This window comes from Pristis pectinata, chromosome 2 (genome assembly GCF_009764475.1).
Source record: "Pristis pectinata isolate sPriPec2 chromosome 2, sPriPec2.1.pri, whole genome shotgun sequence".
NCBI lineage: Eukaryota > Metazoa > Chordata > Chondrichthyes > Rhinopristiformes > Pristidae > Pristis > Pristis pectinata.
In genome coordinates, this window is record NC_067406.1 from 23,040,286 (window position 1) to 23,111,030 (window position 70,745).

The window sequence follows — 70,745 nt, forward strand, 5'->3', positions numbered from 1 at the left end:
TCCAAGACTTGGACCACCTACAGCAGACATCTCAAAGCACAGGAAATGTACCAGCAACAATGTAACGTTGTCTCACAGGACAAGTGAAGCAACATCAGCTTCCTTTCCCAGGACAGTGTCCCCAGGCACTAATCTGCAGCCCCCCCCCCACCTCCCTTATACGATCCACCTTCCTCTCCTATCAAACTCTATCATCCGCAGCTCACCCCCACATATCACCTTTCAGCCTTTCTCACTATTTACACTCTTTCCTCCTCGTCTCCCCACCTCCCCTTCACCTGGATCCATCTCTGGCTTGCCAGCTCTTGCTCCACCCCTTCCCTTCACCTTTTTATACTGGCTATTTCCCCTCTGTCTTTCAGTCCAGATGAAGGTACCTGCCTCCACCACTTGCTCTGGCAATTCGTCCCATATACCCACCACCTTTTGTGTGAAAAACTGGCCCCTCAGATCCCCTTTAAGTCTTTTCCCATCACCCTGAACCTGTGCCCTCTAGTTTTAGATTCCCCTACCCTGGGAAAAAGACTGTAATCATCCACCTTATTTATGCCCTCGTGATTTTATAAACCTCTGTAAGGTCACCCCTCAGCCTCCATCACTCCAGGGAAAACAGTCCCAGCCTATCTCATCTCTCCTCATGGGTAGGCACGGTAGTGTAGCAGTTAGCATAATGCTATTACAGCACCAGTGACTTGGGTTCAATTCCGACCGCTGTCTGTAAGGAGTTTGTACGTTCTCCCCGTGACTGCATGGGTTTCCTCCGGATGCTCTGGTTTCCTCCCACATTCCAAAGGCGTATGGGTTAGGAACTTGTGGGCATGCTATGTTGGTGCCAGAAGTGTAGTAACACTTGTGGGCTGCCACCAGAACACTCTATGCAAAAGATGCATTTCACTGTGTGTTTCGATGTACATGTGACGAATAAAAATATCACTATTCAAGGCCCATTGACTCACACTTTTCTGATGAAAGCACTCAAGCAAAAACTTATTCTGCATGGACATTCTAGGAATTGGTTTTTCAAAGAGGACAAAATAGCTATTATGTGTTTGCGGATAAATAATTATAATACCAAAGTAAAAGATATTTTCTGGTTTAGAGTCATGGACCAGTGGTTTAATGTTCAAAAGCAGAGTGCTGCTATTTGTTGTTTATTTGATGGAAACCTGACCCAATGAAACATCTCCAATCACCAGAAGAAGCATTAGATCAGTAGTTGGCTACAAGACCAGGCCAGGGGCTTAGTATTGAGCAACAAATAACTCACTTCTTGATCTCTCAAAGTCATGTCTCCCATTTGGAGAACTCATCGTAGAAGAGTGAGGAAGAGTGAAGGCATCAGGCATTCAGAGATTCAAAAAGCTTAACAATCAACTAGGACATATCCTTTGCCAGCACCCTCAATATCCACCTCTTTTACTGTTGACACTGTGCAGCCACTGCAATCATTCATCGTGGCTAGTTCCTCTGCAACCTCCACCACCAGGTAGAATAAGCCGCAAACATTGTGGCAGAACAACGGGGGAGTCTCTCAGGTTCCTTATACGCCATCTCAGCGAATCAGGCAGCACCTATGGTTGGAAATGGACAGTCAACATTTCAGGTCGAGACCCTTCATCTGGACTTCATTCAGTCCAGCTGAAGAGTCTTGACCCAAAACATCGACTGTCCACTTCCCGTCATCAATGCTGCTTGACCCGCTGAGTTTCTCCAGCATCTTGTGTGTTGTTTCAGATTCCAGCATCTGCAGTCTCTTGTGTCTCCTTATACGCCACCTCTACTTGGAATTGTAGCACTAGTCCTTTCTCATCACTGGGCAAAAATCCTGTGTTCAGCTATGTGATATCATTGTGAGAAACACAGTGTGCAACAGCTGGAGGAGAAGACCCATCACCACCTTCAATAAACATGGGAGTGTGACACCCAGTGAGGGAAAGTCACAAAAACTTCTGAGAAGAGAGAAACAGAACCAACGTTTTAGGTCAATGACCTGATTTGGGGAAGGTTCCATTAGATTAGAGAATAGTGAATGTAACTCCTTTATTCAAAGGGAGGGAGACAGAAAGCAGGAACTACAGGCCAGTTGACTTAACATCTGTTGCAGGGAAAATGTTAGAAGCTACTATTCAAGATGTTATGGCAGGCTAGTTCACAAAGTTCAAGGTAATCAGGCAAGCTCAACATGCTGGAGTACTTTGGAAATGTAACAGGTGCTCTAGGTAAAGAGGAACTAGTGGATGGGCTACACTTAGATTTCCAGAAGGCATTTGATAATGTGTTTCATTAAGTGTTATTGTGGAAAATAAAAACTCATGGCATAGGTGGTAACATATTGGCAGGGATAGAGACTGGGCATAAATGGGTATTTTTCTGATTGACAAGGCGCAACCAGTGATATGTTGCAAGAATCTACACTGGCCCTCAGCTTTTGACAGTGAGAAAGGAGTAGTGCTACAATTTTACAATGAACATAAGCATAAAGAAACCAAAATTATAGTCAGTAAATGTGCCACTGACAAAAAGATGGATAGGGAAGTAAGCTGTGCAAAGGCATGATGAGGCTATGCCTATTTAAATGACTGTCTAAATGCCTCTTAAACATAGTGATTTTATCTAATTCTACCATTTCCTCTGGCAGTGAGTTCCACTCTCTGTGTAAAAAAAAACTTACCCCGAAGATTCCTTCTAAAATCCTCTCCTCTCATTTTAAACCTATGCCCTCTTGTTTTTGATACTCTCAGCCATGGTCTTTCTAAACAACGGAGCGGGCATGGTGGCCTCCTCTGATCCTAATTTATGTTTGTATGTATGCTTGGATGGCTGCACCAAACAGTACTTTTGGTCATAAACCTCATTGGGACATCTTAAAGGGACCTGTGTGGTCATTTTATTTATTTATTAATTTTTCAGGACATTGGCGTCACTGGGAAGGCCAGCATTTATTGCCATCCCAAGGATGCTCTATAAATGCAAGTCTATCCTTTTTTGTCTCATTCAATCCCCATGAGAGGGCCAAAAGGAATTTCCCAGGGCATTTTCATTTTTTCATGTCCCAAGGTTTTTCTCTGCTATTTTTCTCTCTCCCAGGAGATTATTTGGCAATGAGAAAGTAGGTAGTAACTGTCTTATCATCTTATTCCAGCCATTATGAGTGTGAAGTAGGCCTATTAGACCATAGATCATAAGATATAGGAGCAGAATTAGGCCATTCAGCCCATCGAGTCTACTCCACTATTCAATCATGGCTGATTTTCTTTTCAACCCCATTTTGCTACCTTCTTGCTGTTACCCTTAATCCCCTTACCAATCAAGAACCTGTCAATCTCTGCCTTAAGCACACCCAATGACTTGGCCTCCACAGCCCTCTGTGGCAATGAATTTCACAGATTCGCCACCCTCTGGCTGAAGAAATTCCTCCTCACCTCAGTTCTAAAGAATTTCCTAGCAGGCATCTCCAAGACCCACCATGGGATAAATTCAGTTTTCCAAAGGAAAAAATGTTCAACATCCTGATTCTTTCCCTGCCAGTACAACTCTTAATACAAGGAATCATTACTCACTCCTTTACTGTTCCTTTCTGGAGCTGGAGTCACAAGCAGTAGTGTAGAAGGGAAATTGCTGCAGAGAGACTGTGTTCCACATTCACAACACAATCTACTTGGCAGTGCAGAAGGGGTGACAGTGCGGGTGGAATTTCCCAGGCCTCTGAGCACTGATTGACTGTTTTGGCAGTGACAAGGAGGGGGTCTTTGATCCTTGTCACTGACAGGCTTCAACAAGCTCTTTGGTGTTTCAGACTTATTAAGCAATGCAAGTAATATGCATAATTCTGCAATTTTCCCCAATTTTCGCAATGTTTGCAATTCTTTTCGATGAAAACAAACAAACAACATCCTGGGGTAAAGGGTTTCAGTTCCAAACTGTGTGAATTAATCTCTGTTTGCGAATTGGCCTGGCCTGTTTATGCTCTAATGTGAGCACTGAACTAACTCCCGTACATTGCTTTCAGCAATCTCCATTATTTTCAATGGGAACTCAATGACCACTTTTGGCACCTCCACGTGTTCTGTATATTAAAGAGGTACAGTGCTCAAAAAGTTCTCTTGTGTACAAACAGTACCCAATTCAGAAGATAGAAACACCAAGCTCTACATTCAGTTCAATGAAACCTCCCTCTTTTTGGATAGTTTCAAGTTGTTTTAAACCAAAGGGAAGATAAAGAAAACCTTTGGAAAACACAAGCAGTGATATATTTTTTAAATAGTTAATTTCACAGCAGGCTCCCATCCACGCCACCCTTGCTGTCAAACAGCCTGCTTTACATTCAGGGATTTCTGTCTTGCAAACCAGAAATTCTGATGTTTTTGTCCTTCTTAGAGGCACGTTGTCTTTGGATGAAAGGACTGATTTTACGCTATTCAGAAAAAGACCTGACAACTTAATATGCGGCAACTTCAAGCTGGCCAGATCCTCCTAGCACCGGGCTTCATTAAGTATTTAGTGGAAAGTATTGCCAATATTGGGCCAGAAACAAGAAGCTCCCAAAGTAGGACAGGCAATTTGCATAAAGGACAAACCAACAAAGGTTAAAGACGTCAGCATTTAAAGATGATATCTGAAAGAACAAAAAACTTTGTAATAATCACAGGAAATGCTCGACAGGGCAGGCAGAATCTGTGGAGACAGAAACAGAGATGATGTTTCAGGTCATTGTTGTTTCATCAGAAGCAGGAAAAGTTGGAAATCAAACATGTTTTAAATTACAGAGCCAGGAGAAAGTGGAGAGAACAAATGCCTGTGATAGGGTGGAGACCAGGAAAGATTGAAGGACATAAGTACTTTGCAGTTTTTTGGTTTTCCATTATTATCCTGGAGATATGAGCTCAAAACCCACCTTGATTATTGTGAAATTTCAACTCCAGTATTTCAAAAATCTGGGATACAAACTTGTATCACATCTGGGACTCCAGACCTGCAGAAAAATGGTTACCTGTTATCTGTTCTCCGTCATGGACAGAGCAAACAATTCAACTTCAGAACCAATCAGGTTGGATAACAATTGTCAGCGATACCCAAAGACTATGAACTAATTTAACAAAAGCCAATTTGCAGTTTTGAGGAGCACATTGAGTCCTGTAATACTCATCCTCCTCCATTTGCCACTGTCCCTTGTCCTCCATGCAATAGGCTGGCTAATAAAATACTGGGTGGAGTGAGGCAGTTGAACAGCAGATACATTTGGAGTTCCATTTGCCTACAGCGAAGAACAGGTCAGGGACCACACTGGCGATGGCCTAAGTGACAAATGGTCTCTGAAGGTGCAGCTCCTATCTGCAAGGGAAGGGCACCATTGGCAAAAGAAATCTCTGCCAATAGCCCAATTCAACATAGTAGGGAAAATATGGCTGGATCTAAGGAAAGCTCCTTCACAACAAACAATGATTCCTAAAATGACACCCATAGCAATATTCTCCCTTACAGACAAGACACTTCAAAAGAATGTGCTTAAGATTGTGAATGGCACATTATGAATGCAAATATTTTTCTTCCTTACTGCATGCTACAAAGCACTTTTTCAATCTTGCCCTTACCTTACCACTGGAGTAGAACTGATCTATAGGGTGAATGGGAAGCTTCAACTTATATTGCCTCCACTCCAGAATCAAGGTCACCTCAGCCTCAGTAGTCAAACTGCAGTGTGGAAATGATGCTTGTGAACACGTGCGTTAGAGACCAAGCTCCAAGTCATCATCGATTTGTTCACTGAAGGATGGTACTTACACTTAAAGTCTGCAAAACCCAGATCCTCTATCATTCTGTACCCACCCCCATACAACATGAGACCCAAGAAAACATTTTTCATATATTAGCGAATGCAGACATCCAAGATGAAATTCACCATCATTTTTAGTGCACAACCACAGCGTCAAGACCTCAAACATGGCACAGAGCTCATGATCTACCAAGCAGTAGTAATCCCTGCCATCCTATATGCTTCTGGGCAAGGATGTCATTAAACTGAAAAGAAGCAATTAATTAAACTGGAAATAGTGCAAAAGAGATTTACAGGGATGTTACCAGGACTGGAGGGGTTTGAGTTATAAGGAGAGGCTGGATAGGCTGTGACTATTTTCCCTTCAGTGAAGAAGGCTGAGAAGGTGACATAAAATCATGAGGGACACAGATAAGTTAAATAGCCAAGTGTCTTTTCCCCGGGGTAGGAGAGTCCAAAACTAGAGGGCATAAGTTTAATGTGAGAGGAGAAAGATTAGAAGGGATCTGAGGACACGTTTTCACCACACAGGGTGGTGCAAATATGCAACAAGCTGCCATGAGTGTTAGAGGCAGGTACAATTGCAACATTTAAAAGATATTTGGACTGGTACATGGATAGGAAAGGTTTTGGAGGGATATGGGTCAAACGCAGGCAAATGTGACTAGCTCAGTTAAGCAATTTGGTTGGCATGGACAAACTGGGCCGAAGGGCCTCTGTTCCATGCTGAATAGTTCCATGACTCTGCAACCTAATCAGGCACACATTTGGAGGGATACCACCAGTCTGTATCCCAAAATCTTCCAAATCCACAGGTGGGAGAAATGAAACAGTGACTATGTCATGTCCCAGGACAACATCCCCAGCATTGAGGCCCTAATTACACCCAGGTCAGCTTCGATGGGCAGGCATGATGCTTGCATGCCCAACGCCAGACTCCTGAAACAGACTTCCTGTTTTGAGCTCCATCACGGGAAGAGATCACTAGATAAACAGAGGAAATGATTCAAGGATGTTCTCAAATCCTCCTGAAAAAATGCAACATCCTTGTGGGAAGCCTTGGCACATGATTGCTCAAAGAGGAGAAGGGACGTTGAGACCATTCTTTGTCAGGAGCACACAGCGCCCAATATAAACAGCACCGCCTCCCAAACTACCCACTGCTCCACCATGCACCTTTTCTCCATCTGTGGAGAAACCACAGAACCAGAATGGAAGCAAGTTGTCCTCGATCCCAAGGGACTGCCAAGAAATAAGGCGGCCCAGCACTGCCATCTCCAACGTCCTACAGGAACCTCAGCATGAAGAATTCACAAAAAATTACAGAATGCTTAGAATATGAACATTGAACAGCTCAGTAACAGGCCCTTCGTCCCACCATGTCTGTGCTGACTGTGATACCAATCCAAACTAATCCCATCTGCCTGCAGATGATCTGTATCCCTTCATTCCCTACCTGTTCATGTGCCTGTCCAAAGGCCTCTTAAATATTGCTATTGTATCTGCTTCCGACACTTCCCCTGCCATCCTGTTGAACTAAACTGGTATGTTGAATTAAAACACGCAATCACCACCAGCTAATGGCCTTAGCTAACAGCAGTGTTTAGGCTCTGTGAGATCCGGTAACAGCAGTGGAACCTCACACCCAGCACAGAAGATATGAAACCACAAAATGCATGTCCTAAGTTGTCCACCGTATTGCGGATGAGTTGGGCGCTAGGTTCAAGTCTCAAGGACAACTGCCCATGGCCACTATTAAATGTGCATCAGTTAACAAAGTACCCCCGTTTGTCATTGTACAGTCAAGTTGTCATTCAGCAACTGAAGCACCCTGTGTATTATGGGCTGGCTGTCAGAACTTAGGCTGAGACTGTGCAGTTCACTTATTCTGCTGCTCCGGCATTCCCTGAAGGGAACAGGACTGGATTTGTATGACTGTGTGATACTGGCCAGCATTACCCCTTCACTGGCAGGAAGAGTTATGAGATAAAAGCTGCTCGAGTGAAGAGCAGAGCTGGCAGAGTAAGGAGTGATTGGAAACAAAAGGGTGGGGGGCAGGGGAGAGAGGGGGGAATCTCTGTTTCCTAATTGCTCATTAGGAGCTGTCCCTTTGTACTTTACTTTTCATGTCCCCTTTTCAATCTGTGCGTCCCAGACATTGGCATTGTATTTGAGGACAGGAAGGACAGAAAAGAATCATTTTTCTTTAATTTGGAAGCCAATGAAAGCAGTTGGAAGTCCCTCTTTGGCTTAATTTGACCATAAAACAGAAACATAAAGGATGTAGAGAATCCGGTCTACACCTGGGAAGAGGAAGTTGAGGCTACTGAATACTCCTGCCAGACTTTTCTTCCCATCAACACTTGATTAATGTACTTTAAAGGGTTTCAAGAGGGAGAGGGTGACACCAGTAAACTTGTTTACCACATATCCACTCACTGACCCTATTCACGTTCACATGTCATGCTCATTAAATGACATTGTCTTCTTGTACTTGCCTTAGCATTTCACAAGGGGTCTTTCTCTTAATTACCTCACCACAACCTAAACACCATCACGCTTTTTTCTTTCGTCTCTCCTCGTCAAATGAGAGCTCGGCTCCAGCAAGTGACAGAGTCTGATTAAACTAATTACACTGATTGGCTTGTTCGATCTGGTGCTCATGTTTAATTGGCCCTGCTAATGTAGAATGGTGTAATCCTCACAAAGTAATGTGAGAATTTGGAGACCCATCCCAGTGTGTTTGACACCGCTTAAGAAATCAGCCTATTTTTCCCAGCCAACAGACAAAATTTAATAGATGCCAATCTGGGCCACAAGGCTGAGGTCATTATTAAAAGTGAGGTGCTTCAAAGGAGCTCAAAGAATTAATTAAAACTATCGACAGTGAAATTCTTTCAGTGTCAGGCATAAGGTTCCCCTCTTCATCTGACCTGAGTTCCGAGGCTTCCATATTATTGTCTAGAAGATTTCTATTAAGTGTTGCTAGGCAATGGGTCTAAATAATTCAGTGAAAATGATTACTGTTTGTATTAAGTCCATTGACTCTTATTGCTGTTTTTGAGAGTGGAGACATCATTGGAAGATGGAGTGAGTACTTCTAACTTGACAGTTTTACCATTCAGAAAAGGATCACTTGGCCTTCCAGCATTCCATGCTACTGTGCTTAAATATTTTTCTATTATGAAGTCCCTTTGTTTAAGTTTGAGTTTTCTTTTGACCCTTGAAAAATGAACTCATAGACTCATACAGCAAAGCAGTTCATTCGGTCTATCGGTTTTGTGTTAACTCCGTGAAAGAACTTTCCAATTAGTCCCATTCCTCAGCTTTATCTGGATAGCCCTTCAACTGTCACACCCTCAAGTATATATTCAATCCCCTTTTGAAAATTTCTATTAAATCTGCTTCCTCCAGCCTTTCAGGCAGTACATTTTAGATCATAATAGCTCACTGCATTAAACAAAGTTCTCACCTCACCTTTTCTGTCTCCTTGGGATCTTCTGGCAATTACCTTGAAGTTGTGTCCTGTGGTTGTTGGCCCAATTAATATTCAAAGGGTACATAGAAATTTATCTGAATGTTCGTAGCAATAATTATGCTGTAAGGTAGAACCTGGAAGGACTCTGGGTCCCTAGGTGGTGGAAAGGGAAGAGGTAAAAAAGCAGGTGTTGCATCTCTTGTGGTTGCATGGGAAAGTGGTAAGAGGGGGGGGGGGGGGTGGTGGCGGTGGAGAAGCAGACCAAGGAGCTGTGGAGGGAATTATTTCTTTGGAATGCAGAAAGGGGAAGGGCAGGGAAGCTGTATCTGGGGTGGTGGAATCCTGTTGAAAGCGATGGAGATTATGGAGAATGATCTGCTGAACATGGAAGCTATATAGAAGGGGTACCCGATTATTGCACAGGCGGGAAGAAGAGGAGCGACGGGCAGAAGTGTGAGGAAATCAAATAATCTGAAATAAAACAGTAAGTGCTGGAAAAGCTCAGCAGATCAGGAACAAAGACAATTGCCTCCATCCTCACCCCCAACTCCCCCCACCACACCACCTTTTCCTTTATCTTTTATTTGTATAGATTATCAGGCTCTGAGGATTTATCTGCCTTCAATGCCTTCTATTTCCTAATGTCATTCCCTCTTCTCACTAGACCCTATGTTCCCAACATTCCAGGAAAGTTATTTGTGTCCACCTTTGGGAAGACAGACTAAAGTATTAGTATTGGTGTTGGTTTATTATTGTTATAAGTGTGGAGATTGCGTGCCATCCAGGCAGATCATGCCATACAGAGGTACATCGAGGTAGTAAAAGGAAAACAGAATGCGGAATATAGTGTTGCAACTACAGAGGAAGTGCAGTGCAGGTATGAATTTAATGATCTGCTATTTATTCCCCCGATTCTGACTGTAAGGAACCTACATTTTTCTTCACTAATCTTTTTCTCTTCACATATCAATAGAAACTTTTACAGTCAGTTTTCTATGTTCTCTGCAAGCTTCCTCTTATTCTCATTAGTGCCCTTCTTAATCAATCTCTTGGACATTCTTTGCAAAATTCTAAACTGCTCCTAATCTTCAGGTTTGCTGTTTCTTCTGGTTATTTTATGTTTCTCCTCCTTGGATCAAAGACAATCCCTAATTTGTTTTGTAAGCTATGATTGGCCACCTTCCCTGTTTTGTTTTGTGTATGACAAAAATGAATAATTGTAATTCATCCGTGTGCTCCTTAAATGCTGGTCATTACCTATCCACTCTCAACCCTTTAAGTAATGTTCCCCAATCTGTCATAGCCAACTCACACCTCATGCCTTCATAGTTTCCTTTATTTAGATTCAATGCTCAACTCTTTCACCCTTGGACCTATCCATCTTCTCGTACACAACCTCCCTCCCCACACCCCTCACCGCCCCCACCATCTTCTCTGCGACTTAAAACCAACTTTGGTAAATTGATTTATTATTGTCACATGTACCGAGGTACAGTGAAAAATTTTGTTTTGCATCACATCATTTCATCACATCAGTACATCAAGGTAGTACAAGGGAAAAGCAATAACAGAGTGCAGAATATAATGTTACAGTTACAGAGAAAGTGTAATGCAGGAAGACAATAAGGTGCAAGGTCATAATGAGGTAGATTCTGAGGTCAAGAGTCTGTCTTGTTTTCTTTCCTTCAAAGTTCTGCAGAAGGGCATTCAATCTTCAGCATTAACTCTGTTTCACTTTCCACAAATGCTGCCTGACCTGCTGAGTTTTCCCAGCATTTTCTGCTTTTATTTTGACTTTAATGATTTCAGCTAACCACCCTTTCTTCCCCCTCTCCACAGGTCTGGCTATACCTTTCCATTTCAATTTATTTGATTTCTGTTCATAAATTTCATTTTTTAAAGTAATTCTTATCTTGACAATTTTGGTCTGCACCTTATCATAGAATCACAGATGTTGTCTCTGTCTTCTCCATCCAAGCCCCTCCCCTATCCCCCACAACTTAAGACATGTTCACGTTCTCATTAGTTCAATTGAGATGGAGGGTCCTTGACCTATTTCTCTCCTCTCCTGACCTGCTGAAGTGCCTACGACATTCTCTGTTTTTGTTTCCTGTTTCCAGCATTTGCAGATGTTTGGTCCAGTTGCATTCTTTGCATTTCTTTGGCTCTGAGCTGATCCTTAAACAACAGATCACCAAACCCCTCCAACACAATGCCGCCCTTCCCCTTTGCTGCTGAAGCTTCCACACACGCCCTCTCTTGTGCATCCGGAATTTCATCACTTTCCCATTGGCAGAGTTGCCTGCAACCGTGTAGGCCATAAGCTCCGGAATTCCCTTCCTGTATCTCTCCATCTTTCTATCCCCCACACCTCCTTCAAGTTGACATAATTATATTTCTTAATGTGGCTCAGGATCAAATTTAGAGTCATGGAGTAATACAGAACAGAAACAGGCCCTTCGGCCCAACTCCAGTCCCATTTGGCCAGTATCTCTCTAAACCTTTCCTATCCTCTACCTGTCCAAATGTCTTTTAAACATTGTTATTGTACCTGGCTCAACCACTTCCTCTGGAGGGCTCATTCCATATATGCACCACCCTCTGCGTGAAGAAGTCGCCCCTCAGGTCCCTTTTAAATCTCTTCCCTCTCACCTTAAACTTATGTCCTCTAGTTTTTTATTCCCTTTCCCTGGGAAAAAGACTGTAATACATTCACTCTATCTATGCCGCTTATAATTCTATACACCTCTGTAAGGTCACTCCTCAGTCTCCTGTGCTCTAAGGAATAAAATCCTAGCCTGCCCAACTCAGGCCTTCAAGTCCTGGCAACATTCTCGTAAATCTTCTTTGCACTCTTTCCAGCTTAATGACATCTTTCCTATAACAGTAACAAAAACTGTACACATGCTCTAAGTGCAACCTCACCAATGTCTTATATAGCTGCAACGTAACTTCCCAACTCCCAAACTCAATGCCCTGACTGAAGACCAGTGTGCCAAATGCCTACTTTACCACCCTGTCTACCTGTGACATTGCTTTCAGAGAAGTATGTACTTGTACTCCTAAGTCCCTCTGTTCTACAACACTCCCCAGGGCCCTGCCGTTCACTGTATAATTCCTATCCTGGTTTGACTTCCCAAAATACAGCACCTCACACTTATTTGAATTGAAAGTCATTTTCCATTCCTCAGTCCACTTACTTAACTGATATTAGATTCCCCTGTAATTTTTGATTACCTTCTTCACTGACTATGATATCACCTACTTTAGTGTCATCTGCAAACTTACTAACCATGCCTTGTACATTCTCAACTAAATCATTTATATAAATGACAAACAATAATGGGTCCAACCCCAATCCCTGTGGCACATCACTAGTCACGGGCCTCCAGTCCGAAAAACACCCTTTCACCATCACCCTTTGGTTCCTATCATCAAGCCAATATGTATCCACTTAGATAGCTCTCCCTGGATCCCATGTAATCTAACCTTCCAGACTAGCCTTCCATGCGGGACATTGTCAAAGGCCTTGCTAAAGTCCACATAGACTACATCCACCACCCTACCCTCATCTATCCTCAGTTACCTCTTCAAAAAATTTGTTTTAGTACCCTCCTGTGAAGTTCCCTAGCTTGACTCACTATACTGAAAAAGCTATATAAATGTATTTTGTTATTTGCTGCTGTTATCTCAAAGATCATAAATGTTTTTCTTGATGGCCGTTCATTGTTTGCCCTCAATAAATCCTTGTACATCTGAGACTCATCTACCAAGTCCCACTGAATAAAATGCACATTGAAGTGTAAATTAAAAGCCAGCTGTGCTGGATGTTATGTTGAAGTTGTATAAGATGCTGGTGAGGCCAAATTTAGAGTATTGTGTGCAGTTCTGGTCACCTACCTGCGGGAAAGGTATCAATAAGCTTGAAAGAGTGCAGAGTAAATTTACACGGATGTTGCCAGGACTTGAGGACCTGAGTTACACTGATAGGTTGAATAGATTAGGATTTTATTCCCTGGAGCGCATGAGAATGAGCGGAGATGTTACAGAAGTATACAAAATTTTGAGGGTTATAGATAGGGTAAATGCATGCAGGCTATTTCCCCTCAGGTTGGGTGAGACTAGAACTAGAGGTCATAGGTATAGGGTGAAAAGTGAAATATTTAAGGGGAATCTGAGGAGGAACTACTTCACTCAGAGGGTGGTGCAAGTGTGGAATGAGCTGCCAGCAGAAGTGGTGGATGCAGGTTCAATTGTAACATTTAAGAGAAGTTTGGTTAGGTACATGAACAAGGGAGGTATGGAGCTATGGTCCGGGTGCAGATAGATGGGACTAGGCAGAAACCAGGCTGGCATGGACTAGAGGGGCCGAAGGCCCTGTTTCTGCGTTGTAGTGCTCTATGACTCTATGACTCTATTACTACAGGGTTTAGCTAAGACGGGCCAAGCGGTCTTCCTTGTATTATCTTGTGACCTTTCGAGTCACCTGGCCTCCGTGGTGACCTAGAAGGGATTAGCCCAAACTGATCCAGCATGGTAGGCGCCATCACATTGTGCAGCTGGCATCCTCACAGCAAGAGACAAAAATCAACATTTACCTCAGGCTGTGCAGATAAATTGCTATCTCATGATAATTGGAGGAGGGTGCATGGAGAATGCCAAGGTTTGTTTAAAATTATGAAACCTTGTCTTTTGGTCAGATAATAAATCTGATTTTATTTCCCTCAAGTTATTCTGAGCCCCATTCTGTAAGTTGTTACCGGTGTCCTGGTTATTTTTCTATGCTGTCTGCTAACAAAGGGTGCTGTATATTACACACACACACACACACACACACACACACACACACACACACACACAGTAAAATTTCCACATCAGCCCTGGATCAGGCTGCAAGCAATGTGTAAATTTACACTGCAGTCTGTATTGTATGAAGACAGAACTCTCTTAGCTCACATCCAAAGCTGTCTCCTTTTCTTGGGTCAAGGCCAGGTTTAGAGAGGCAAGACTCTCTTTCTTTCTTTTTCAATCTTTTTATTAGTTTCCAAATTAACACAGATTAATATATAATATCGATGTTTGTACATGTAATACAAGGAGATCAAGAGAACAATCATGACATAGATAATCATAAAAAATAATAAAATATAAAAAAACTGTAGATCTCATGATCTCTTAGTGATTGAATATAATATAAAAGAAAGAAAAGAAAAAGATTTATTGTGTATAGAAAAGAAAAAAAAACCAAATCAATAAAAAAATTATAAACAATATGTCAAACCAAACAAAAAAGAAAAATTTCAAAAAAAAGACTGGACTGAAATTTCTCAGTAGAAACAGAGCAATATTATGTTGTCAACTCCGTTCCTCTAAATTGGAAAGTTATTGAAAAGGGATCTATATCATATGAAAATATTGAATAAATGGACTCCAAGTGTCTTCAAATTTAAGCGAAGGATCAACAGTACCACTCCTAATTTTTTCCAAGTTTAAACATGATATAGTTTGAGGGAACCATTGAAAAGTAATAGGGGGTATTGGATCCTTCCACTTAAGCAAAATGGATCGCTTGGCCATTAATGTAACAAAGGCAATCATCCGGTAAGCAGAAGCAGATAAATGCCCAGACTCTATCCTTGATAATCCAAAAATTGCAGTGATAGGGTGAGGTTGTAAATCAAAGATTCTCACTAGAATTGATTTTACCATTTCTCACTAGAATTGATCACCATTTTATCTGAATCTTTTCATATTTTTGCATCAGATCAAATGGGGTTCCAAGTTAATCATCAGTTAGCTGGACCACTTCGTCTCAGAAGGACCTGAATTGTTCATGTTTAGAACATGGAACATAGAACAGTACAGCACAGGAACAGGCACTTTGGCCCACAATGTTGTGCCAAACTAATTAAACTAGTAATTAAATGCCTAACTGCCAGGGATGCTGCCTGGATTGGAGAGCATGTCTTATGAGGATAGGTTGAGCGAGCTAGGGCTTTTCTCTTTGGAGAGAAGGAGGATGAGAGGTGACTTGATAGAGGTGTACAAGATGATAAGAGGAATAAAGCAAGTGGACAGTCAGAGACATTTTCCCAGGGCGACAATGGCTAACACGAGGGGACATAATTTTAAAGTGATTGGAGGAAGGTATAAGGGGGATGTCAGGGGTAAGCTTTTTACACAGAGAGTGGTGGGTGTGTGGAACGCACTGCTGGCAGAGGTTGTGGGGGCAGATACATAAGGGACATTTAAGGGACTCTAAGATAGACACATGAATGATAGAAAAATAGGGGGCTATGTGGGAGGGAAGAGTTAGATAGATCTTAGAGCAGGATAAAATGTTGGCACAACATTGTTGGCCGAAGGGCCTGTACTGTGCTGTAATGTTCTATGTTCTATGTTCTATGTTAACTAAACTAGTCCATTCTGCCTACACAAGTCCATATCCCTCCATTCTCTGCATATTCATGTGCCTATCTAAGAGCCTTTTAAACACTTCTATAGTATTTGCCTCCACTACCACCCCTGGCAGCGCATTCCAGGCTTCCACTCTCTGTGTAAAAAAACTTGTCCCTCCCATCTCCTTTGAACTTTCTCCCTCTCACTTTAAATGCTTGCCCTTTATTATTAGACATTTTGATCCTGGGAAAAAAGTACTTGCTGTCTATCCTCTCTATGCCTCCCATAATTTTATAAACTTCTGTCAGGTCTCCCCTCAGCCTCCGCTGCTCCACAGAAAACAACCCTAGTTTTTCCAGCCTCTCATAGCATATGCCCTCTAGTCTAGGCTGCATCCTTCTAAACCTCTTCTGCGCCTTCTTCAAAGTCTCCACATCCTTCTTATAGTGGGCGATCAGAATTGAATGCAATACTCCAGATACAGCCTAACTAGATTTTTATAAAGCTGCAACATTACTTCCTGAATCTTCAACTCAGTATTTTGACCAATAAAAGCAAGCATGCCATATGCTTTCTTCACCACCCTATCAAATTGTGCAGCCTCTTTCAGGGAGCTATGGACTTGGAGTCTAAGATCCCTTTCTACATCAATGTGGTTAAGTGTCCTGCCATCAACTGTGTACTTTTATTTTCAGTTGGATTCATTTGATAAAAGGCAATATTTCACACGTCACAACTGAGGAAAATGTATTAACATTCAACAGTATCAGAGCAGTTCCTAAATAAAGATTTGCAATGCTTAGGATGCAAGAAGTTCTCTGTGTTTTTTATGATTTGTCTGTTGGATTTCCAATGGTTGACAGAAAAAAGTAAAAGTGTGTCACCTTCTAGTTAAACTGCAGTGAGTCCAGGTTTGCAAGTAACTGGCCAATTTGGCTGAGGCATCTAAGTCGTAGTTTTAAGATCCCAAAAGCCATTTTATACATAGTCAATGTTAATCTAATACCTAAATCATACAGACTAATTACCTCATCCCCACCTATAAAATCTCATAGAAGGAGAAAACTTGGGCAGAACAAGGAAATGGGACCAATTGGATAGCCCTACCAAATAGCCACCATAAGTATTATAGGCCAAATGGCCTACTTCCTCAGGAAATTCAACTCATTCAATCGGAAATAACCTACCCTTAACAAATACACATCAACAGTCTTTGATTAATGCACATCATTCTAAATAACACTTATTCCTGCCCCTCAAAATTTTCTCAATCACTTACCTGGTGCTGAGGTTAGGCTGATTGGTCTGTTATTCTCCCTTGCCCCTTTCTCTCTATTTAACAATTCTGATTTTCTATTCTTCCTGCTAACATGAATAATGTTACATTTCCCCACATTATAATGGGGATTATAATTATCATGAGACTATAGTGTTCATTCTCAGGGTCAATGCTTGAAGAAGTATGTTAACCCAACATTTGAGATTGCAAAAGGTAGGCACATGGAGGTAAAAGGGTTGATGAGGAATGGACCAGGGTGGGGGATAAACAGCAACAAGATTTGGTTGGAGGCACAAGAGACTGCAGATGCTGGAATCTGGAGCAACACACAAAGTGCTGGAGGAACTCAGCAGGTCAGGCAGCATCTATGGAGAGAAAGTAACAGTCAATGTTTTGGTCTGAGACCCTTCATCTGGACTTGGTTTAGGTCTGGATTTGGTTAGGTTTAATTTCCATCAAGCAACTTTATATATTTCTATACTCTGCTCATACCTGTATCAAAAATTACTGATCGATTGATCAACGTAATCAACAATTTTATGCAGTCAGTAGCATTGCACAATTATGTAACAACACCACATTACAACATTTTTGTCAAGTGTCCAACTTAAATCCAATTGGTATTAGACTCCGACCATGAATGATTGTGCATTTGGAATATGAGAGTGTGGCAAGGCTTTCAGTAATGAGTTGCAGTTGAATTGATGTGCCTTGTTACAATGCCAGCATACGTACAATATACTGAACAGCAAATGCTGACAAGTAGTATTTGCAGCAAACTGTCTTGGGCCTCCTGCATGTTATGTTATATTGTTTGGTACTCCTAATTTGTCAGGTTTCATAAGCCATACACTACATCAACTCCTGGCTTTTGATGATAAGTATTACGTTGAGTTAAGCCAACAACTCCTGCCAGATATGACACAGCACCACCTCACTGGAAGACACCTTGGATAATGAAGCAGGGCCAACCTTCCATCCACACAATTCATAGAAGCAAATATCAAACAATAGAACTGGATCTGGCCATTCAGCCTCTCAAAAGTGTTCAACCATTCCACCAGTTTATGGCTGATCAGTACCTTAGCTCTATTTGCTAGGGCAGGCACGGTACTGTAGCAGTTACCAGAACGCTATTACAGCACCAGCAACCCGGGTTCAATTCCAGCCGCTGTCTGTAAGGAGTTTGTACGTTCTCCCTGTGTCTGCGTGGATTTCCTCCGGGTGCTCCGGTTTCCTCCCACATTCCAAAGACGTACGGGTTAGGAAGTTGTGGGCATGCTATGTTGGCGCTGGAAGCTTGGCAACTCTTGTGGGCTGCCCCCAGAACACTCTACGCAAAGATGCATCTCACTGTGTGTTTTGATGTACATGTGACTAATAAAGATATCTTATCTCATCTTATTTGCCAGTTCTGTATCTCTTCATATCTCTAACATCTGGGGTTTCAGCTGCCACTTCTCAACACACTGGAGGATGGATAACTACTTCCAATAAAGCCTTTGGAAAGGCTGACAAATATTGAACGCATTATTTTTGCATTTTGCAAATTTGGATAGAATTTCTGTCAATCCTTCCCCCACCCCCATCCCCCACAGATGCTGCTCAACCCACTGAGTTCCTCCAGCAGATTGTTCATTGCTCCAGATTCCAGCATCTGTAGTCTCTTGTGTCTCCAGTTCTGTCAATCTATCTGCTCAAGTCACCACTCCTTTTTAAATTCACAAGATTAGTGAAATAACCAGACCTTCCAAATTCGAGTGAAGATGGGTCGTGTAACTATGGACTCCAATGTGCTTTACTGTCAACAACAAAAAAGAACACTTGAGCCCAAATTAAATAAGTCCATTTCTGTTTCTACGCAGGTCTTCTAGCCCCTCTGGCCAAAACTGCCAAGTTATTGCCAGATGGGGGTGATTTATGGACAACTTTTATGACCTGGATTTACGCCACTAGAGAACCAGACTGTAAATGCTTAAGCTCATTTCATCTGGAATCCTTCATAGAAAATAACTTACATCGCATCAGACAGGATTGGATTCAAGTGCAAGTTCCACGGGTAAAAGGAAAATTTCACCACTCATTCTACAACTTATGCATAATTGATTTCCAAATACATATATAGTCATGAGTTACCCAAGAAGAAAAGAAGCATTTTTTATAATGAAGTGTGTATTATTGTTGAATTGCAGTGATATGTGCATGTAATAACTGTGTCAGTTGCATTAGAGAACTAGTCAAATCGTAATAAATAGCTGTCAAATGAATGACCAGTTAATCTGAAAAGCACAAATGAAGTCTTGCTTTGATATGGTGCTTTCACTTCCCTTTCAGGATGTCCCAAAGCACTTTACAGCCAATGAAGTACTTCTGCAGTATAGTCACTATTGTGTTGTAGAAAATGCAGCAGCCAATTCCCACAGCAAGCTCCCATAAAGAGCAATGTGATAACAACCAGGCAACTTGTTTTGGTAATGCTGACTGAGGAATTACTATTGGCCAGGACTATGGTGATAACTCATCTATTCTTCCTTGATATACGAGAAAGCAGATGGCACGTTTGTTTAATGTCTCATCTGACAGATTCTGCATTGGATATCAGACACATTTTTGTCATGATATTTAAATCTGCAACCCTCTGACTGATGGGTGAGTCTGTTTTTATGTTGTTTTGGGCTAGGAAAGAACTGTTGGCAAGGACTGTAGAAGAATACACAACTCTGCTTTGAGTAGTGCCTTGGGATTTTGGCCCTCCACCTAAACGTCTGGTTAACAGTCTGCTTCTACAAATACATACAACTGGTGGAGAGTCGTAACAATTTGTGGGACTCAGAAAAATAGAGAAAGGTTAGCATGCTATCCCCACTCAGTTCACTCAGTGCCTCTCATCAATAGCTTTCATCTGTAAAATAACTATAAAACTTAGGACTTGCAACAGGGGTCCTGCATTGAAGTATGAACAAATGTTGGTCAGTATAGTTGGATTAGAGGGCATGTGCTCTTAGGAGAGGTTGGGCAAACTTGGGTTTTCTCTGGAGTGGCAGAGGTTGAGGGGAGACCTGATAGAAGTTTATCGGGTTATGAGAGGCATAGATAGAGTAGAGTTTTTTTCCCAGGGTCAAAATATCTAATACTACAGGGCATGCATTTAAGGTGAGAGGGGGTAAGTTCAAAGGTGATGTGCAAGATAAGTTTTTACGCAGAGAGTGGTGGGGACCTGGAATGTGCTGCCAGGGGTGGTGGTGGAAGCAAATACAACAGAAGTATTTAAGAGGCTCTTAGATAGGGCCATGAATATGCAGAGAATGGAGGGATATGGACATTGTGAAGGCAGAAGGGATTAGTTTGGTTAAGTGATTAATTGCTAATTTATTTGGTTTCAGCACAACATTGTGAGCCACAAGGCCTGTTCCTATGTTGTACTGTTCTATGTTCTATGTCGTTCTATTTACACGCACACTAGGGGTCAGACTGACCACTAAGCACCAGTGGCCTAGAGCAGAGTCATACAACGTGGTAACAGGCACTTTGGCCCATCCGGTCCATGCCAATCAAGATGCCCATCTAAGCTAGTCTCATTTACCCGCATTTGGCCCATATCCCTCTGAACCTTTCCTATCCATGTACCTGTCCAAGTACCTTTTAAATGTTCTTAATGTACCTGCTTCAACCACTTCCTCTGACAGCTCATTCCATGTACGGACCACCCCCGGGTGAAGAGGTTGCCCCTCAGGTACCTATTAAATCTTGCCCTTCTCACAAACCTATGCCCTCTAGTTCTTGATTCCCCAATCCCGGGAAAAAGACTGTGTGCATTCACCCTATCTGGAGGCAGATATGTGCTCCACTAATGTGCTTATCTGTATGAACCTTGTGACCTTAACCTACCTGTGTAGATGTTTTACTGAATTGCTGCCCAAGAACATTTGGTTTCACCTTCCTTGTTTCTGCTTTGCTATGTGCTGAAAGAGAGTTCTCCTCAGGATAATGGTCTTCAATGAAATGCTTGACTTGCTTTTGAGATATGACCAACACATTGTAGCAGGGCTCATCAGCATTTATAAAACATTCCTGCTTCCCCTAAGCACATAACATCAGCAAACCAGATAGGGATAGGGACTGCTGTTGTTGACGGAGGTTACTTAAGCCTTCCTATGTCAGAGGTAGCCAAAAAATTTAACATATTTAAAGCAAGTCTTCAAAAAAAAATTAAGATTTTACATTTTGAATTGAACGCTACAACTTGCTAGGATGGAGTTTGATGCATGAGCCTAAATTGTTATGCAAATAACATAACCACATAATAACTCTACCCAGTCACCTCCCTCATTCATTTCATCAACGCTACATTAAGAATCCAAAATGAGGAAATTTATCTTAGAATTAGAGCTAGGACATTCAGGAGAGAATTGAAGAACTATTCTTGTACACTCTGAAATTCTCTTCCTCAAAAGACTGGAGATCCTTTCTGTCAATGCAAGTTACCGAGAAAGAAAGACTTTTGTTGGACAAGTTTTTCAAGGGATATGGAACTAAGGTAGTTAAGTGAAATTGAGGCATATTTGAATGGTCTACTCCTGTTCTATATTCTTATACAATATTTTTTCACACATGATGACAGAAATAAAACCAAAATTTAAACAATGAACACTTGGAAAATAGGAAGATTTGCTCTTATTTAACATCTTTCATGTCTCTTTCAGTGTGTTCCAAGCTGCTTTACAACCAATGAAGGGTGATCACTACTGTACAGTAGAAAACATGAAAAATACCACAGAGAAAGCTCCTACACACAATGACCAGATAATCTGCAAATGTAATTTAAGTTGAGGATAAATATCGGCAAGGATGCCCAGGAGAAGAAGTGCCCTGGGATCTTTTATGTCCTCCCGACAGGCCAGATGGGGACTCACTTTTGCATCTTATTTGAAAGGCAGTCCTTCCAATAATGCATTCCTCCTTTAGTACTGTACTGGTGTGTCAGCCTAGACTTTTGTGCTTAAATTTAAGACGTGTGACTTGAATCCACAACTTCCTGACTCAGAGATGAGAAAACCACCATCTAGTCCATGACTGAAAAAAGAAAGATTTAATAACTGGCAACGAGGTTTGGAAAGCAATTTTCAAGCATTTTACAGAGCATTTCAATCATTGCATCAAAGCACAGTGACTTCTGTTTTCCTTCACTGCCAGCCCCTTGGTCAAACTTATCCAGTCAAATTATTCAGTTACCAAAAATACAGTAACTGCAATGTATTCACAGTCTCAGTTCAGGGTTGAATTTGTGTTGAGAGAGATAGAACTAACAACTTGACATCACAGATAATCTTTGAAATCAGTGAAATAGACAGCACAACCCACTGAGACACACTCTCAATGCTGCAGTTCAGTTTTCACAAGCCAGTGTCACTTTAAATCTAATCAACAATCAAAGTGCTGATGAACAGCATGTGACATTCATACCTCTTCTCAAGTTTTTTTTCCTTTTTTTCAGTATTATTCAAATAAAAACATAAATTATAATCCCCACACGGACTTGCTACTTTAAAGAGACTGTCAGTTCTTTCATGGGTATGATCCATCCACCCCTGCCCCAGCACAGCCCCACCACCCCCCACCCTAGATCTCTTGGTCCAGGTCATTTTGTGGTGGGAAAAGGTCAAGTTGTCTTTTGGCAAAGGGAAGAAAGGTCAACAGAGAAAGGACTATGGTGCTCTGCTGCCTGCTCTGCTATATTTCAGTGTCAGCAGAGAAGAGAAACTGAATGAATGAATTCAAACAGCTTTTTGTATGCTTACTTAATGCAAAAGGTTAGTAAATTAATGAAACATTTCTTGAGCCTCTGGTCTCAATACATGATCTCCATTTTCACCAAATTTCAACAGAATTTACAGTATATAAGTAGGCCATCCAGCCCATCTAGCCTGTGCAGATGTTTACGTTTCACGTGGGCAACCCCTCCCCCCATCCTAACTCACCCATCCTCATTTGAATAGATGTCCTTCTGTTCCTTTCACTTTCATATACTTATTGCAAAAAGCAATGTAGACGTCTGGTTTCCAGGTGCTCACAGAAAGGCCCAGAAAGACTGGTGAGGTGGGGGTACAGGTGCACCTTGCATACTTGTACAATTTGTGCATAGATTTGTGTTTTGAATAAAACTAGTCTTGGTCGAATTCTATGTCTGCTTTTCAAAACACTACTTGTCGATGTATGCATTTTCAAAATTATTCATATTTTACTAAATTTTGCTTGAGAAAATGAAATTCTAAAACATAACATTATTGCTATTATTATTATTATTATTATTAATGGAACAAAGCATTTCAAAACTTGAACTGATTTTCTATTTTCATTTTTGTCCTAACAGAAAAAAAGCCACATACACTTTAAACGCAAGGAAAGTGTTCTCCTGAAAGTGAAGTCCCCAAAAGTGCAAAACAACTGAATGTGACAGAGAACATAGAACAGTACAGCACAGGAGCAGGCACTTTGGCCCACGATGTGGTGCCGAACTAATTAAACTACTAAGTAAATGCTTAACTAAACTAATCCCTTCTGCCTACACAATGTCCATATCCTTCCACTCCCTGCACATTCATGTGTCTATCTACGAGCCTCTTAAATGTCTCTATTGCATTTGCCTCCACTACCCACCCTGGCAGGGCATTCCAGGCACGGTATAGATAAGATAAGATGAGACATCTTTATTAGTCACATGTACATCAAAACGCACAGTGAAATGCACCCACCATTCTCTATGTAAAAATCTTACCCCGCACATCTTCGTTGATCTTACCCACTCTCACCTTAGACCTTTCAACCTAGGGAAAAAGATACTGACTGTCTACTCTATCTATGCCTCTCATAATCTTGTAAACTTCTATCAGGTCTCCCCTCACCCTCTGCCGCTCCAGAGAAAACAATCCAAGTTTGCCCAACCTCCCTTATGTCATCTATTCCATATGCCTTGGAAATGGAATAGAGGATATGCCTTGCGTATGCCTTCTACTCCAGACAGCATCCAGGTAAACCTCTTCTGCACCCTCCCCAAAGCCTCTACATCCTTCCTATAATGGGGTGACCAGAATTGAATACAAACAGCAACTTATGCAAACAATGGCTTATACACTTACGTTGTTTTTTTTGGGGGGGTGTTGGCTTCCCTTTAATGCATAGATTAAAAGAAATTCAAAGCATCAAGGCAGGCCATAAGAACCATCATGTCCACACCAAAAAAATTAACTATTTAAGTTACCAGCAATTTCCATTTCTTGGAGGAGATCATCCATTCAGGATACAAACCATACAAACCAGAAGAAATTTCTTTACCCAGATATTCAGTCTCTGGAATTCCCTGCCCAAGAGGGCTCTGAATGCTCAGTTGCTGAGCATATTCAGGGATTCAATGGATGTGGTTTAATGTAGAAATTTGGTCCTGAGGTAAAAGATCAGCCTGATCTATTGAATGGTGGAGTAGGCATGAGGGGCCAAATAGCAGAAGGCAGGGAATATGCCTACTTCTCATCTACACTTCATTGGCTGTGGAGTGTTTTGGGAAGTCCTTCAACTTTGCAAATGCCATCTGCCATTTCTTTATTCCTTGCAGATTTTGTGCAGTTATTTCTGCTGTTCAAGCATTTCCTCTTTCTCAGTTAACCACATCGTGCCTTCAGTGAGATAAAGCCCCATTTATACATGAGCTGCATGTTGATGTTTAGTGTGAATATATAGCTGATAACCAGAAGTCAAATGCAAACATTGCCTGCTAATGGTTTGGACTGTAAGCTGCTTGCTTTTACCTCAGAGCTGGCCTGTGCTATGTCCAGAATACCCATATTAAGCTGGAAGAAGTAGCAAAGGTGGATCTCCAGTCTGCAGAGGAATTTGGAATGGGAGGGGAAAGATCCAGTTGTCGTGTTCCACATGGGTACCAACGATGCAGGCAGAACAAGGGAAGATGTTCTGCTGAGGGAATTTGAGCAGCTACAGACTAAGTTAAAAAGCAGAACCAAAAAGGTAATAATCTCTGGATTGTTACCTAAGCCATGTGCAAATTGACACAGGGTAAATAAGATCAGAGAGTTAAATGCATACCTCAAAGATTGGTGTGGGAGAAGTGGGTTTGAACTCATGGGACATTGGCACCAGTATTGGGGAAGGAGGGAACTGTTCTGATGGGACAGGCTCTACCTGAACCATGCTGGGACCAGGGTCCTGGCGAATCACATAACTAAGGCTGTGGATAGGGCTTTAACCTAATTAGTAGGGGGGTGGGTTCAACAGATTGGGAAAGTATGGATAAAGTAAAAGGGAAGGAGAGTTCAGGAGAGTTTACTGAAATATCCAGAATAAAAAAATAATACAGAAAGTTTAGAAAGGGATAAGAATTTAACTGCAGGCAACATGGAGACAAATTTGAGAAGAGGGGTGGTGAATACAGGATTGAAGGTGTTATATTTGAATCCTCACAGTATTTGAAACAAGGTAGATGAGTTTATAGCGCAGTTAGAAATTGGCAGGAATGACATTGAGGGCATCACAGAGTTATGGCTGAAGGAAAATCGCAGCTGGGAGCTAAACATCCAAGGATACACATCCTATCGAAAAGACAGGCAGGTGGGCAGAGGGGATGGGGTGGGGTCGGTCTGTTGGTAAAACGTGAAATCAAGTCCTTAGCAAGAATTGACATAGGATCAGAAGGTGTGGAATCCTTGTGGGTAGAGTTAAGTAACTGCAAGGATAAAAAGATCCTGATGGGAGTAATATACAGGCTTCCGAATAGTAGCCAGGATGTGAGGCACAAATTACAACAGGAGATAGAAAAGGTATGTAAGAGAGGCAATGTTACAGTGGTCGTGGGGAATTTCAATACGCAGGTAGATTGGGAAAATCAGGTGGGTACTGGATCCCAAGAGAAGGAATTTGTAGAATGCCTGCAAGGTGGCTTTTTAGAGCAGCTTGTGGTCGAGCCCACTAGGGAAAAGGCAATTCTGGATTTGGTGTTGTGTAATGAACCAGATTTGATTAGGGAGCTTAAGGTACAGGAACCCTTAGGAGGCAGTGATCATAATATGATAGAATTCACCCTGCAGTTTGAGAGGGAGAAGCTAAAAGTGGATATATCAGTATTACAGTTGAGTAAAGGTAACTACAGAGGCATGAGAGAGGAGCTGGCCAGAGTTGATTGGAAGGGGACCCAAGCAAGGATGACGGTAGAGCAGCAATGGCAGGAGTTTCTGGGAGTAATTCGGAAGACATGGGATCAGTTCATCCCAAAGAAGCAGCATTCTAAAGGGAGGATGAAGCAATCGGGGCTGACGAGGGAAGTCAAAGACAGCATAAAAGCAAAAGAGAGGGCATACAATATTGAAAAAATTAGTGGGAAACTAGAGGATTGGGAAGCTTTGAAAAACCAACAGAAGGCAACTAATAAAGCAATAAAGGGAGAAAAGATGAAATATGGTAAGCTAGCCAATAGTATAAAAGAGGATACCAAAAGTTTTTTCATATGCATAAAAAGTAAAAGAGAGTCAGTGGACCGCTGGAAAATGACACTGAGTAGATAGTAACGGGGAACAAAGAAATGGCAGACAAACTGAATAAGTATTTTGTGTCAGTCTTCACTGTGGAAAACACCAGCAACATGCCAGAAATTTGAGAGAGTCAGGGGGCAGAAGTGAGTGTAGTCGCGATTACTAAGGAGAAGGTGCTTGGGAAGCTGAAAGGTCTGAAAGTGGATAAGTCACCTGGACCGGATGGACTACACCCCAGGGTTCCAAAAGAGGTAGCTGAAGAGATTGTGGAGAAATTAGTACTGATCTCTTGAGAATCACTGGAGTCCGGAATGGTTCCAAAGGACTGGAAAAATCGCAAATGTCACTCCACTCTTTAAGAAGGGAGGGAGGCAAAAGATAGGAAATTATAGGCCAGTTAGCCTGACTTCAGTGGTTGGTAAGATGTTAGAGTCCATTATTAACAATGGGGTTTCAGGGTACTTGGAAACACATGATAAAGTAAGCCGAAGTCAGCATGGTTTCCTCAAGGGGAGATCTTGCCTGACAAATCTGTTGGAATCTTTGAGGAAGTAGCAGGCAGGAAAGACAAAGGAGAGTCAGGAATGTTGTTTACTTGGATTTTCATAAGGCCTTTGACAAGATGCCACACATGAGGCTGCTAAAGATAGGAGCCCATGGTATTAAAGGAAAAGTATTAGCATGGATAGAAGACTGACTGACTGGAAGAAGGCAAAGCATGGGAATAAAGGGGACTTTTCTGCTTGGCTGCCGGTGACCAGTGGTGTTCCACAGGGGTCAGTGTTGGGTCCGCTACTTTTCATGTTATATATTAATGATCTGGATGACGGAATTGATGGTTTTGTGGCCGAGTTTGCAGATGATACAAAGATAGGTGGAGGGGAAGGTAATGCTGAGGAAGTAGAGAGTCTGCAGAAGAACTTGGACAGGTTGGGAGAATGGACAAAGAAGTGGCAGATGGAATACAGCATAGGGAAGTGTACGGTCATGCACTTTGGTAGAAGGAATAAAGGCACAGACTATTTTCTAAATGGGGACTGAATTCAAAAATCGGAGGTGCAAAGGGACTTGGGAGCCTTAGTGCAGGATTCCATAAAGGTTAACTTGCAGATTGAGTCAGTAGTCAGGAAGGCAAATGCAATGAGTGCATTTATTTTGAGAGGACTAGAATATAAAAGCAAGGATGTAATGCTGAGGCCTTATAAGGCATGGTCAGATCACATTTGGAGTATTGTGAACAGTTTTGGGCCCCATATCTAAGGAGGGATGTGCTGGCATTGGAGAGGGTCCAGAGGAGGTTTACAAGAATGATCCTGAGAATGAAAGGGTTAACGTATGAGGAGTGTTTGATGGCTCTGGGTCTGTACTTGCTGGGGTTTGGATGGATGAGGGGGGATCTCACTGAAACCTACTGAATATTGAAAAGCCTAGATAGAGTAGACATGGAGACGATGTTTCCAGTAGTGGGAGAGACTAGGACCAGGGGGCTGAGATGAGGAGGAATTTCTTCAGCCAGAGAATGGTGAATCTGTGGAATTCATTGCGACAGACAGCTTTGGAGGCCAAGTCATTGGGTGTATTGAAAGCGGAGGTTGGTAAGTTCTTCATTAGTAAGGGCATCAAAAGTTATGGGGAGAAGGCAGGAGAATGGGATTGAGAGGGAAAAATAAATCCGCCATAATTGAATGACAGAGCAGGCTCAATCGGCCGAATGGCCTAATTCTGCTCCAATGCCTTCTGGTCTACGGTCTAGCCGATTTTGGTGGAGAAAGAAGGTCAAGCATTTGAGTCAAGTTGTGAAGCAGTTACAACAGCCCTGAGTGTGAAGACATTCAGTGTGAGTATTTCGATCGGAGGGGAAGGATGGTCCCTTCAGCACAAAACAGCGAACTTGTAATCTGCCAAATGAGTCACCTATCGACACATAAGTAAGCCCAAAGAATGTTTTTGTAACATGTGCATTTGAAAAAGTGGGAAAGAAAATTATGTTCCACATAGTTATGCATGCTGTTGTGAAAATATGATATGGGTGTTCTGATTCTTAGAAGTAAAGAGACTTGAGAGTTAATACTAATTAGGACTTTAACATGCAACTTACACTCTTTACCTCACAGGAGCTAACAGCCCCAGAAAACGCCCTGAGTTGTAGCATGAACTAAAACCCTAAAGAAAATGCAGTTCTAAATTTTGACAGATAAGCTGGTGAAACCCAATGGTCCACAATAGGGTCTATAAACTACAGTATATCAAATGGCACAGTAGCAAGAAATGGCAAATCTGGTTGGAACAAGAGTATTAACTCCAACTAACTATGTTTTTTTTTGCTTTGTCCTCTGTCCAAATGATGAATCTTTCCCTGGGAATTTCTTCATATGACCAAGTGGGTAAAAATTCCTTTCTCTTAACACTCAGCAGGAATTTATTGCAATTCGAAAGAGGGATTCCATGAGACAGTTGCACAAGGGAGGCAAAGATAATGTTAAATTGAAAAGAAGGGCATACAAAGTGGCAAGGGCTGATAGCAGACTAGAGGACTGGGAAGATTTTAGATTCAGCAGCGAGAGACTAAAAAGCTCACACAAAAAAAGAAAGTTGACTTTGAGAGCAAACTTGTGTTTAATGTCAAAACAGACAGTGAGAGCTTCCATGGATAAATAAATAGGAAGAAGGTGGCTAAGCTGGGTGGGGGACTTCCAGCGAACGAGGCTGGTGATTCAATAACAGGAATCATAATCAATGGCAGATATGTTAAGCCCATTTTTTGCATCAGCCTTCACCGTGGAAGAGACTGCAAATATCCCGAGGATAACCGATGAGCTAATGTCAAATAGCAGGGAGGAATTTGTAAAAATCACAAGTATTAGAGAAACACATGGAGCTAAAAGCAGTCAAAGTGCCAGAACTCGATGCCCTGCAACCAAAGGTTTTAAAGAAAATGGCTGCAGAGATAGTGGACCCATTGATTGAAATTTTTCAAAACCTACTAAATTTTGGGAGGGTACCGGAGGACTGGAAAGCAGCCAGTGTGCCTCCATTACTCAAAATGGGAGGAGGACAGAAGGCAGGGAAATATAGGCCAGTTAGTTTAACAGGCACCAACAGCCTATCCTGGTTAAATCACGTAGATGCCATGGCCAAGAAAGCCCACCAGCACCTCTACTTCCTCAGGAGGCTAAAGAAATTTGGTTTGTCCCCTTTGACTCTCACCAACTTTTACAGATGCACCATAGAAAGCATCCCATCTGGATGTATCACAGCTTGGTATGGCAACTGCTCTGCCCAGGACCGCAAGAAACTGCAGAGAGTTGTGGACACAGCCCAGTGCATCATGGACACCAGCCTCTCCTCCTTGGACTCTATCTTTACCTCTCGTTGTCTTGGTGAAGTAGCCAGCATAATCAAAGACCCCACCCACCGAGGAGATTCTCCCTTCTCTCCTCTTCCATCAGGTAGGAGCCTGAAGGCACGTACCACCAGACTTAAGGACAGCTTCTGCCCCACTGTGATAAGACTATTGAAGGGTTCCCTTATACAATGAGATGGACTATGACTTCATGATCTACCTTGTTGTGACCTTGAACCTTGTTGCACTGCACTTTCTCTGTAGCTGTGACACTTTACTTTGTATTTTTATTATTTTTACCTGTACTACATCAATGCATTCTGTACTAACTCAGTGTAATTGCACTGTGTAATGAATTGACCTGTACGATCGGTATGCAAGACAAGTTTTTCACTGTGCCTCGGTACAAGTAACAATAATAAACCAATACCTATATCAATATTGTTGGCAAGATGCTGGAGTCAATAATCAAAGACGAAATATCAAATAATTTAGGAAAGCTGAATATAACCAAACCTAGTCAACATGGTTTTATGAAAGGTGAATCATGTTTGTCAAATTTGCTTGAATTCTTTGAGAATATGACAGGGAGATTGACAGAGGGGAATTATAGATATGGTGTCTTTGGATTTCCAAAACACATTTGACAAGGTGACATGTGAGGGACTGGTGAGTAAATTAAGAGCTCAATGGATTGAAAACTGGCTGCCCCTTAGAAAGCAAAGAGTTGGAATAAATGGGTCCTCTTCAGCCTGGGATGAGGTAACTGGAGGAATATCCCACGAAACGGTTCTTGGCCCTCAATTGTTTACTATTTACATTAATGACCGGGAAGAAGGAACAAAATATAAGGTTTCCAAGTTTGCCAATGATACAAAAGTAGGTGGGAGGGCCTGTTGTGATGAGGACATTGTGATTCTGCAACGGGATATACTGTAGATGGATTGTGTGACTGAGTGAAAACCAAATTAAACATGGGAACGTGTGAGGTCATGCACCTCAGAAAGAGGAATCAAAAGGCAGATTTTAATCTAAATGGAGAGAGACAGTGAATGAGTGATGTATAGAGGGATCTATGTATTCTAGTGCATGAATCACAAAACGTAAGCAGGCAGGGCCAACAAGTAGTCAAGAAGGTAAAAGGCATGTTGGCCTTCATTGCAAAAGGGGTTGGAGTTTACGAATTGGGAGGTTTTGTTACAGATGTACAGGGTGTCGGTGAAGCCACACCTGGAATGCAGTGCATAGTTTTAGTTCCCTTACCTAAGAAAGGATATAGTAGCTTTGGAAGCAGTCCAAAGGATGTTCAGCAGGCTAATTCCTGGAATGAGAGGGTTGTTCAACCAAAAGAGACTAGACAGGTTAGGTCTGTATTCCTTGGAGTTCAGAAGACTGAAGGGTGTCCTTATTCAAACATATAAGATGCTAAGAGGGCTTGATAGGGTAAATGTTTTCACTAGTCCAAGAGTCTCAAATAAGGAGACATAATAATCCACAAGTGGTTGGTCATTTAAAACTGAAGTGTGTAGAAATTTCTTCTCTCAGAGGGTAATGAATCTCTGGAATTCTCAGCCTCCAAGGGTGATGGAGGCCGGATCATTACATATATTTAAGGTGGTGATAGATTAATATTTGAAGGATTGAGGAATTGGGGGTTATGGGGAACTGGCACAGAAGAGGAGTTGAGGCCAGCATAGATCAGCCATGATCATATTGAATAGCAGGGCAGGCTTGAGGGGCCAAGTGGCCTATTCCTGCTCCCATTTTCTTGTGTTCTTGTGCTCTCGCCTTTGATGACTGCCAGGTACCTGTAGTGAATCACTTACCTGAATAATTCCAAAGCAAAAACTGCAGATACTGGATATGTGAACCAAAACTGTAAATACTGGAAATACTCAGCAGGTCAGGCAGCATCTGTGGAGAGAAAAACAAGTGTTCATGGTGATCCATTTGATTCATCACCTATACTTTGTCCACATAGTAATCCCATGGCCACACTTACATGATGCAATAGCTGAGGGATGGGCAGAGAAGGCAGAATTGCAACTAGACATGGTGGTACCTGAAACCCCAACACCGAACATACTCTGACGACTTCTTACAGGGGGCTGCTGTCAAAACAGCTTTCACTGCTTTAAATGATATCCATTAATTCATACCAAAGTAATTTAATCACTTTAAATTTAATTAGAATAATAGTTAAAATTGCATATTCAATTACTTAAAAGCATAAATAATAGATGCATTATAATAAAATAGTAAACACAACACTGAGGTAGACATAACTTTTTGATGACATTCAGCAAATCCATTCAAATGTACATCAGGGAAGCTGGCAATAACTTGAGGGGCTGGATGCAAAGTTCATCTTGCCAGTCAGTACAGTACTGGACTCAACCGTGCACCATCCTGACTTCAAGTGCTGTCTGTGTGGAATTTGCAATTCTTCCTACAATTATACAGGTTTATGCTGCGTGCTCAGGTCAAGGATGTGGTGAACACCAGAGGGGGACAGGAAGCAGTTCTGTACAAAATCACCACTTATAATCAGGGCCCAACATTTTATGTCTGTGACCTTTCACCTACTGTATTACTAAAACTGTACAAATTTATGGCACAGTTGGAAATGGAAAAACCATTTTTTCTCTCCAAACTATCTTTGAAGACTCTGTCCAATAGAACCAGTTTATGGCAGATTTTCTGTTCAGTGGAGTGCAAAAGAGATTGAGGGGAGAAGCCAATGGAAACAGCCAGGTATAAGTCACTCCAGAATCAGAATCAGGTTTATTATCACTGTCTTATGACGTTAAATTTGTTGTTTTGCAGCAGCAGTACAATGCAAAGAAATAAAATTGCGGCAAATTACAAAATAAATAGTGCCAAAAAAAGGGAAGGAGTGTTTATGGGTTCATGGATTATTCAGAAATCTGATGCCAGAGGGTAATAAGCTGTTTCTGAATCATTGCGTGTTGGTCTTCAAGTTACTGTACCTCCTCCCCGATGGTAGTAAGGGGAAGAGGGCATGTCCTGGATGGTGACGGTCCTTAGTGATGGATGTCGCCTTCTTGAGGCACCGCTGGTGCTTGATGGCGGGGAGGGTTCTCTAAATTGTTCACTTCTCGAAATAGGCCCATACTTAAAAGTAGTTTGCACCTACTTCACCACTTCCATCCAGAGGGGAAACCCTGCTCCACAGTCTCCATTTCTGGACATCACATTTCAGGGAGAATGCCAAAATTTTTCAGAGAGTGCAAAGGAGATACACTAGACTGATATCAGAAACTTCACTCGTGTGGGGAGACATAAGAAACGAGAGTTATCCTCCTCAGAGCAGAGAAGGCTGAGGGGAGATTTAATAGGTGTGTCCAAAACAAAATGTATTTTGATTGGTTAAATAAGGAGAAATACTTCACTGACAGAAGTGATGGTAATTACCAGACACAAACTTAAGGCCATTGTTCAAAAGTACCACAGAGTGAGATGAAGAGAAATTGTTTTTTATGTCATTAATTATCATTTGGAATGAACTGCCTAAAAAAGAGGTATAACTTGATTCAGCAGTAACCTTCAAAAGAGAATTATGTAAGAAACTGAAGAGGGCAAGACTGAAATGTTTTGGGGAAAGTGCAGAGGGCTAAGACTAAGTGTACAGCCTTTACAATGAGGAAGCACAGGTACGTTGCAATAAGTGGCCTCCTTCTGTTCATTGTTTTATGAATCTATGAAACAGCTTTCTGAGCTTTGCCACCACTCTGTTACTGATTGTGCCAGGCTAGTCCAGCCAGGGGTAACTCAGCCATGTTCACCTGCTCTGCTTCCTGCAGCTTTGGGGGCTGATCAGAGGAGACAGATTAATCGATACCTCTGTCGGTTGCTGGTCTTCTGATTCAGGAATCAAACAGAAAGTGCTGGAAACACTCAGAGATCAGGCAGTGTCTGTAGCGAGAGGAACAGAGTTAATGTTTCAGGTGTCACATTCCTCACAACATTGAAAGAAGCCATTTGGCCCATCGAGTCCTTGTCAGTTCTCAGAGCAATCCTGAAGAAGGGTCCTGACCCGAAACGTTGACCGCCTGATTTTCTCCACGGATGCTGCCTGGCCTGCTGAGTTCCTCCAGCTCAGAGTGTTTTTCATTTCAGAGCAATCCCATCACTCCCATTCCCCCACACTTCCCTCTAACCCATCCTCGTTCTTATCAACTCCTCTGATTCCCCTTCCACCCACCAAGTTTACAGCGGCCGATTACCCCACCAAGTAAGCACTCAAGGGAAACCCGCATCGTCACAGAAAGAATTGCAGATTCCACACAGTCAGCGCCAGAAGTCAGGATTGAACCTGGGTCGCGGGAGACATGAAGGAGCAGCACTACCTGCTGCACCATTGTGCTATCAATGACCCTTTGGCTTCAGGAGACCTTTTATAGAGAACCATTGGGATCGTCCCTTTCATTTTTGCACAATAGAAAATGATAGAGGTACAAAAGTTAGTGTATGGAAGTATGTTCCCACTGATGGTGAAATCTGAACCTCATTCTTAATAGTGCTAGTGGTATTTATGTGGTTATCCCTTGTCTATGATTCTTAAACTTAACCATGTATCTGGAACAAAAAGTACTGAAAAACATTGTGGTTTGAGAAAGCTGCAATTATTGCAAACTTTGAAACATTTGATTAACTTAGCCACAACAATTTGCATTTACATACTGCTAGAGTGTAGCTCTACATGGAGGCATTACCAAGCAAAATTTGGAATTGACAATAAAAGTCATGGTATGAAAGAATTGTGCTGGAAGAACTCAGCAGGTCAAGCAGCTGCGGGGGTGTGGAGTGCAGGAGAAATTGTCAACATTTCAGGTCAAAACTCTGCCTCACGAGAGGGGAAATAGCCAATATTAAGACGAGAGGGGGAGGAGCCAAGAATTGCAGGGAGATTGTATGTTAGTACTGGGAAAGTTTGTTTTTATTCATGCATGGGGTGAGGGCATCACTGGTCAGATCAAAACTTACAGTCCATCCCTAAATGAGTTTGAGAAGTAATCCTTCTTAACCACCTTGTTGAACTGCTTCAGTCCTTCTGGATCAAGGTTGACAGTGAAGGCAGGGTGATGTACTTTAGTCAAGATAGGAACCTGCAGGTGGTGGTGTTCGCTTGTGCCTGCTGCCCTTGTCCTTGGTCTTGGAAGTCTTGGTTGGGAGGTGATTTTGAAGGAACATTGGCAAGCAACTCCAGTGCATTTTGTAAATTGTTCCCAATTGAAACTACATTTTGAAAGAAGTTTGAAAAAGAGCCAAAAGTGAGAAAGAAGAATTTAATGAGAGGGTACAGAAAAGATTCATAAAGATGTTGCTGGGACCGGTAAGGCTTTAGTTATAACTAAACTAAGGCTTTTATTATAAGAGGTTGAATAGGCTGGGATTGTTTTCCGTGGAGCGAAGGAGGCTGAGGGTGACTCTGTAGAGGTTTATAAAATAATGAGGGGCATAGATAAGGTGGATGGACACGGTCTTTTTCCCAGGGTAGGAGAGTCTAAGGCTAAAGGGCATAGGTTTAAAGTGAGAGGGGAAAGATTTAAAGGGGATCTGAGAGACAAGTTTTACACACAGAGGGCAGTAGGTGTATGGAACGAGCTGCCAGAGGAAGTGGTAGAGGTGGGTACAATCACATTGCTTAAACACATTTAGACACATTCATGGATAGTAAAGGTTGAGAGGAATATGGGCCAAATGTGTTTAAGCAATGTGATTGTAGCCACCTCTACCATTTCCTCTGGCAGCTCGTTCCATACACCTACCACACTCTGGACTAGCTCAGGAAGGCACCTTGCTCGGCATGGTTGAGCCAAAGGGCTGTAAGACTATACTATTCTATGATAAGAACATGGCTGAGCTTTTATCACAACTCCATTTTACAGCATTGTCCCAATATCCATTGATTTCCTTAATATCTAAAAATCTATCAGTAATCTAAAAATCAATCAATCCACTGTGGAACATCACTGATCAACATCTACAGCTACTGTTTACTCTCACACTTTGCTTTTTGTCCTGAAGCCAGCTAGCTGCTACTTGTCCCCTGACACCACACTCTCTGAGTATTATTGGGTATCTGATCAAGGCCTTTTGAAAATCTGGATAAATTATATCTGCCGAGTTGCTATTGTCTATTCCCTCAGTTACCTCTTCAAAAAATTCAATGTTGATCACACCAAATTTTCCCTTTTGAAATCCATGCTGACTATTCATTATTATACCTTCAGTCTCTTGAAGTTCTACTATTCTTTCCTTTAATAGTATTTCCATTATTTTACATACTACCAATCCGAAGCAAACTGATTTATAATTCCTTGGACATGCCTTTGTAAACATCAGTATTATGTTAGCTATCTACTATTCCTCTGGTACTAGGCCCTTTTCCTAATGAATTACTAAATATTCACAGCAATGCCATTTCTTCATTAGAAAATGTGTGGATTCAATTTCTTTGGACTAGGGTTTAGATCCTCCTTGAGTTTGATTAGCTTATTTAGTATATTCCCATTTTTTAATTTAAATGCACTCACTTAATTACTTATTTCATCATGCAATGCCGTGCCCACTTGTTCTATATCTCTGATAAATGTTGAAGTAGAATAATGATTTACTATTTCTGCCATCTCCCTATCTGAATTTTATTTAATGGTCGGACATATTTCTCCAGCAGGGAGTTGCATAACTCTTTGCACAACAAACCTCAAGCAGACAGACCCAAACTTGCATACTCGTCACCACAACCCCGGTGGTTTCAGCAGATTCCCTATGGAAATTGTGGCCAGAAATGCCAGATAAAAAAATGCTGCAGAATGAGAAGTGGCTCCATGCTCTATGCAAAATAGGGGAAAGACATCTGACCAAAGAGATGGAAGCAAAAACCTTCTCCAGCTGGGTTCACAGAGAGACAGCCTCTTATCAACACTTCCTGCAGGAATAATATCCATACAGGCTGCACTTCTGCAAGGTAGTCCTCACCAACATCTGTGATCTCTCACATACCCAGTCACACAGGTCCCTGAACTGCTCTAAAAGTTATTGTCAGGGCCACCCTCACTCCCAAGAAACTTATCTTAAGAACCTTGCAGGCTGATATAGGCCACAAGGACACTGTTCTTGCTCACTGCTGCCTTGCAGAAGTCAAATTGGAGAACATTTGAATTTTAGTCAACATGACATTTGGATTCAAATCAGAAGGAGGCATGAACTCATTCCTTGCCAACACCCCCCAGTAGCTAAAAGAGTACTGGTTATATTCGGGGTGTGACTCTTAGGGGTTAATTGGTATTGGTATTGGTTTATTATTGTCACTTGTACCGAGGTACAGTGAAAAGCTTGTCTTGCATACCAATCATACAGGTCAATTCATTACACAGTGCAGTTACATTGAGTTAGTACAGAGTACATTGAGGTAGTACAGGTAAAAACAATAACAGTACAGAGTAAAGTGTCACAGTTACAGAGAAGGTGCAGTGCAGGTAGACAATAAGGTGCAAGGTCACAAAAAGGTAGATTGTGAGGTCAGAGTCCATCCCATCATATAAGGGACTGTTCAATAGTCTTATCACAGTGGGATAGAAGCTGTCCTTGAGCCTGGTGGTATGTGCCCTCAGGCTCCTGTATCTTCTGCCTGATGGGAGGAGAGAAGAGACAAAGACCCGGTTGGGTGGGGTCTTTGATTATGCTGGCTGCTTCACCAAGGCAGCACGAGGTAAAGACAGAGTCCATGGAGGGGAGGCTGGTTTCTCTGATGCGCTGGGCTGTGTCCACAACTCTCTGCAGTTTCTTGTGGTCCTGGGCAGAGCAGTTGCCATATCAAGCTGTGATGCATCCAGATAGGATGTCTTCTATGGTACATCAATAAAAGTTGGTGAGTGTCAAAGGGGACAAACCGAATTTCTTTAGCCTCCTGAGGAAGTAGAGGCACTGGTGAGCTTTCTTGGCTGTGGCATCTATGTGATTTGACCAGGACAGGCTGTTGGTGATGTTCACTCCCAGGAACTTGAAGCTCTCAACCCTCTCGACCTCAGCACCGTTGATGTAGACAGGTGCATGTACACCGCCCCCTTTCCTGACGTTCATGACCAGCTCTTCTGTTTTGCTGACATTGAAGGAAAGGTTGTTGTCATGACACCAAGCTCTCTATCTCCTTTCCTGTACCCCGACTCATCGTTATTTGAGATATTGCCTACTACGGTGGTATCATCTGCAAACTTGTAGATGGAGTTAGAGCAGAATCTGGCCACACAGTCATGAGTATATAGGGAGAGTAGAGTAGAGGGCTGAGGACGCAGCCTTGTTGGGCACCCAGCCTGGTTAAGAACAATCATGCTGGCGGTATTGCTGCCTATCCTCACTGATTGCAGTCTGTTGGTCAGAAAGTCAAGGATCCAGTTACAGAGGGAGGTTGTTGAGTCCCAGGTCTGAGGAAAGGAGCTACTAATGTGAGAAACTCAATCCCAAATGGCTGCTGTTCCTGAATGTTGCATCCTTACACCAATGGAGCCTGCGAGTGCTATCTTGGAACTGGCCCTAAAGAAATTGTGATTATTTTTAGACGGTGCTTAAAACAGCTTCAGAGAGGTTGCTAACACCATATTAATGGCAGATAAACAGTGCAGATAAATTTCCAAGCCCAACATCTTTAAAATCACCAGTTGAGCTTTATTCCTTTCAGTTTGGCTCAATATCCTCAGGTATTGGGAGCTCTGCCTCCTGCAGGCTCTTCTCACTTGTTTGACTCTGTTTTATTTTGACATTTTGGCATAATTAAGTTTTTCCTAGTAAGTTATCCTAATCAGATCTGATTCTTAGAAACAGCAATTGACCATTAGTTATTTCCCCTCTCCATCCAGCCAGCCAACACCCCATCTGGCCCCCAGCCTCAGGAACATGTCCACCAAGGCAGGCATTGGTCTGGGAGCCAAAAGCCAAAAGGCTTCCTGTTGTTTTAAAACTCCCTTGGCCAGAAGTTCCAAGTCAATCCTCATGAAGCGTGGTTTCTTAGAGTATTGTTTGTGACTCTGTTTTCTAATTGTAACCATCTGCAAACACACTGCTAGACTTGTTTACAAAGGTTAAGTGGCTCGTTTCCAGGTAATTGAGGTGAACAATGAAATCGTTGCAACATGGGCATTCCTGCAGAAGATCCAACACCCAAGTTCGAGACCCTTGGCAATGTGGTATGGTGGTTCCTGTTATTGCGCTGGTAGTCAAGAGATATGAATTCAATTCTTAACATGGTAGCTGAAAGAAGTTAAATTCAGGTAGTTACATAACAAAATTAGTTGGTATTGATGAGGATTGTAATCATGGTGACCATGTAAATACTGAATTAGCACAAAACCCATCCGGATCACCCATCTCCTTCAGAGAAGAAAATTTGTCGTTCTTACCTGGCCTACATGTGACTCCTAAACTACAACAAAGTGGTTGACTCTTACACTGAAAAGATCCAGCAAGTGACTCAGTGGAATGACCATTGGGGGATACACTATAAATGCTGGCTTCGCCACTGCAGCCCACATCTCCTGAATGAATACAAATAACTTGTGATCCTGACTTATTGGTGGTAGAATTACAGCAGTTGTTACTTTTACCCTTTGAACTGCCATGCTAATAATTGGTTGTGCATTGAAAATATTGGGGCTAACTTGAGCTGGACTGGGCACCATTCATTTTCCAATGCCAGTAAGCCTGCTAAGATTCAAAAATGACACCCACCCTCAACCCGAAGTATATCACCAACATACAAGAGAAAAAGGAGTTATCCCTTACACCTAAACCAGGTATGAATGTGCAAATAAGAGACCCAATACCCAGTTGAAGACATGAGATGCGAATGGATAAAATCCTGAGGGGGTGTAGAGGAGGGGGAGAGCAAGCCCTGTTCAGAAAGTTGTCCTCGATATGACTTCTTTTCTGTCCAGTTTGCACAAGTAAAGCTGAGAGAACAGTAAAGTTCTGCGGAAGGTGCAACTCTAGGCACGAGGACAGAATAATGTCCTTCTGAACACTTGCCAAACACAAGTCAATTACCAGTGGTGGCAGATTCACGCCACTCTTGTGGCGAAACTTTTCCTTCAACTCCCCTCTTGTCCCTCTACCAATTAAATTAAATCTATATCCTTCCCAGTTTTTAACATCTCTGTTAAGAGAAATAAATCTTTTTGGTCATCCTATCTAGACCAGTCATAATTTTATACATCTCAATTAAATCTTCCTTCAGTCTTCTTTCATTTAAAGAAACCATGCTCAGCCTAACCAATTTCTTCTCATGACTATAATGTCTCTGCCTTATCAACATCCTCATAAATTGCCTCTGTACTCTCTCTAGTGCTGTCAACCCTTCCTGCAGTGTGGTGACCTGAACAATACACAGTATTCCAGTCCTGATGAAAGGTCTCGGCCCAAAACATCAACTGTTCATTTCCCTCCATAGATGCTGCCTGACCCACTGAGTTCCTCCAGCATTTTGTGTGTGTTGCACAGTATTCCAGTTATGGTCTACTTAGTGTTCTGTGTAATTTCCAACATGCCCTCCCTGTTCTTATAATCTATACCTCAACTGATAAGGTAAATATCCAGCGTACTTGCTTAACAAACTTATTTACCCGTCTCACTCTCACTGGGGATCCATACAATCTGGGTTCTTCTGGTCCTGTTCGCACTACTCCCCACCATTTATCAGCTATTTCATGGTAATGTAGTGGTTAGCGTAACGCTTTATAGCGCCAGCGACCCGGGTTCAATTCCAGCCACTGTCTGTAAAGAGTTTGTACGTTCTCCCCATGTCCGTGTGGGTTTCCTCCGGGTGCTCCGGTTTCCTCCCACATTCCAAAAATGTACGGGTTAGGAAGTTGTGGGCATGCTCCGTTGGCGTCGGAAGCGTGGTGACACTTGTGGACTGCCCCCAGAACACCCCACGCAAAAGATGCATTTCACTGTGTGTTTCGATGTACATGTGACGAATAAAGAAATCTTATCCTCTCCTTGGCTTATTCACCCTCCCCAAATGCATTATCTCACACTCCTGTGGATTTAATTCCATTTGCCAATTTTGTGCCCACCTAACCAATTGACTGGTACCTTCCTATGGCCTCAAACATCCATGTTCAATATCTACCACACCTCCAATGCAGGCTCCAAATGAAACTTCTTTATCAGTACCTCAAATCTAAAGCAACTCTTTGCTCGATCCCATGCAATGCAACAGGCCTAGTGATGATCCCTGTGGAAACCCACAGTATTCAGCCTTCTTCTAATGAAAACTACCCTCAACCATTTCCATTTGCTTTCACCCATTGAACACATTTTGAATCCTACCAACATCTGCAAGGTTTTTTTTTGCTCTTTGAATCCAGTTTGCCACTTTCCCATGAATTCCATGTTGTTTTATTTTCTAGATCAATAGGCCAAGTGGGATCTTAGAAGCACCCTGTTAAAATCTATAAAGACTACATCAAATCTTTGCTTCTCCTTGTTATCTTCAAAATGTCAAGTTTAACATGTATATGGCCTTCTCGATATCTCCATGCTGACAGTCACAGATTAACCTGTTTCTTTCTAAATCTTGATTTGAGTTTTTTTTAACAATTTGCGCATCACCATTTTAGGTGACTTACCTTTAATTACACAATTCTTTCCTTTGAGCTTCCTCTGACAATCACATCTGTTTTGTCACCAGCTCCCATAGGGAATTGTTTAATTGAATTCCTTGGTCTGAATTTTAATTCACTGTCACGTTCTTCTGAAATTCTTCATGGTAATAATTTCTTTAATGAATAAAAAATGGACAGTTAAGGCAGTTGGTGATCATCAATGTTTGAAAAAAAACTGCAACTTTTCAAAATGGAGACACAAGAGACTGCAGATGCTGGAATCTAGAGCCCTGCATGGACTTCTGCTCAGAATGACTATGTATCTCAGACTCTGACCAGATGTACGAGGAGAGATTGCCAAACTAAGACCTGAGCCCAGACAGACCTGAATTTAAAAGAAATCCTGGTCCAGATTTACCCCACAGACTCAGGGCCCACTGACCTACGTCCCCTCCCAAAGACCCCACACAACCCTGATAGTGGTGAGGACGGGCTCAACATCCCACCAGCGGCCTGATCATGCCACACTGACCTCACTGCACCTACTCCTTGAGTTAGGAAAGAGATGTATTCCTGGAGAACATTTTGTTCAGGATGAAGGTCAGGCAGCTCTAACCAAGGTGTACACTGAGCCTGGTAATTATAGCATGGCCCAGGGCCTAAGAGAAGGTAAGAAGATGCATTGTGGTCAGGATCAAGGATGGCGCATTATAGGAGCAGGTGGATTGTGATGGGGGAAAGAAATGTCAGAAGGGAAGCAGCAGTTGTCAGGTTCATGAGGGGAAAAGAAGGAGAAAGCTGGAGCAACGAACATTCTGCTGGAAGAGCTCAGCGGGTCAAGCAGCATCTGTAGGGAGAAAGGAATTGTCGACGATTCAGGTCGAAACCCTGCATTAGATGCTGCTCGACTCGCTGAGTTCCTCCAGCAAATTGTTTGTTGCAGAGTTTCATAAAACTGCAAAGTGGAAGTACTTTTCCTCAATATCCTTCTCACCAAAGACTTATTTTTGAAGAACTAAGTAATTTTGATCGTATCAAATTTCACTGAAAAAAAATTGTACAATAACAAATGTCATGAAAAGAAGCCAAATACTTTTACAACCAGTGTTTTCCATGTCACCCTCTAATTTTATATTTTATTATAAACATTCCATGTAAACTAAATCCTTTTGTGTGTTGTTTGCAAGAGAGGTTCGCAATATCTTTCTCTCATGGGTCCTTTGTAGGGCAAGCACGCATTCCTGGATCTCAGTATGCACTAGATTGTAGATTCTTCCTTCCACTGGAAGATCAGGAGCTGATCTCGATGACATCTCAGGAAGCCACTCTATGAGCGAGCTGTCATTGGATGTTATTACTTTAGCTTCTGAAATTTGTGGTGGGATGGAGTTAAGGACTCTCATCTTCAACACAGCAACAGTTAAGGAGTTCTTCACAGTGTTCCATCAGCAGGAGCTGGTTACCTCTCTATCTTTGCCCACTGCCTCCTCCTCATACTCATAGAAAAACAATAAGGTCTTGGGAGCTGACTGAGTCCTTGCTGAAGTTCTAAGAGCGGGCCGAGAGGAACTTCAGCTGTAAATCCACAGCCTCATCTCCCAAACTGGGAAAAGGAGGATATGCCAGTGGACTTCAGAGATGCTGTAATCAAGAGCATCTTCAAGAGAGGGCATCTCTGGTGTCAGCCACAAGGAGGGTCTTTGCCTGGGTTCTCGCCAACCAGCTCCCCCCAGTGCAGATTCTATCCATTTAGAGGCACAATGGACATGAGCAGATTGGGCCAATACTCAATGGAGTATAGAAGAATGAGAGGTGATCTTACTGAAACATATAAGATTTTGAAGGGGCTGACAGGGGTGGGTGGTGACAGGATGTATCACATAGTGGGGATATCTAGAACTAGGGGGCATAGTTTCAAAATAAGGGTTGCCATTTCAGGTTTTCACAGAAAAGATTTGTACAATAACAAATGAATTACAAAGATTCACAACCCCCTTATTCACAGGGTGTCATGAATTTTGGACCTTTCTACCCAAGAGAGCTGTGGAGGCAGAATGATTACATTTATTCAAGATGGAGGCTTAAACTACAAGGAAGTCAAGATGTGTGGGGGGGAGAGCAGGAAAGTGGCAGAGAGGCCAAGATTAGAACAGCCATGATCTTAGAGGAGGGAGATTGAAGATAGCTGTAAGAATAATAGGGTTGGAATTATAGATGATTTTAACTTTTCTAATATTGACTTGGACAGACATGGTGCTAAGGGATTGGATGGGGCAGAATTTGTTAAGTGTGTCAAGGAAAGTTTTCTCAAGCAATTTGAAGATGGCCCTACTATAGAGAAGGGGGCAACACTTGACCTCCTCTTGAGAACTGAGGTTGGACAAATGGCTGAAGTGTCAGTGGGGTAGCACTTTGGTTGAGATGTTAGTGAGACCACTCCTGGAATACTGTGTGCAGATCTTGCTGTACTATAGAAAGGATGTGATTAAGTTAGAGAGGTACAATTACAACGTTTAAGAGACACTTAGACAGGTTCATGAATAGGAAAGGTTTAGAATGGTTTGGGCCAAATGCAGGCAAATGGGACTAGCTCAGGAAAGCACCTTGGTTGGCATGGATGATTTGGACCAAAGGGCCTGTTTTCATGCTGTATGGCTCTATAACTTATTCAAAACAAGGATGATAGATTTCTGGACAGTGAAGAAATCAAGGGATTATGGGGGGTAGGGAAGGATACCTGTGTTTGAGGTGGAAGATCAACCATGATCTTGCTGAATGGCAGATCAGGCTCAAGGGCCTAAACGGCCTACTCCTGTTTTTATTTTTTTATTCCTAAATTCTTCTATCACTGCATTTGTAAAAAAAACTAAGCACAGAACTGTTCAACATTTAGCTCACTCATATGAAATCCTGTTGCTTCTTCTTTTAAAGAGATTTAAATTTAATTTAAAACAAACAGACATGCTCTTCCATTAAAACTTTCTTAAAAAGGAAATGTATTACAGCACGTTGAGCTTTCTTACTTTAAAGCCATGAAGAGGCTCTCTCATCTCCATTGGGGATTTTCAGCGAGCGTGTTTTCTGAACCATCCTGTGAATTTGCCTATTGAATCTTCTGTGCAATAATGGGCAATAATGATCAGTTTTGCAAGTGACAGTATGTCCCAACTTCTCCCGAACATTAACAATTCCTCTCCTTCCACAGATGCTGCTTGACCTGCTGAGTTCCTCCAGCAGAGTGTTTGTTTCTCCTGAAAGCTAATACACTCCAATCCAGGCAACAGCCTCTTCTTGTACTAATGTTAGTGTTGGTGTTGATGCATTTCACAGCTTTAACTCACACTATCAACACCTCACAGGATGAATGAAGATGAATGGAAATTGGTTCACACTGTAAATGTTCTGTCATTGTTCTCAGCGGTTATCAGTAAAGTGGATGAATCACACAGACACCAATGTGCTCCCTCTCGGTATAAGGTGACCATTTAATACCATTGTAGCCTTGCAGCTTCCAGCACTGACTCCTGGGTATGGCAAGTTCCTGAGTTAGGCTCAGCAAACAGGTGAAGAGCTGACTAGTGTACAAACACTTCCCAGGTGGATAAAGGTCTTCTTCAACCTGGCCATTCCCTTTTCTCTCTTCTACCTTCTGGGAGAAGATACAGGAGCTTGAAAGCCCAGCTGTCCAGACTCAAGGATAACTTATTCCCTTATCAGATTTCTGAATCAATTATCTCTTTCCCGGTGGTGCTGCCACATTCTCAGACTCTCAATCCTACCTCTCAGTTACTCTGCTATTGTCACTTTTGCATTTCTTTTTGCACCACTTCAATTTGCACTACAATCTTTGCACCAGTCGGTTGTTTTGTGCTTGTCGTTGTATTTATTGTTAGTATTTATTATTACCACGTGTGCAGTTTGCTCTGTGAGCTCCATGTGAGCAAGGAATTTCATTGCACCCTGGTGTTTATGACAATAAACTAATCTAATCTAATAGGTAAAATTCAGAGGTTGAGTGCATCACCTGTGAAAACATTGGCATGAGACCCAGGAGCAGATCAGGAGTTAGCACACTGAGTGTACACAGCAGGGCGATTTGGAATAGATGCTTTATCTTATTTATTAGTGAGGTAGGGAGTGAATATTTCTTTTACATTAATAAATTTGATTGATATGAGAGTCTGTGTAGGCAAGAATGTCCAGTCCGACAGATTTAAGATGGATTTGAAATTAGACTGTGCATGCCAGCCATGAAGTGAATCACTTAAGAAAATATTTGCATTTGAAGTCTCTCTGTGCAAAATAAATACTGCATTTCATGTGAACCTTGCTTTTGCTAAAGAATAGCTCCCCAAAATTGCTTAGCATGACTTTGAGATGTGAAGGAAAAGATACATTAGGAGATCAAAGTACTTTGTATCTAACTTGAACGCGAGCATTCCTGCTAATATTTCCATTTAGTAAAGCTCTTTCGAAGTCTTGCTGGTTTGGTCCACACACAATCACTAATAGGATAATTAGTTCTGTTATAAACACATCTGGTTCAATGGAGCTTTTCTTTGTCCACATTCACCTACCCCATAGAACAAGATTGCTGTGTTATGCTTGTGTTTTTATACTACACACATATTAGAGGCTTTGTCAATTCAGAACGCATATAAATGGAGTGTCAACTGAACATTAAAGACATACTTTTCCACTATTTGGTTTTAGTTCAGATACAGTTCAGGCTTCACATTTATTTAGCATATTCTATTTAATAGGGCAATATGCCTTATTTGGCAGCCAAGGCGAGCTGGATGTGAAATTGGTTCTAAATGTATGCTGCACACTGCCTCCTTTCTCACTGTGTGCAACAGTCTTTTATTCATTAAATTTAAAAAGAAAACATCAACATTAATTTAAACACGACTATCATGGCTGACTGCCATCTTCAACGGTGCATTGGATTATATTCTGTCAAAACTATTTTTCAAATCAGGGAAGCATGGAAGAAAACTCGAAGAAGGATGAGTATGATACACAGATTACTCAGGCACTCCTACCTCATGCCCACTCTCCACTATTTATCATTCCCATGCAGTTCCCATCCCTGAAAGGCAGTTTGTTTTCCTCTTCGCCTCAGCAAAGGAAAATCAAATCTGAACATTTCTGGCACCAGCGTTATTCAAACTACAAATCTTCCAGACCAACTTCCGCTCTCTACATATAGCCTGGGCAAACTTGACTTTCTGTGAGTGGCAAATGCATACTCATGGGAAGAGATCACCAGGAGTACAGAGGAAAAGATTAAAGGAGATTCTCAAAATCTCCTTGCAAAAAAGCAATGTCCACATTGGCTCCTGGGAATCCCTGGACCATGACAGTTCAAAGTGGAGAAGGAGCATTTGAGATGGCACCTCGAGTCTATGCAGAACAGCTGACAGTAGCCCAGCATAAACAGCAAAAGGAGTGCAGTGCTCAGCCACCTGTTTACTGGAAGTATTAACTCTTTCTTTCTGCATAGATGCTGCCTGACTTGCTGGGTAATTCCAACATTTTATTAGTTAGCACTCATCTCAATGTGGCTTATGAGATCTGGGAGTTTGCAAAATGACTCCTACTTTTACTGATGTCAGTCAATTTCACAAGTAAATCATCGTATGTGAGATTCTTTGGGAAGTTTCAAGGAGACCTGATAACATACTAGAACTTCTCTTCCATAAAAAATTGCCCGGCTCAGCAAAAGATATTATAGCCATTGCAAATTTCTTTGATATAAAATGCCACAAGTTGATAATGTTATTCGTATGGGCCCTAAACAAGATAATTGACAACATTTTTATGGTAGTTTGGATGTGGAGTTTTCACCCGTTACACACCCCTCATTCCCACCAGTTCTTATAAACTACTTCTCAATGTGTGATTCTGTCACTTCTCTCACTCCCCTTCATCCTTGGTGAGCAGAATATCCCCATCTTTTCCTTCCAACATCCTAAATCCTCCATTCAGTTCTATTCCTGATTCAGTGCATGCAACTCAACCATGTTCCTTTCACTTACACAACCCAATAAAACAGGGCACTAAAGTAAATAAGGACTATTTGTCTCAGCAATAGGTTGCTTGGCCATTTCGTCAATTTGGCCATTGGCTGCTTACTCCATTTTTAGAGTTCCCAAATGAATTCTCGAGGAAAGTAATTTTCTGTAAAGTTTTCCCCTTGGCCCACCCAAGATAATCTGACAGATGTCAGGTATGAAACAGAAGACAATCCCATTTTTCCAACTGGATAGAAGTTGGATGCACAACTTGAGGTAATGACCATCTGCTGGTCTGTGAAGCTTTAATCCTTAAAAGACAAAAGTATAGTCAATGGTAACCTTCAAATGCATGGGGGGAATGTATCTAAACCAGCCTGAAACGAATGAAGCATGAGGCATAAAACTCACTGATCCAGTTGTCATTGAAGCCCAATTCAATGTTCAGAATAACACTTCCCAGATAAACATAGAGACAGAGTTGCCATCAACATAACGTACAGCCTACAGAAGTACCACGAATAATGTAGTTGGCCAAATATTCACTCTCTCAACCAGTCCTAAGACAAGAGATTGACATGAGAAATAGAAGCAGGAATAGCCCATGTAGCTCCTCAAGCCTGGTCTACCATTTAATAAGATCATGGCTTATTCTGTGCATTGTCCACTTTCCTGCCTGATCCCCATATCCTCAAATCTATCAATCTCAGTTTGAATATACTCCATGACTGGGTATCTACAGCCCTCTGACATTGAGAATTCCAATGATTTACAACCCTCCAAGTAAAGAAATCAGTCTTCTATGGGCAGCCACTTAACCTGAGACAATGCCTCTTGGTTCAGATTTTTCCACAAGAGGAAAGAGCCTCTCAGCAGTTACAAGGTCACTGGCTCTCAGATTCTTGCATTTCTCAATAGGATCCTCACATTTTTCTAATCTTTAGTGAGTTTAGGGCAATCTTCTTCAATCCCACCTCATTGGACAACTACCTCATTCCAGGAATCACCCTAATGTATCTGAACTACACTGACTCCAAGGCAAGGGAAATCCTTTTTTTTGGGAAGAAATCCAAAACTGCACAAAGTATTTCAAATGAGGACTCATCAAAGCCCTGTACAATCTCAGCATGACTTCCTTACATAAATACACCTTTACAAAGCCATTATATAAACCATGTGGCAATTAATCTCATGCAGCTTAGTTATGACTTTCCATTCTTTCAAGTCTGCAAGCTGATTCATTCACAAATTCAAGGAGGACTTTGTTGGCCAAATATGTCTATCCTCCTCATTTAAGGAATGTCTAGCCTGACACATTATTAATGTCACAGCCAGAGAGCTATTTTATTTTCATTTTAGGCCTGTCCCATAAAATTAAAAGATAGGGTTGTATATTACTTTCCTCACTCTCAATACCAATGAAATTGTTTGGAGATGTTTCAATGTGTGGGGGCAGGAGACAAACAAAAAGGTTTTTTATTCAAAGCACAAATGTTCATTTCAAGGTTTTATGGGACAGCTCTGAGTTATAACCTAGGGCATGTATAAAATAACACAAACTTTTTATTTAGTCAGCAGTTGGGGGCAAGACTACCAAGGAGATTGGAGTCTCAGTCGCTACGTTTTATTTCAACTCCCAGATGCTGCCATACAGTTTTGCCTGTTCTTTATGATGTCAGGGAATGAAGCCATCCTGTAGCCAAACACAGGATAAACTGAAAAGAGTTATTAGTGTGAACGGAATCAAAAGACTGTGGTTTTGAGTCACACTGCAAAGAATTAATCACTATCCAGGCTGGCATTTCAGCTCAGTATTGAAGGAACGCTGCAGTGTCAGAGATTTCATTCCTCAGATGAAATACAAAAACGCAGTTTTGTCTATCCAGCATGTTATAGTAGCAGAGTGTGGGTGATTTCCTGGTATTTCGTTCAACTTTAATTTCTCAGTCAACATCACTGAAGGAGTAATATTTATGTGGATAAACTCGAAATCCAGAGGCCAGGATCAGCAAGAGATTATGAGCCAAAGCCCATTTGGACCAGTTGAGAATTTGATTTCAGTTTATAGTAATCAGGATAGAAGAAGTTAAAGTGACCATAACACTGCTGACTCATCATATAAGCAAATACCCTTCACTGAAGGAGAACTTTGGTCCAAACCTACTTTAACTTCTATGTTATTCCAAGTTAGTACCAATGTCATTATTTTTAACTGATGTCAGAGATGGCTGAGCAACTCCCTTAGTTATTAGGAATTGGAAATAAATGCCAACTTTTCCAGTGATAGCTACATAAAGAATAATCTGCTTAAGCCAGGTTAACTGGTTTACATCTAATTTTGTTGCATGTGGTTCTTCACAGTGAAGGTCCTTGGGAAATCCTGGAATCATGAAAATGCCTGACCTAATTTTTATTAAGTAGAGGCTTTCAGTATCATATCCCAGGCCATTTTCACCAGTCACCACCTCACCACCAACACCCACTTCATGAACTCCCTGACCCCTCACCCCAGCCACTCCACCCTCCCCACCAGTGTGGCTCAATAATGAGATATTCACATAATCAATAATAATCAATGTTTTCTCTGATAATGCAGAGCTGGTTTCTTAACTGCAGCATCAAGTAACTTTGGTTCAGACATGGATTACAAATTAATAACACTTTCGCAACCTTTGAGGTGAATTCTATTAGCTTAGATCCTGTGGTTTGAATCAGACATCTATTACTCTTCAGAGGTTAATTATAAAGAGGTAAGTGACTTCTTATTCTCACTGTATGTGACTTTTCGTGTTCACCACAGTGAATCAAGCAGTGCTGATTTGGAAAACAGTTTTCAGAAACAACTCTTACATTGGACGGACATTTGAGTTAGGAGCAGGAGGGGGCCACTCAGCCCTCAGGTCTGCTCTACCATGGCTGTTGTGATTGTAACCTCAACTCTACATCCACCCTGTCAAAGCCCCTCAGGATCTTATTTGTTTCAATCAAGTTCCTTCAAACTCTTTTAAACTTCAGTGGATACAAATCTCATCTGTGCAACCTTTCCTCATGAAACAGCCCATCCATTCCAGGTATTAGTCTACTAAACCCCCTCTTGGCTGCTTCCCATGCATTAACATCCTTCCTGAGATAAGGAGAACAATACTCCTGATGTGGTCTCACCAATACCCTTTATAACTGAAGCAGAACCACCTTACTTTGTATTCAATTCCACTAGCAATGATAACATTCTGTTAAGCTCTTCTAATTAGCCATTATACCTCCATACCAGCCTTGCGTGAACAACGCACGTGGATACCCAGATCCTTAATATTAGAGCTCTTCAATCTTCACCATTTAGATAATATGGTTCATTTTAGTATTTCCTGTCAAAATGGACAATTTTACATTTTCATATAATCAGTGCTGCTCATTATTTTTTCTCCTCCCAATGAACAGAATCTCTCCTCTTCTGAAAGCATTGGGGATGAAATTTACCTTGGGGAGGGAAGCAAGTATTGAACTAGCTATCCATGAAACATCCCACCGTGTTTTCTTATGATTCAGGTGCTGGGGCTTGAGCACAAAATCTAGGGTGACACTAGAGGGCAGCACTGAGAGCCTGTCGTGTCTTGGATTAACCAAGGCCCCTCTTGCTCTCTCATGTGGACGTAAGAGATCTCCATGTAGCATTATTTTGATGATGAGCTTGGGAGTTGTCCTCAGTGCCCAAGCCAATATTGTCCTCTCAACCAATATCACTGAAACACATTTGGCTACAAATTCATCAACACAACCTGATAATTTTAGTTTCAGCCCAATGTTACCCTGGGAAACCTAACAACGCTGTTCTGTGGAAGAGCCATCAACCTTAACTCAGTTTCTCTCTCCGCAGATGCTACCTAACCTGCATTTTCTGTTTTTGTGTCTACATTTTCAGCATCTGCAGTTCTTTTTTTGATTTTCAAGTGCTGTCCTGTGAACTTTCCAAGCAAAGATCTCAATCTTTAGGCAACATTCACCAGCTGTTGTAATGTCATTAAAAGGAGTAGGTCAACACAAGGTATGCTCTGTTTCTGAAATTCAATTCCATTGACTTGAGTAGCAGAGTACAAATTTCTACCTGTTATCTTGTTGTTAACACAGTGGTGTTTGTGGGAGCTTGCTGTGCATCGTTGGCTGTGACTTTTTCCACATTACGTCAATGATTACACTTCAACAGCACTTTATTAGTTGCAACACACTTTAAGTACAACCTGAGGTCATGGAAGACACAACATAAATGTGAGTTTAAAGGTGAGAATAGGATCAAACAGAGCTGCCCTACAGCACACAATCTTATAAAGTTCACCTCAGAGTAATGCGTGCTTGGTCAAGATATCTGCAAATGCAATCCCTCACAGAGTCATATCTTAGTGAGCATTCACTAGCCTCGGTATTGTGGATGGTGGGCGGTGGAAAGATTAGGGGAGGTTAAAAAAAAGAGAAAAACTCCTCAGAGATTTATAGATCTTTATTGTCCGTCAATAAACGCAGGCCAGATTATCAAATTACTGCGTGAAACATTATGATTTACAAACCTGCATGAAACTTATTGTGTGCAGTTTATAAAGTGTGGTTAGAAATACAAATGGTCAAAGCTGTAGACCTTGGAGCTAACAGCATCGTTTAATTTAGTAAATGTTCCAGCTGCACGTAAATCAGAAGTGTAGGAAGTGGGCTATGAAAAATGATCTCAGACATTTTCCATACATCTTTCTCCTTCTCTAACCTCCAGACCCTCCCCCCACCCACCTCCTCCACCCTCCCTGAGTTATACTAAACTGCCAAAACACACATGCATTCATTAATGATAATACACTGCTGATACAAATTACTGCCTTCGGAGTTCATAAAGCCTTCTATAAGGAGATCAGTATTTTACTTCTCCAGGTTCCTACTGCGCACAGTTATGAATTGAGCTACTATTCTTCACAAAACAGTCTTAGGCAGCAGCCAGAACTAATATTAACACATGTTTACCAAAGGATTTAGCATCATAGCTTAAGCTGACAAGCTATAGATCGCATCAAACAGGCTGTAACTTTACAGATTAGCATTCATGACATGGAAAGTCACAGGTTTATAATTGTGTGTGTGTGTGTGTGTGTGTGTGTGTGTGTGTGTGTGTGTGTACGCGCATCTGCGTATGTGTGTGTGTGTGTACATGTCTCTGTGTGGCATCTGTGTGTATGTGTGTGTCTGTGTGCGTGTGCACATCCATATGTGTCTGTCTGTGTCTGTGTGTGCATTTGTATGTGTGTGTCTGTGTGTGTTTGTGTGTTTGTCTGTGTGTGTTTGTGTGTGTGTGTGTGCGCATCTGTATGTGTGTGTCTGTGTGTGCGTGTGTCTGTGTCTGTGTGTTTGTGTGTGTGTCTGTGTGTGTGTGTCCGTGTGTGTGTGTGTGCGCGCGCGCGCATCTGTGTGTGTGTATGTGCACGCGTCTGTGTGTGTGTGTGTGTGTGTGTGTGTGTGTGTGTGTGTGTGTGTCTGTGTGTCTGCGTGTGTTTGTGTGTGTCTGTGTGTGTGTCTGTGTGTGTGTGGTCATTGTGGTCCTTGCCAGCTCCTATTTATATCCAAGAATTGAAACAGCATCACCAAAGGCCAGATTTTTCTGTTATTGCTGACACAGATTTGCAAATTGTCTTCTGTTTTTGATGATCAAAAAATGTAACACCATGCAATTTTTTTTCCTCTTGAGAGGGAATTTTGAAAGTTTTATTTGTAGTAACATGAGTGGAGCAGCCACAAAGGGAAGGGCAGAGGCTAGCCACTGCAGGAACATTGTAAACATGGCAATGATCTTGACTTAGTCCCCCCCACCCCCCACCCCCCAAGTCTTCTAGTAGATCTGGGGTGGATGCAACCAGTTACAGTATGAACTCCATCATCTCTTAATATCTTAAATAACGACATGTAAAAGACATTTGGACAGGTACATGGATAGGAGAGGTTTAGAGGGACATTCGTCAGACACAGGCCAATGGGACTAGCTTAGATGGACATCTTGGTTGGCATGGACAAGTTGGGCTGAAGGGCCTGTTTCTGTGCTGTATGACCATATGACTTTATCTCCTTCCCCTATCCTTTTTCCACAGGACTGCCGCTGGTGGCTGATGATGCAGATACCACATAGGGCCAGGTGCATGTTTACGAAATTAAAATGAGGAAGTATGAGGAAGTTCCCACCAGTGGCCTGCATACTTAACCAAGCACAGGAATAACCAATGAGACACAAAGTACTTAATTCTAAGGACAGAGGCAGCAGCCTTGTAGGATCAATATGTGGGTTTGAGTTTGGGTCGAGGCATTCAACCAAAGAAGACAAAGAGGACTGAGGACTGTGCTCTCAGAGTATGGTCAGGCACAGGATCCACTAGATTGAAGAGAAAGTTTTGCATCATACAAGATCATTATCTTCGGCTGTCTTTGAGATTGACTTCTTTCCCTTGCTCTGGCATTTTCATCACACTTGCTACAGACCAACTCTCCACTGACTAACCTGGCTCAGTCATTATGTATTTGCCCCAAGAGCCAAGTCTCCCTTCCCTGCTACAAGCAGACGTCCACCTCACTGGCAATTCCTCCCATCTCACACCACTATTCTTGACCATGTTACAATACGGCTGGGATAAATCTTCATAAAGCACTCACAATATCCTTGGTTTCTGCCTCCACAGATGAAATATTTTAAAACTCATGGTGGAGGACGTCACATAACTTTATACAGATCATCAGCTCTTAAAATGCATCTCAAAGCATCCATGTTGATTAACCCATCCTAATTCAAGTTCCCACAGCACATGGAATTGTTTGACTTGGTGTAGATCAATTTTAATAGACCATTGGTTCCCTGTGTATCATCTCTAAGTACAGTACATACTTGGAATATAGGTCCTTAAAACAGTACCAGCTGGGATCCAAATTCAATAAAGAGTTTCCAGTGAGTTTGATATTGCAGCATCTTAAGAACAGAGAGAACCTCTGCATTCCCAGTAATTAAGGTATTTATTTATCTTTAATAACTTGAGCAGTGGGGTAGAGGAGTAAAGCTACATGGGGAAGTCTCACTGGATGAAGATCACATTACGTAGGCATACTGAAGGAAGAGCTTTAACTCCATTTTCATTCTGAGTTTCATTTGTGCAGGCAAATTCCTCAATTAATCACTCATTATTATGCAAAAAATAGCCTGCATTTATATTGCATCTTTATCTATTATTCCCAGGAGCATTATAATGCAGAATTTGACACTGAGCCACGCAAGCAGAGATTAGGATAGTCAACCAAAGGCTTGGATCAAAGAGGTGAGTTTAAAGAAGTGATTTAAAGGAGCAGAGAGGAAAAGCAAGGTCCTTGCAGGGGTAACCTGTAAGGTTAACCACAAAACCCTCACTTCAGCTGTTTTAAAGCAGTTCAAAAACGGGCCCAGATACGTGCACAGGAACCCTGATTCTAAAATAAAGCCTGTTTTCCATCCTCTTCCCTGCCCTTTCCTGTCCACTGTCTGCCCCCAGTATCCCTCACCTTTATTCCTTTAATGCCCTAAACAGAGGAGACAGAATGTGCTTCTTTGCTGCTCAGACTCCTGATCATTTATTCTGTTCAGCAGTAAGAAGGTGAAGAGGGAATCAGAGGCAAAATAAAAATTTCTCCAGAGTGTGGTTGAAATCTGGAGTGCTCTCGGGGGTGGCGGTGGGGGGAGGGGTGCGGGGACACTCACAGCAGTTAAGAAGTATCTAGAAGGCTTCAGACCAAGTGTTGGTAAATGGGATTAGTGTACGATGGGGTACTGGATGATTGGAATGGTCATGGAGGGTCAAAGGGACTGTTTCTGTGCTGAATGACTATGACTCTGTATGACTCTATGCTAGTGAGGGTCTGGCCACTGAAGGTGGCATCTTTAAACTTAGAGGTGATTGAGTGAGCAGAATTGGATGCTGGCAGATATCTCGCAGAGTCAGGAGGAGGTTTCAGAGAGCGGGGATGATGAGGTTCAAACAGGAAATGTTTAAAACTAAGCTGATGCAGAGACTGAAGGAGGGAAGGATGACACCTTCAAGCCTACACTACTGGGTAGGCATGGTCAACCTGGCTTATGGTGTGGGGTTTCACAGTTCAAGACTGGGTATCAGGAACTCCGATTTGGAATCTTTGGGCTCCACAGAAGTTTCATCCATTAACAAAAATCATCATGAAATGGGGAGATCCAGTGGGTCACAAAATCCAGCGGCACATAATGCCTTCCATTTCCCCAACATCTAACAGCATGTAATCCCCTCCCAAAACCCCTGAGATCCAGTAGTTATCCCTCCCAAACCCCTGAGATCCAGCAGTTATCCCTCCCAAACCCCTGAGATCCGGCAGTGATCCCCTCCCTGTTCCCCACACACTCCAAGTCTAACAGCAGTTAACCCCCTCATCCTCAGTGTTCCAGCTCCTACAGAAAACCTGTCCTCCTCAGAAGGAGTGAAGCAACCTATTTGTGAATGTGACAGCCCTCAATAATTGAGTGCAGCTGTTTCTTTCTCTTACCACCTTCTCCCCTCAGCTGCTCTTCAGTGCATTGTCCAAACAGCATTTACCCCTCTCTTTGCCAAGATGGAGAATGGGTAGGTGGGGCTTCTAAAGTCACAGCTCAGCAAAGCTTGAAGTTACCCTAATGCCACACCAATATGTTCACACTTTCCAGTAAATAGTAACCAGGCAGAGCTGAAATGTTGGTTGATTCCTTTCCATCCCTCTCCTGACCTGATGTTGGTTAGGCTCTGAAAAACAGACTGAACTATTCACCAGCTGGGTGCATGAGTGGGGTGGGGGCAGGAACTCCAGTGCTCCAGTTGATTCTGAAAGCCCTGTGTCAATGTCTCTAAGATAAAGCAAGCAGGTTTAGCATTAAAAGGCAGCACCAATGAGCAATGGAATCCTCATCTGCAGAAAACAAGAAGTCTCAAAACATGCATAAAAAGTATATAAAATTGACAACAAGACTTTTCCTGACTTTAGTTCAGAATCTCAAAGTGGCTGCTTGCCAAATCCTATACCCCATCATTAGTTGGTCAGAGCAGGGAATGACACTGAACTGGGGAGGGAGAGGGAATAGTAACAGTAACATCAGGAGCAGTGGTATGGGGGTGTTGTTCATATTCAGCCACTTTGATTGATGCCAAGACCCAAATAGATTAGAACCATGCAGTGAGCCTGCATTACAATGATTTTGGATCAGTCATGATCTCATTGAACGGTGAAGCAGGCTCAAGGGGCCATTGATCTATTCCTGCCCCTGTTTCTTATGTCCTTATGTATGATTTCACTTCAACCATAGCTCTGGGCTGGAATGACACAGGAACAGTCCTCCCACTTTCTCTGCGCAATGAAATGCTCCTGAAATACACCTCACAGAACTGTTTGCCTGACCAAATAAATATTCTTTACTTTTGTGTTGGATATATGAAGTTGATTATTTTTCATTCTTAGTTATTTTTAGACAAATTTAATACGGCACCAAATAATCCGTGTTTGTGATGAGCTGAGCATACAGTGTGGTTCCTTCCTTACAACGTGTGATTCCAATTCTGCAGTACTGGGAGGGAGCAATCAGTTCCCAACACGATGGACAGATTCTGCAGCTTCTACAGGCCCTTTGCCTCTTCCATTTGATCTGAAGTGCCTGTCCTTAAAACTGTTAAAGACCTAAATATATGAGACTCAATTCCATTAAAATTTTCAGAGTGAGAAATCCAGCTTGTGTTTCAGCACCAGAGCCCATTTTGTGAGCAATTTTTAGTGCCAGGTTTTAATGACTAGTTCCATTGCCAGTTTTTATGACTCGGTCTATAAATATCATGAATCACCTTTGTACCTGTAGTCTGCTTGACTGCAGTTTATACAGAAATACAGAAGACTTTGTGAGGAGGTTGAGGTGAGGCTAATAAAGCTTGACTTGTAGTTAAGCATAAGTTGCTTTTTCACTTTGCCTGACTCCTGTATCCATTTCAGTCGTGACCCATGTAACAAGAGTTGAGGTTTTATGTTGTAGCCAGTGCTGCCACTTAACAGCATCAATGCCAAAACGCAAAGACCTTATGGTGTCCTGTGACATTATCTTTGATTACTGATTCACAGTGGAGGGAATGGAGGCAGTCACACTGCAGATGTCATAACAAGGCCCTGCCTTCATTTATTTCTCTGATACGCATCGCAATGTAGAGCCCCCATCTATAAAACAAGTGAACTGTTTCAGCAACTGGATTGTTATCACCCACAATCTGCACAGAAACCAGTGTTTTCCCTGCCTCTGGGACCCGGCAACGTTTAAACAGCAAATTGCAGTAATGTGTATCTGAACTTTCCAGCATCTGTGGTCAGGTTTAATGCCATTCCAAATCACTTGCCCTAATCATCAAGCCATCTTGGAGCCTGCGTAGCACTAAGGCAAAAATAAAAACCTTGGTTCCCAAGAGTTTAGATGACTCAGTTTATTTTTAATTTTGTTTGGAGGCCTCATGACTGGTGAAGGAATGGCCCAGTGGAATTTTCTTTGTGATGATAGATTATTTTTTTTCCAATGCTCAGCTATAATGCCAAAACAGTAATGAATAGAGGCTAAGGAAGTTTCAGGTTCCATTCTTAGGCTATGCTGACTTAGCTGGTCTCGACCAGATTGATAGTAGACTTAACTGGATTGTTTATCTTAAACTATGAGCCCAGCACTAGACAGCAGAGGTTTAAAATCTGCTAGACTCATGCAATTAAAAAAACAAGTTTGACAAAAGCTAGATGAGCTTTAAGGGCTTTTTGCTGTGTCGTAAATTTCCTAACGATCTTAGTTCAGAGTATCAAACATTATTAGAGTGACCACTTTTCAGAAGCACCCAGTTGTTTGTAAAGCATTTGGGATGTGCAGAGATTGTAAAAGGTACTGCACGAGTTCTTAATTTAGTGGATGCATGAGAAAAAAAAGCCATCAAAATTATCCAGGGAGGAGAACTGTCACACTGACTAATCATCAGCCTGACATTGTGGTACTCACAGTCATACATTACAGACAGCATACCGGGTCACTCCATTACAGTCCCATGGTAACGTTCTCTCCCATCAGCAGGACCTGAGTGGGAAGTACAATGGTATACAGGCAGGAGGGACTAGCCAGAGGAGTCCTCAGCTTTGACACCAGCTCTCATAATTTCTCGTTGCTTCAGGTCAAACGTGGCAAGAAAACAATCCTTCTCATTACTACTCATCATCCTCCCTCAAAGGATGGTGAATCTCTGGAATTCTCCACTCCCAGGGAGAAGTAGGGCTAGATCACTGGAAGTATTTAAAAAGGAGATGAATACATTTTTAAATATTAGAGATTTGAGGGTTATGGGGAATTGGCACAGAAAAGAAATTGAGGCCTGGGGCAGATCCGCCATGACCACATTGAATGGTAGAGTTGTCTACCTTCATACCATGGAGTGGAGTGGATAAATACACTATGGGTTAAGTCAGTGAATGTCCAGTGGCAGATATTTAAATGGCTAATTCATAGTGCTCAGCAACTGGAAAGAGGGTTCCCCAGGAAAAAGATGTATAAAGTGTTTAACAAAGGAGGGCAAGGAAACTATTAAGTCAAAGATGAGAGTATATAAAGTAACATGGTTCCAGTAACAAACTGAAGAGCAAGACTGGGGAAGTAATAATGGGGAACAAGGAATGGCAGCTAAATTAGATCAATACTTTGCATCTGTCTTTGCGATGAAGAACTTTGCAAACATCCCAAAGATATCTGATGGGCTAGTATCAAACAGTATGGAAGAATTTCTAACAATCACTGTCACGAGGGACAAGGTATTGGAAAAACAAACGGGATTAAAGACAGACAAATCACTGGGTCCCAATGGCCTGCATCTGAGGGTTTTAAAGGAAGTAGCTGTAAAGACAGTTGAGACACTGGTTGAAGTTTTTTTATACCTACCGAGTTCTAGGAAGTGGTCAGGCATGGTAGTGAGTAGGCAGGCACGGCAGTGTAGCAGATAACATAACGCTATTACAGCACCAGCAACCCAGGTTCAATTCCGGCCTCTGTCTGTAAGGACTTTGTACTTTCTCCCTGTGTCTGCGTGGGTTTCCTCCAGGTGCTCCGATTTCCTCACACATTCCAAAGACATACAGGTTAGGAAGTTTTGGGCATGCTATGTTGTCGCCGGAAGCGTGACAACACTTGCGGACTGCCCCCAGCACATTCTCAGTAACGCAAAAAGACGTATTTCACTATGTGTTTCAATGTACATGTGGTAATAAGTAAATATCTTATCTTATCTTTTATGAAAGGTAAACCATGTTTTGCAAATTTGCTAAAGTTCTTTAAGGACGTAACAAGCAGAGTCAATGGAAGGGAACCAGTAGATGCAGTGAATTTGGATTTTCAGAAGGCATTTGACAAGATGCACAAGATCAGAGCTCATGGTACTTGGGGAAATGTGTTAGCATAGAAGACAGAGAATTGGAACAAATAGGTCTTTTTCAGGCTTCAAGGAAGTAACTAGTGGAGTGCTCCACAGATGAGATCTTGGCCCTCAATTGTTTAGACTTGTATTAATGACCTGGATGAGGGGGCAGTGTGTAAGATATCCAATGACAAGAAATTAGGTGGGAAGGCACATTGCCTTGAGGACATTTTGACTCTGCAACAGGATGTAAGTAAGTTGAATGAGTTGACAAAAACTTGGTAAATGGAGTTTAATGTAGGAAACTGTGAGGTTGTGCACTTCGGTAAAGGCAGACTGTTATATGGAGAAAGGTTGCAGGTGAGCAAAGAACAGAGGGATTATTATGCACAAATTGCAAAAAGTTACTCCCTGGAAGTGGCAATGCAGGTAGATGGAGTGGTAAAGGCGGCATATGGCATGCTTGCCTTCGTCACTTGAGGCATAGAGCATAAGAGTCAGGAAGTCATTCATGGTGCAGTCGTACAAAACTTTGGTTAGGCCGCACTTGGAGTATTGCGTGCAGTTCTAGTCATCCCATTACAGGAAGGATGTGGAGGCTTTGGAGAGGGTGAAGAAGAGGTTCACCAGGATGCTGCCTGGATTAGAGGGTATTAGGTAAAAGGAGAAGTTGGACAAACTTGGGTTGTTTTCTCTGAAGAGTCGGAAGCTGAGGAAAGACCAGATAAAAGTATATAAAATTATGAGAGGCATAGATAGGGTAGACAGCCAGAATCTTTTTCCCAGGGTAGAAATGTTGAATACTAGAAGGCATAGCTTGAGATGGTAGGTGAGGTGGTAAAAGTTTAAAGGAGGTGTGCGGGATAAGATTTTTCACACTGAGAGCAGCTTGCAACGAGTCGCCAAGTTCCGGCACTATCATGGCATCATTCTTGGCATGAACATCGTGGGCCAGAAGGCCTGTTCCTGTGCAGGCCAGCTGCAGCAGGGGTTAGGAAGGCCAATGGCATAATGGCCTTTATTGCAAGGGATTGGAGTTTCGAAATAGCTAAGTATTGTTACAATTGTACAGGGTACTAATAAGGCCACTGTTGGAGTACTATGCTCAGTTTTGGTCCCCTTTTATAAGGAAGGACATACTAGCATGGGAGGCAAAGCATCAGGGTCTAAAAGATACACAGTAGCTAATTCCTAGGATGAGAGAGTAGTCCTATCACAAGTCGTTAAAAAATATGATCTGGATTCTTTGGACTTTAGAGGAATGAGGGTGTTATTATCAAAACATATAAGATCCTGAAGGGGGTGACAGGGTAGATGTTAAGATGTTTCCATTAGCAGGATAATCTCAAAGCAGGGGACATTGTTTCAAGATTAAAAGGCAGTCCTTTAAGCTGAGATGCATGGGAACTTCTTCTTGCAGAAGGTGGTGAATCTCTGGAATTATCTACACTGGGGAGTAGTGGAGACTAAATCATTGCGGGTGTTCAAGGTGAAGGTAGATAAAGATCATGGCTACAGGGACCTGGCACAGATGTGGGGGTGAGGCCTGGGGTAGATCAGCCATGAGCATATTGAATGCCAGGGCAGGCCAGAGGGACTGAGTGGCCTACTCCTGCTCCTATTTTCTTGTGTTCTTGTATGTTCTCAGCTGATGAATCATTTTTTTCCTTGCTGAACAAGACTTGAAGTAGCCAGGGTGCAGAATATATTCTGAATGGGGAACTTTAGTGTTCATCAGCAAGAGTCTTTTGTTGGTCCCACCACAGACCAAGTTCTGAAGATTGGGTTTGTGGCTGGTAGACTGGGTCTGTGGCAGGTAGTGATTGAACCTACAGTGCGAAAGCTACTTGATCACCTCCTCACCAATCTACCTGTTGCAAATGCTGCTATCTATGATGGCATTGGTCAAAGTGATAGTACCTTGTAGAAAGAATATCCACACTAAATTGTGTGATGCTATAATCACATTATGTGGGAGAGACTCATAACAGATCTGGCAGTTCATGCTACAGGACCAAACTACATCCTGGCTGTAATATTGAAGACCTGCTCTCCAGAAATAGTTGCACCTTTAGCCAAGTTGTTTCAGATACAACAATAGCATCAACGCAACAATGTGGAAAATTGCTCAGGTCCTGTTCACATAAAGCAGAATAGGTCCAATCTGGCTAATTACCACCCAAGCAGTCTACTCTCAATCATCAGCAAAGTGACAAAAGATATCATCGACAGTGTTCTCAAGCTGCTGTAGTTACCAATACCTTGCTCATTGACTTCAGTTTGAGTCCAGATTTCATCATAACCTTGGTCCATTGTGGACCAAAGAGCTGAACACCAGAGGTAAAGTGAGAGCGACTGCTCTTGACATTAAGGCAACATTTGACCAAGTATGGAAATAAGGAGTCTTTGTAAAACTGAAGTTAATGGGCATCAATGGTTGGAGGCACAGGAAGATATTTTTAATTACTGGAGTTCAATCATCACACCCTAGGACATCACTGCAGGAGTTCCTCAGAGCAGTGTCCTTGGCCCAAATAGCTTCCATAATCATCTTCTTCCATCATAAAATCAGAAGTGAGCGTTCACCAACAGCTGCACAATGTTCAATTCTATTTGCAAATCCTCATCAAAGAAGCAGCCCATGCCTGCCTGCAACAAGATACAAGCAACATTCAGGCATGGGCTGATAGGTGACAAATGACATTTGTGTCATAAGATTCCCAGACAGTGAGCACAATGACTGACACCAACTACCCTTGAAACTGAATGGCATTGCCATCACTGATTTCACCCACCAACATCCTGAGATCAACCACATAAATACTGTGGATACAAGAGCAGGTCAAAGGCTGGGTATCCTTTGGTGAGTGACACATTCAGTGACACCTCAAAGCCATTGCACTATCTCAAGGCATAAGTGGAATACGTCCCACTTGCACAGATAAGTGCAGAGCCAACAACTCTCGACACAATCCAGGAGAAACGTGCCCACTTGACTGGCGACCCTAAACATTCATTCCCCCTACCACCAATGCACTGTGCTGTGGCATGTGCCATCTACAAAATGCACTGTAGTTATTCCCCTAGGCTACCGTGGCAACACTTCCAAGTGCACAACCTCTGCCACCAAGTAGGACAAGGACATCAGTTGCATGGGAACACCACCACCTACAGGTTCCCCTGCAAGTCACACGCCATCTTGGCTTGAAAATATATTACCAGTCTTTTATTGTCACTGGCACTTATGGGAGTACCTGCACCAGAAGGACTGCATCAGTTCAAGTCACACGCCATCTTGGCTTGAAAATATATTACCAGTCTTTTATTGTCACTGGAACTTATGGGAGTACCTGCACCAGAAGGACTGCAGCGGTTCAAGAAGGCAGCTCAGTACCAGCTACTCAAGGGCAATGGAGAGCTACTCAAGGGCTGCTCAAGGACATGGACAAAAAATGCTGGTGCCTTGACACCCAGAGCCCAAAAAATGAATAATTGAAAAAAATAACAAGGTTTTGTTAAGTTGGAAGTAGCTAAAGGGAATGAAAAGAGATGTCAGGAAAACTGCATTTGTGCAGAGTGTTTTACCACAAGGAGCTGTTGGGAGATAAATAGTTGATATGATGGAAGAGAGTTTGGGCAGTGAAATTAGCTTTGGACTGCTCCAGCAGCTGACAGAGAAAATGAACTGAAAATCCACCTACATTTATAAGAGACAGAAACAATAGTAGGCCATAAAGCAGATCACACACCCCTCCACCCCCACCCTCAATCTTCCTCATCCATTCTCTTGGATCAAAGATGATCTTGCATCTCAGCCACTTTCCCAGCTGTTTTAAGTTCCCGTTGTTCAATTAAACTGCTCCCAGACACCACCAAGCCAAACAGGTGGCATCAAATACCCATCAATTTTGTATAGCTTCGACCGATGCTGCTCACCACAAGCTATGGTCTATTATTCTTCTGGAATTCTGTGAAGACCTTTCAGGGGATCTCTAACATCTCAAGAATTCACTGCACCACAAAAGCAAACTTCAAAGCCTTCCCACGTTCAAAGATATAAATATAAATACTTTGAAGTAAAGGACACCGAGGGCAATAAATCTTCGGTGGGTTAAAGGGAATACAGTGGCCATTTGCTGTGGCACAGATAAAAATGGATCCCAAGCAGTTTCCCATAGGATTGAAGAGAGAATAGTCCTGGGCATTTCCAGTGACGGTTTCTTTGAATTCAGTCATGAGATATGGACATCATCGGCAATGCCAGCATTTATTGTCCATCCCGAATTGCCCTCAAACTGTGGATAAGATAAGATAAGATAAGATAAGATAAGATAAGATAAGATAAGATAAGATAAGATAAGATACCTTTATTAGTCGCATGTACATCAAAACACACAGTGAAATGCATCTTTTGCGTAGAGTGTTCTGTGGGCAGCCCGCAAGTGTCGCCACGCTTCCGGCGCCAACATTGCATGGCTACAACTTCCTAACCCATATGTCTTTGGAATGTGGGAGGAAACCGGAGCATCTGGAGGAAACTCATGCAGATACGGGGAGAACATACAAACTCCTTGCAGACAGTGGCCAGAATTGAACCCTGGTCACTGGTGCTGTAATAGCATTACACTAACTGCTACGCTACTGAAACCACCGAGGTAATAAAACATCAACCACATTGGTGGTCTAGAGTCATGTATGGACCAGACCATGTAAGGATGACAGATTTCCTTCTCTGCAGGACATTAGTGACCCAGACTAATGTTTACAACAATCTATTAGATTCATGGTTGTTGTTACCGATATATGCTTTTCCTTTAAATTCCAGGTTTATTCAATAACTCGAATTTAATTTCCCCAACTCCCAGTGTGGGATATGAACTGCTATTTTTGGATTAATATTGCAGAAATTCTGGCTGCTAGTCCAGTAATTGCTAGCCATTCTGGAATTGGTTTACGTTAAATGAAGCCAAGGAAAGTGAAGGTTAGACAAGTTCCTTAAAAGATGGAGCATACATCATCAAAAAGGAAAGCTTATTAGGCTATGTTGAACAGACACTGCTCTTCACCAGATTCGATGTTGGGTCAAATAACCATCTACACTCATAGATTTTGTAAGGACCATTTTCTTTAAATAATTCAAGTGATATCTTTCAAATCCAGAGACAACATTACACCACAAAGTCCCCTCCAGGATATAGTGTCTCACTGGATCTATTTAAGAAGAATTGAAAAATACACTTCAGGAAAGGCAAGTTGGTTAAACAGTGGCAAGAGTAAATGAGATGTCACTCCATACCACAAATAATCTTTTTTTATTATTTACTGTTTCCGAAGTTTTATTTGCAAAAGATTTGTGCTTTGGGGAGTGTCATTTAGAAAAAAAAGATTTTAATTATTCTCCAAGGGAAAATCTGGGAGCAATTTGTGATGATTGATGAGATGCTTGCAGTAGATGGAGCCCTGATCTTAGTAGTAATAGGCTTGCAGAGAATAGGCCACCTACTGTAAATCACTACTGGAGCTGTCCCATGCTCTGTTGCAAGGGCAGTTTTGTAAAATGATAACTGGTTATTGACTTATTACACTTCAAAAAAGTAACAATGCCAATAAAATGTCAGTGGAGTGGAAGTTTAACGTCAGTGAATGCTGACAAAGCACGTAATCCTTTCCTTAATGTGTACTGAAGAGGTCCTTCGCCAGCACTCTCCTTCCCCATCCAAATTTCAAAAATCCTCTAATTTTACAGTGTAAAACCTGTTCATGTCCTTCACGGCAGATCTTTCTGTCTTTGGCCCTCTTGTCCTGAAACTAATTCACATACACATGCACAGCAAGAAAAGTACAGCTCCCTATTCACAGTCAGATTGAATATAACTTCACCTCAGTAGAGTCACATTTACTGTGCCAATCATATAGTACTTATGTGTTTGCAACAAGCTAAAACCTACATTAGGCAGTATTCAGTTTACTTTGTAATCTAGTGGTTATATATTCAAAACATCTGCTCTGTGTTAGTTTGGGAATCTGTCTGAGACACGAGATGGGTGTTCTTCACTGTCTGCCAAACAGGACTATAACATTCCATCACTGGCCAGAAGTGGGCTTTGTAAAGCTCTCAAGTTGCCTATGGTTACAAGTAGAGCTCCATTTTTTTTCTTACTTGTTGAGAAGTTTCAGTCTCTTCTTGGTATTTTAACTGTTTGATCCAGCAAAGCTTAAATTTGACAGTCAGAATGTTTGAAACTGAAGAAGATTTGTGTCCCTTTGTGAAATGGGGCTGGATGGCATTGTGGTTGTTTTTTTCTTCTTATTTAATTTACTGACCGGGTCTTCTCAGCACTCCATATGAAATTCTCTGTAATGTTGACTCTATTGATTTTGGTCTCTGCTTGTCTCACAGAGAGAGACTATTATTAAGTCAAGGGTACTATCATTAGTAAAGTGTAGATGCCAGTTTAGATACTATCTCCCAGGTTATTGATGAAGAGGTTTTGGCTATATCAGTCAGAAGTATCCAGCACCTACGTGATCAATATGTCACGGCTTAAATCTTTAAGCAGGGTGGGGGGGTGAGGATGGTAGGGGTGAGGGTTAGTGTCAGTAACCAGTTTAGTCGCATCCCACAGAAAATAAGAATTAGGCACAGGAGCAGATCACTTGGCCCTTCAAGTCTGCTCTGTCAGTCATCGAGATCATGGCTGATCCTCTACTTCAACACCATTTTCTGAACTATTCTCATATCTCTTGATTCCCTTGATGTCCAGAAGTCTATAGATCTCTGTTCTGAATGAACTCAACGTTTGAACCTCCACTGCCCTCCAGGGCAGAAAATTCCAAAGAATCACCACCCTCTTTGTGGACAAATTTCCCCCATCTCAGCCCAGATATCCTGAGACACCGATTCCTGCTCAGCCAGGGGAAACGTCCTCACTGCATCTAGCCTGATGAGTTCTTTTAAAATGTTGTAAGCTTCAATTAGATATCTTTCCATTCTTCTAATACTGGAGAGGACAGCTGCATTCTTCTCAAATCTCCTCAAATAGAAAACTCACCATCCCCAGAACCAGTCTTCAGTGCACTCCCTCTATGGCAAGGACATCTTTCTTTAGGTAAGGAGACCAAAACTATGCACAATACTCTAGATGCAGCTTCACTACGGCCCTATATACTCACAGTAAAGCATGCACTCCTGCACTCAAATCCTCATGTAATAAAGGTCAACATACCACTTTCCTCTTTAATTGCTTGACACACCTACATGCTCGCTGTCAGTGACTTGGGAAGGACATGCAGGTACTTTTGAGTTTCAATATTTTCCAGTCTCTCATCTTTAAAAATACCCTGCTTTTCTGTTTTATGCACCAAAGTGGATAACTTCACATCTTCTCACATGGCATTGCATCTGCCATATTTTCATTTCATTCCTCTATAGCTTCATAACAAGCTAATTTTGAGTGGCTACTTCTTCAGGCAGAGGGTGGTGCATACATAGAACGAGCTGCCAGAGGAAGTAGTTGAGGCAGATACAATAACAATAGTTGGATAAGTATATGGATAGGAAAGGTTGAGAGGGATACGAGCCAAATGCAGGCAAATGGGCACTTTGCTCGGCAGGGACAAGTTGGGCCGAAGGGCCTCTTACTATGTTGTATTACTCTATGACTCTATGATTGTACTTCCCCCCCCCCACAAAATCTCTCCAAGTCATGTGTCATCACCAAACCTGGTAATATGACATTTAGTTCCCCTCTGGAAAGTTGTTGAAGTGGATTGTGTATAGCTGGGGCCCATCCACCAATCCCTGCACTAGCCACAGTTTGCCAACCTGAGAAGGAGCCATTTATTCTCACTCAGAAATCACAAAAGTTCACGTTCTACCTCAAGGAATTGGCATAAGTGTGTGATGGGTAAACATAATGACTCATGTTGTGTACAGAATGAGGCAGTGCAGCCCACAGTGCTTATGCCAGCTCCCATAAAACATTTGACCAAACTATTGCAAGAACAGAGAAAAGTGACTGCAAAGGGAGAATGGGAAATAAAGCTCAGAGTCACCTTGTTTTAGTTTCCAAGTATCAGCAGTGCTCTACCTTTCTATAATCACTCAAAATAACAGTTAAAAATCAGTTTGGTTATGCTTAAGGCATCATATCATGCTATGTGGACTATAGTCCATTGATAAGGAGCAAAGAGCCTGGGTTCATGTGCATGTATTTATAAAGTACTCTTGAAGATTGTGGTGGTAAATATTTACTGATATTAGTAAATATGTGCACCCTTCAGACAAAGAATCAATATAGAATAGTCCACGGGAGAAGCTACCAAGACGACCACTTCGGTAAACCTTTTGGCAGCCTTGCTGTGGCTGAGCTACTGGATGCCAGATTTCACAGCCATCCACTCTGAGGCCGTCTGCAGTGATCCGCCTGTCAACACCAGACCAACTCCATGAGATAATTCAAAGAACGTCATTGAGAAAGTGATGAAGCAGCAGGATGTGGATGGTCAATTGGAACTGAAGAAGGGAACGGGGCTCTTTCAGCTCACTGTCTGTGAGCAATACCAGCATGTCAATGACAAACAATGAGGCACCAAGCACTGGAGGAGACACATCTCGGCTTAGCTGCCAAAAAGGAAGCTAATTTGCTAAATCACAATCTCCAGGGAAAGTCACCTCATATCAATCATGGCCAAAGCGTACTAGGGAATCCTCTTAAAGACATGTTGCTGTTGTTTGAAGAAGCAAGGCTGCGTCACCACCCAATCCTTCAGCAAACGTTCCCCACAGTACGCCACCTCACCTCCAAAAAGATTCCTGGTGGAGTGGAGCAATCCTACAGGATAATGGGAAACTGTTCCACCACCTCAGCCTCCACTCCTAACCAAGGTCACTCCAAATATAATTGTCAAGCTACACCTTGTGTATACACACACTCAGAGGCTGCACTCCAATTAAATGACATATCCAGGCCTCAAGGGGTGTGACAGTGCAGGCCAGGCCCTGGTATATCCAGGCCTCAGGGGGTGTGGGACAGGCCCTGGTATATCCGGGCCTCAGGGGGTGTGGGACAGGCCCTGGTATATCCAGGCCTCAGGGAGTGTGGGCCAGACCCTGGTATATCTGGGCCTCAGGGGGTGTGGGACAAGCCCTGGTATATCCGGGCCTCAGGGGGTGTGGGACAGGCCCTGGTATATCCGGGCCTCAGGGGGTGTGGGACAGGCCCTGGTATATCCAGGCCTCAGGGAGTGTGGGACAGGCCCTGGTATATCCGGGCCTCAGGGAGTGTGGGCCAGACCCTGGTATATCCGGGCCTCAGGGGGTGTGGGACAGACCCTGGTATATCCGGGCCTCAGGGGGTCTGGGACAAGCCCTGGTATATCCGGGCCTCAGGGAGTGGGGGCCAGACCCTGGTATATCCGGGCCTCAGGGGGTGTGGGACAGACCCTGGTATATCCGGGCCTCAGGGAGTCTGGGACAAGCCCTGGTATATCCGGGCCTCAGGGAGTGTGGGCCAGCCCCTGGTATATCCGGGTCTCAGGGGGTGTGAGACAGGCCCTGCTACATCCGGGCCTCAGCTGCCCTTGTGCGACTAGCAACCTTGAACCAATGATCCATTTAGGATCCATGCAAATCTGTGACCGTGATCATCACCGAAAGAGATAAGTGACACAATGAGAAAAGTTTATTCTATACACAGAAGCCAAAAGCAGAATGCACAACAGCCTAAGTATGTAAAACAAAATATTAAAGTGTGGGAAATGGTAGAGGTATGCGACGAAGTGGATCCGTGAGTCTTTCAGAGATCCAGTAGTCTGATGGCTTTTCTTTTGCCCTGTAATATCTTCTGATTCTGTGATTTATTTGACTAAATAAATTTGTTTCATACCGGCCACAAACTATCACATTTGGGGTCAAAGTGACACCTGCATCACCCCACAGTTTAAGAAGCGTTTCCTTCCTGACTGAATATTTTGTTCCTGGGATTACTGGAAAATGTTGTTATCTTAAAGTGTCCTCACAGATCAAAGTGAAGTACAGATGTAGTGTGGACGCTGAGAACATCAAAGTTCTGGCTTGCTGCAGCTAACAGACGGTACACATTTTGTCTCAGTTCTTGCTCTATCTGACACCTTCAGCTACAGTGCTGCACTGAGGGAGTGCTACACTGCCTCCAGGTAAACTCTTCAACCAAGGCTCTCTCAGAAGGGTGTAAAAGACAAGATGGTGAGCTGGGTGTTATCCTCAGACTCCTGGTCATTTATACATTCACCAACATTAAAGAAATTGATTATTTGGCCTCCATCACATTGATGTTCACTGAAATTTGTCCTGCTCTAAGTATAATTTTAAAAATCCTCAGGTTCTGGAAATAGGAAATAAAAACGGAAGAAAAGTGTCATCAGCTTGAAACAATGACTCTGTTTCCCTTTTCACAGATGCCACCTGATCTGCTGAGTGTTTCCAGAATTTTCTGGTTTTACTTTTGCACCAGTTATAATGGACCATGCTTTCACTTCTGAGTTCCCCTTTGCCTTGCAATTGGATTTGATGCTCAGTACTTGGTGCTAGGCATAATGCTGAAGCCAGATTGGGTGAGCCAAAGAAAAATCACCACATGGGTGAAATATACATTTAAAAATTGCAAGGTGTTTTTAACCAGATTCCTGCCATGCAGTTCCTGATGACAGTGGACACTAGGAACAGTGACAGGACAGTCACATTCTTCATACTTCCTCTGTATTTAATTACCCGTTAATGATCTTTAGGAGATCTTGTAAGGGACAAGTAAAGGGCTCTACGAATGCAAACTTGATTTCTTTTTTACTAAGATCATCAGCATTGA

At 42.2% G+C, this 70,745-nt stretch overlaps 1 long non-coding RNA gene across 5 annotated transcripts; it reads right to left on the reverse strand.

The window, feature by feature from the left end:
- Positions 1–14,399: 14,399 nt before the first annotated feature.
- On the reverse strand, positions 14,400–59,675 carry LOC127567506 (uncharacterized). Of its 5 annotated transcripts, XR_007955888.1 has the most exons (6): positions 59,430–59,675; positions 58,503–58,577; positions 41,460–41,609; positions 33,615–33,744; positions 31,635–31,722; positions 14,400–17,294 (listed from the first exon to the last, which is right to left on the reverse strand). It is a non-coding gene; the product is annotated as an uncharacterized LOC127567506 (long non-coding RNA). The 5 variants fall into 5 exon arrangements; XR_007955889.1 differs by lacking the exon at positions 58,503–58,577 and having other exon boundaries at positions 14,401–17,294; XR_007955890.1 differs by lacking the exon at positions 33,615–33,744 and having other exon boundaries at positions 14,401–17,294.
- Positions 59,676–70,745: the final 11,070 nt, after the last annotated feature.